We start from the raw sequence: 70610 nt of genomic DNA, 5'->3' as shown, positions 1-70610 counted from the left end.
CTCATGTATTGCTGAAGCCTGGCTTGGAGAATTTTGAGCATTACTTTACTAGCGTGTGAGGTCAAGGTCAGGAGGGGCAACTCAGTAACTGTACTTGGATAAAAATAGTAAAGATACAAAATAACGCATCCAAGATAGGGGCTTTTTAAAATCTTTTGCTTAATACAAATAGATACTTTAGAACTACTGTGGTGGCTCCATGATGTTATCAGGCACCAGCCTTCCATCTTTCTGTTCTATTCTCAAAGCTATCTCGTAGGCACAAGAAGGATGCTACCCTTCCAGCCATCATGTCTAAGTCTAGACAAGAAGAATGAGGAAAGGGCAGGCTAGGAGAATGCATCTGTCAGCCAAGTCAACTTCATTAGAAAACTTTACAGGAGGTCCTTCATGACAACCGTTTATTTCTTACTAACCATCTGTCTTGGCAAATGACGCCAGGAAGTGTAGATATTTAGTTGAGAACAGTTTCGGCCTACACAGTATCACTAGCAAAAATTGTTAGCAACTAGAAAATTCTGTCCTGAAATCTCTTAGGAATTACATTTTTTTTTTTCATCCCCCTGCCTGGGACCAGGTCCTAGGGATATATATACCTCCTCCTGCACAGAAATTAGGCCACAGGTTATTGCTGCTTGTGTTCGTGTGCGCTGTGGCAGGAATCTGAGCCTGAGCTTGAGGTTTGTCCACTGCAGGACCAGATATATTTGGTAAAAAGCTGGGACAGCTGTATGGTCAAAAGGGATGGAGGAGCCACCTGAAGGAGACCCATCCTAAAGAAGTGATGATAGAAGATAACAGTAAGGATTATAGAGATTGTATTTGTCTTTCTTTTTATTTTTAAGAGATTGTAGTTTTCAAAGGTGGCCTCATCTATGCTCTTACAGTGGTGCTGACACTCCTTCCAGCAAGATTGACTCACAGAGTCTTGCAGCACTGATTCTCCCTGACTTTGGGGCCAGGCTGTAAGAAGGATATAGCTTTCAGGGTCTCTCCTCCCCAGACTCTTGCCCTTGGAAGTTGGATGCCACACTGTGAGGAAGCCCAAGCTAGCTCATGGGGAGAGATCACAGGCAAAGAAACCAGGGCTCCCAGCCATCAGCCAGCATCGACTGTTAGATGTGTGAGTGAAGGCTGGATAACTCCGGTTCCTAGATTTCAAATCACCCTTAACCCTTCATGCCTTCCAGCTGGAGCCCAGACTGCTGCTCTCTCTGCACGCTGAATTTCTAAACCACAGAGTCCACAAGCAGAAGACTTCCTGGGTCACTCAATTTAGGGGTAGCTTGTCTCGCAGTCACAGCAGCTGGAACGCCGAGTGATAACAGTAGGGATAGCAAGTGCTGCCAGCGGAGGTTCCCTGTGTGCTGGTGCCAGGCCAAGGCACCCTGGGCTTGTGGAAGTTGGCTCGTTGGTCATGGAAAGGGGTCACTGCCTTGAGCCAGTGATCAGCGCTCAGGGCCGAGGTAGTGGGGGCTGCAGCACGTTTTGGATTTCAGAGGAAGCAGGGGCTACGGGCTGAGGCGCCCAGGAAACACTTTCTGCAGGTGGTGTCTGGCTCTTCGACAGAGGGTGATTGGAATCAGACGCAGACTGGAGAGAGGCAGATGTCAGGGACAGAGATCTGCCCCTCGTTTCACGATGGCAGTCCCGTTTCCAGACACGCTGTAGTGGAAAGGACCCTTAGTCTTTTCTCAGCACCAGCACTAACCAGCTCCTTGATCTTGGCTCAGCTCCCTGTCTGCTCTGTGCTGAGTTCTCACCTGTGACATGTGGATGGTGACACCCACTGTGTGCCTTACACTGTGACTCTGTGCCTCTCACATCAGGAGAAAAACAGGTGGGGCACCAGCGGGCACACGTACCCAGGGAGAAGATGTTACTGAGAACATAGAGAAGGATGAAGCTTTTGAGACAGCCCTGGGGCAGTGCTCCTGATGTGAGAACACAGGGCCGGAAGGAGAGCGGCTTTCTGAAATCCATTTTGCACCTGGGGTTTGTGGAGGACTCTGTGTTCTTGTTTTAAAGGCATTTTGGGAGAGCATCATTTGGCTTGCTAAGGGAGTGAGAGGAAAAACAATTTGAAAATGGGATGTGCAGTGAGACATACTTCTGTGGAGTGTGAACAGGGAAGAGAGAGGAGAGATGACGTGGGCCGACTTGCCAAGAACATCGTAGCGCTGCGGCCCAAAGGCTCGGGTAACTATCAAAGTTAGAACTACGATTAACCAATGGTATTCCTCACTTAGCCCCAGGTTTCCAGAGCAGGTAAGGCTCGGATGAGGAGTAGAAAAGGAAACTTTTTTGCTTCTCTTGGGAGTTTTAGGTCTAGCGCAGGGCTTCTTTGTTCTGTTCACTCTTTGGCTTCTGGACTGTGCATTTAGAAGACAAGTCAGAGCATGCCAGAGCTGGGAGAGATCCAGTTTCTGCATTTTTCAGATGAAGAAACTGAGAGACCAAAACATCTTGGTTAAAGGAGGGGAGAACTTGAGATTTGGAGACAGGAGAACCATGAGTAATTGGACAGATGCTCACCAGCAGGTCACTCCCCTCCAAGCTTCAGTTTACTCCGCTGTAGCGCGAGGATTAGAACGTCATCACTTTTTAGCAGCTTATGGTACCTGATTTCTACCAGAGACCTTGGAGATTTTCGGAATGGATTCCAAAAATTGCACTGTGATCTTAGGATGCATTAGAAGAGATATATCACCCAGAACAATGGAGGTGGCTGATCTGCCTGACTCCTCACTGGTCAGACTACACTTGGAACATTGTTTAGGGCCTTAGGAAACTGGATTATGTCTAGAGGGGGGTGAGTTAGAGAGCAAGATGGGGCAAGAGCTTGAAACATGTCTTAATGAGAAAGAACAGTTTGGGGTTGGAGAAGAGGAGTCGCAGTAGGGAAAAGCAGAAGAACTTCACTCAAATCCTTGAAGGCTCAAGGATGAGATTGATTCTGGGTGGTCTCAACGATGGATGAGTAAGTGGCCGATTCTGGCTTCATGAAGCCCAGTGCCTGGATTGTTGTAAGCCCTCTTGCTAATGATAGTTGGTAGGCTCCCTGGTAGCTCAGATGGTAAAGAGTCTGCCTGCAATGCGGGAGACCTGGGTTGGATTCCTAGGTCGGGAAGATCCCCTGGAGAAGGGAATGGCTACCTACTCCAGTAATCTTGCCTGGAGAATTCCATGGATGGAGGACCTGGCGGGCGACAGCCCATTGGGTCAGAGTCGGGCACGACTGAATGACTAACCCTTTCACTTTCAGGGTTACTCTTAAGGAAGAACTTTGCTGTAAGATCAGGTCTCAGCCTCAAAATAATCCACTCCGGTTTACTTTTCTTTTTATTTATTCGCTTGTTTTTAGTTGTGCTGGGTCTGCATTGCTGTGTGCAGGCTTTCTCTAGCTGCAGCAAGCCAGGGCTGGTCGTCTCTGCAGTGCGCGGGCTTCTCACTGTGGCGGCTTCTGCTGCTGTGAAGCACAGGTTCTAGGTGCGTGAACTTCAGTAGTTGTGTGTGGGCTCTAGAGCGCGGGCTTAGTAATTGTGGTGCACGGGCCTAGTTGCCCCACAGCTTGTGGAATCTTCCCAGACCAGGAATCAAACCCAAGTCTCCTGCGTTGGCAGGCAGATTTTTAACCACTCGACCACCAGGGAAGTCCCAGTTTGATTTTCACTTGAGCTTAGAGGCCAGCTGCACCCCGAGAGCCCTAATCTTTCAGAGAATGCCCCCACCTCACAAACAGTGTTTAAAACCAGGCTAGGGACTTCCCCAGTGGTTCAGTGGTTAAGACTCTGCACTTCCAATACAGAGGGCATAGATTGGATCCCTGGTTGGGGAACTAAGATCCCACATGCTGCATGGTGTGGCCTAAACCAACAAGCCGAAAAACCGGGCAAGCTCAGCATCTCTGTATGTAGGGAAGCTTCCCTGGGACCATTTCTTCAGTCACCACAGAGTGACTTGGTGCTGGTGTGTTTGCAGGACTCAGCGGATGGACGGGAACCACAGATGAGGAACGCATCATCTCAGCAAAGGCTTACCGGGGGTGTGGCTCATCAATGGTGCTGAGGATGCAGCGGGGAAGTTAGGAGCAGAGCTGGCCAGCTGCATGGTTCCCCTGGGAGGCGGATGAGAAAAAGCAGTGGCCAGGGCAGGGCCCAGCCTCAGGTGACATGAGACAGGCAGCAGGGAGGGGCTGAAGGCTGTGGGAGGAAGGGGCCACATGGTCCTTACCTGGAGGCATTTGCTGCCTGTAGGGGATGTGGGGGGAGCACAGCACCCCACGCCTCATGGACTGTGATGAACTACAGGGAGCTGTGGGTGGACACTGTCCCCAAGCAGCTGGTCTCTGCTCCTGGGCAGTTTCGATGGGCTCAGCAGCACGGCATGTATTTAAGGAGGCAGATTTTAGGAGTAATATTGTGTATAGGTTGAACTGTGTGCCCCTAAGAGAGATGGAAGTCATCACCGTCAGTAGCTGAATGTGACCTTATTTAGAAATAGTCTTTGCAGATGACCGGGTTAAAATAAGCTCAGTAGGGTGAGCCCCCATCCTGAATGACTGTGTCCTTGTCAAAAGGAAATGTGGACCCAGGGACAGATGTGCGCACAGGGCCGATGTGATGGGAAGATAGGAGTCATGCTACTGCAAGGCAGGAATCTACCAGAAGCTCGGAGCGTGGCCGGGGGCAGCTTTTTCCCTGTGCTGAGGGATGTGAGCCTGCAGGCATCCTGATCTCAGACTTGTTGCCTCCTGAACCGTAGGACGATACACTTCTGTCGTGTAAGCCCATCTGTTGGTGGTGCTTTGTTACTGCAGCCATAGGCAGCTTCTACGGTGGAAGGGTCCAGACCTTTACCGGTGTCAGTTCCTTTTGCTGCTGTAACAGATGAGCACAGCTCATTTTAATATAACACAGAAACTTCTCTCTTACATTTCTTGAGGTCAGAAGTCCTTCAATCAAGTGGTTAACTGTCCAGTGCTCTTTTGGAGGATCTAGGGGAGAATTTCCTTTTTTGCTTTTTCTAGCTTCTGGAAGCCACATGTGTTCTTTGATTTGAAACCCCTGCTCCCATCTTCAAAGTGCATCCCTTTAACCTCAGCTCCAAATCAGAGCCTGTGTTCCAGACTCTTGCCTCCACTCTGTCTTCTGACTGCTACCTCCAACCCTATATGGCTGGTCTCTAGGGACCCATTGCTTCTTGCCTGTTGGCGAATAAGCACCTAGGTTCCTTTTGAGCCCTCAGCATTGACTCTGGACATTCTGGGGCCGCATACCCCAGGGTGGTCTCTCCAGACAGCAGAGACACTGCTGGTCCCTAGCTGAACAGGACCTACTGGTCAGCCAAAAAGCATCTGGACCACAGGCCCTCCTTCCTTCCCTTTCTTTTTATATGAACATCATATTTGAGATGAAAAGTGATTTGAGTCCCATAGAAAGCGGGATTTTCCAACAGCCAGAGCTCTCAGGGAATAGCGTAGGGTACCAACACAGCTCCTCTGGAGACTGCAGAATCCTGTAGATCTTAAGAGCCTGGGCTTCTCAGTTAAACTGACCTGAGAGGAGCTAACATATGACCTTGAGCCTTGGTTTTCTCCCCTATGACAGGAATGATGATGACATGAAGGAGGTTTCATCCTTCATGAAATGAAGACAATGCCAGGGTCACAGATTTAAATGCCCTCAAGAGAAGTGAGAAAACCACACCAGGTGGAAGAAACACGGGGCTTTGCCGGTCATCTCTCTTTGGGTAGACCTGGGGACAAGAAACATACCTTTTATTTATTCATTTTTTAGCTATTGGGAAATTGACAGGGAAAACATTAGTGACTGACTGACGGAAACTCAGCTTCAGTGTGGGGTTGGATAAGGAGTGGTAGGGACTGTGGAAAACTGATCACAGGCCCTCCTGCCTCACAGAGGAGAGGGAGCTCAAGCTTGAGTATGGAGCCAAACAGCTTAACCAAAGTGCAGAGGGACTGAGCCAGCTTGGTCTAGGGCTGAAGTCCTCCCGGACTGTGAAGAGTCAACGTGCTGGCCACACAGGCCAGTTATGTCGGCATCTCTAGTTTAGAACCTGGCATCAGTCATTTTTAGAGCTCTACTCTCGGTGAGTCCCAGTTTTACTTTTTTACATATTTTAATACATGTATATTTATTATTTTAATACAACTTTTAAAGGTTACTTTCCATTTACATTTATTGCAAAACATTGGCTATACCCCTAGTGTCACACAGTGTATCCTCAAACTCGATCCTATCTTAGAGCTAATAGTTTGCACCTCTTAGTCCCCTACCCCCATGTCGCCCCCTCCGCTGGCAACCACTAGTTTGTTCTCTGAATCTATGACTCTCTTTCTCCTCTGTTATATTCACTAGTTTGTTATACTTTTTAGGTTCCACAAATAAATGATACCATACAGTATTGTCTTTGGCTTCCTTTACTTGGCATAATGCCCTCCAAGACCACCCATGGTGTTGTGAATGGCAAAATGTTATTCTTTTTAAAGGCTGAGCAGTATTCCATTGGAGAAGGCAATGGCACCCCACTCCAGCACTCTTTCCTGGAAAATCCCATGGACAGAGGAGCCTGGTGGGCTGCCGTCTATGGGGTCGCACACGGTCGGACACAACTGAGCGACTTCACTTTCGCTTTTCACTTTCATGCTTTGGAGAAGGAAATGGCAACCCACTCCAGTGTTCTTTCCTGGAGAATCCCAGGGACAGGGGAGCCTGGTGGGCAGAGTCGGACACAACTGAAGCGACTTAGCAACAGCAGCAGTGTTCCATTATGTGTATGTATAATATGTACATATATATATTATCATGTTTCTTCTTCATCTCTTTGTTGTTGGACACTTAGGTTGCTTTCATAACTTGGCAGTTGTAAACAGTGCTGCTGTGAACATGGGGGTCAGTGGTTCCCAGTTTCAGAACCAGTAGTCTGGCAGTAGGGGGAGAAGGCACAGCCACGGGGGCCAGGGAGAGAGACTCAGGGGGAAAAGGAGTCCATGATAGGGGTTTGAGGGTGATTGCTATCAGCTGGGTCTTCGCCCTGTGACCCCTCACTGTCTTCATAAAGCTTCACATATCCTAGCATGCCTATCATCATGAGCTTTGGAGGAAAGGGCCAAGTTCAGCATTAAACTGATGTGGGCTACAATGGCTCTTGTGAGTAAGAAGGGCACTGACCGTGGACAAAAGCCCAGAGTCCTTGTGAAATTGTTTAGCTGTGGCTGGTCTTTTATGGGAAACACTATACATCTTTTCAGAACTCAGACAAAAAGAGTGACAAAATGTACATTTATAATGAGAAAGGATCTTTTAAAAAATATCTATTTATTTAGCTGTGCTGGGTCTTAGTCACGGCACATGGGATCTTTGGTCTTCATTGAGGCATGCGAGATCTTTAGTTGTGGCATACCAATGCTTAGTTATGGCATATGGGATCTAATTCCCCAACCAGGGATCAAACCCGGACCCCTTGCTTTGGGAGCATGGACCAAAGTCCAGTGGTCTCAGCCACTGGACCACCAGGGAAGTCCCGAGAAAGGATCTTGACAGATTGGAAAATAGGAAGATGTCCTTTGGGAGTTACAGAGCAAGTGGCTGGTGAGGCTCCGACAGGAAGTAAAAATGTCCCAACCAGCCTCCTTGAACTTGGTAAACTCCAGCTTAAAATTTAACCTAAATTGGCTCAAGGGAGACAAGGATAATAGGCTGTGTGAGAAATGACTGTCAGAAGTTAAATGAAGTGTTTAAAGAAAAAGAGTCCTTGATCACCCCCGGTGGGGGCAGTGGGGAACCATTTGGGAACATTTAATAAGATCATTAAACTGAGGCAGCCGAGCAGACGGATTCATTAGGTTGCATTTATCTGATGAACTTGGCACTTCTGCCAGGTAAATAAAAGTCATTCTTACTGGAACAGAACTTTTGTAGTTGGGGACTGGCCTTATTTTGTTCAGATGCAGATAGACAAGGGCTTTGTTTTGCTCAGTCATGTGAAGATCGCCCTATAGCATTTCATTTTCATGCGCTGTGGTGCTGGCCTGGGCTTGTAAAGAGAAGTTTCAGCCAACGTGCATATTTCCATCCATATTCTGTGTACCATAGTGTAGGAAGAGTTAGTTTTATTGGGTGAAATGAGATGTCCTATTGGCAGACTTTAGTTTTATCCCCGTTTAGTGGACAAAGCAAAGAGTGGTCCATTTAGTTGGTTCCCAGGAGCCAAGGAAGTTGAGGCAGCAGGCAGTGGCTAGAATGAGGGAAAGGGGTGATGTGATTTAAATTAATATGTATTTGGTCTTTGTCCCCATTCCTGTCACACTCCCATACCCCTGACCTCCCTAGAGGGGAGGGGGCTAGATATTGAACTGTCATCCATGGCCAGTGATGATCAGTCATGCCTATGGCATGAAGCCTCTGCAGAAATTCTTAGAAAGGATGCATTTGGGAGAGCATCTGGGTTAGTGAACAAGTGGAGGTCCTGGGAGAGAGGTGTGCCCAGGGAGGGCCTGGAAGCACTGTGGCCCTCCCCCATACCCTCACCCTATGCATGCCTTCCATCTGGCTGTCCCTGAGTTATAGCTCTTTATAGTAGACAAAAAAAAAAGTGGTCATCTCATCAGTCAATGGTTCTCTGAGTTCTGTGAACCACTCTATCAAGTTAACTGAACCCAAGGTGGGTATCATGGGGACCTCTGAACCAATTGCCCAGGTGGCAATCTGGATTTGTGATTTGCATCTGAAATGTGTGTTTTTGGAGGAGTGTGGTGGGGGTGGGGGTGGGGGAGAGAGTGCACAGCCTTGTGGGACTGAGCTCTTAAGCTGCGGTATCTCATGTGATCTCCAGGGAGTGTCAGAATTGAATTGAATTGTCCGACACTCAGCTGTTGTCAGAGAACTGCTGTGGTGGTGGTAGGGGCAGAAGACACATTGGAGCAGGGACTGGGCCCCTCACCCTCGAAAGGTGCTGAGGGGAAAGTGGCTTTAGATTTGTGGCAAGATGACCCAGGGAGTTGGAGGGAAGCTTGCTAACTGAGAGAGGAGGGTGGAAACAGAATGAGAAAGCATGGAGGAGAAGCAGAGGCCTCGTAGGCATGCCACCCCAGGCTGGCCTGGTTGAGGGGAGTGGATTTATTTAATGGGGTTGGAACAGGACACTCTTTCTTTGAATAAAATCAGGTTACCTGTAGTTATGGAGCCCGCAGGACTTTCAAGGTTTCTGAACTCAATTCTGAGGAATTAACTGAGCAGTTGGTTCATGGAAAATGAGTAGCGACTGGGAAGAAGTTGTTCTTTTGAATTGAACTTTTTGGAGCATAGTTCCGGGCCCCCAGCGAGAGATCTATAGATGTTTGTTGAGCGAGTAAATGAGAATCATACCACCTGGATTCTCTCTGAGAAGACAAAAAGAGCAGAAATGCTCAGCTGGCAAATTCAATGAATGAGTTTTCACAGGTGATAGAGAAAAACTTGGGGGTTCTGTATAAAATGTTTTTTCTGAGCTCTAGAGAGGTAGGATTAAAGGCATCTCTGGGCTGGCTTCGCACTGACAGAAGGGGAGGATTGTGAACAAGCGTCCAGCCCCAGTCACGTTGAATGCCGGCTCCACTGGGCGGGAAGCAGCTGACTTCACATCAGGGCTGTGCACGGTTCCGGAAGCTGCTAGGAGTGGCTCTTGTTATACGCACAGAATGACTCATGTCACAGCTGAGTCAAGAAATCCGAGCAGCTTTCGGCTGAATTCCGCATACTTTTGAATTGACGGTTACTATTAAACACAGAAAATCTTTAGATGTGTGTTTTGAGAAGATGAGATATAAATTGGCTGTATAAATTCAGATTCACCCTGATTCTAGAGCTACATACCCAGTGTGACTTCAGGAGAGTTACCTAATGGAGGGAGGGGTAACGTATGTTAGTTCTCATGGGATCGCCCTCGTAACTCAGAAGGTGGGAGCTACTGAGGTTCAGAGAGGTGCAGAAATGTGCCTAAGCTCACGCAGCTGCTAAGCGCTGGTGCTGAGATTCGAACTCAGTGATGCCCAAAGCTCTCCCTCAGGTTACAGGGTGCTTCAGAAAGGGAACAAGAGGACCCGTGGCTGGCAATTGAAGATGACCTTTTGGTGGAGAGTGCGGGTCAGCCTGTGCAGAAATGCTGCACATGGGTTCTGGGACAGTTTTTGAAAGGGGGTTAGAGGGTCCTGACTGGGAGTACCAGGCAGGAGATCCTGGGTCTGATTGTGTAAGTTGTTCCTAGACCTGCAGTCTTAATGAATCTGGGGTTCCCTTGGAGTACAGCCAGGAGGAGATGTGCAGGGGAGAGGTCCTGGTGGGTAGAGCTGCTATCAACAGGGTTAGCAGCACGGGAAGGTACGCATGATGTCTGAGCCTCATGTGCCTCCAGCCCTGGGCAGGGAACTCTGGTGGGTGGGCCTGGGGCCAGGGAAGCGTGGGGTGGAGCAGCAGCAGCCAGTGGGTGTCTGGAGTTGAACTCGAAACAAGAGCCAGCCCTATAGAGCCCAGGAATTGGTTGATGGTAACAATTCTTTGGACACAGGTCAGATTTCCCCTGGGGAGTCCCAGAAATTTGGGATTGGAGGTACATGGTACAGCAAGACCAGGCAATAGCAGAGACAGAGGTGTGAGCATCTCCTTTCAAGAGGGAAGCTCCAGGTGCTGCCCTTGCCCCATCCAGTGCTGTCTGTGGCTGTCCCTCCAGGCACACAAGTGGCCGATCCCTAGCCTGCTCTCCCTGCAGAATGCCTGGTGGGGGCCTCTGTCCTGACCTCACCAGCTGCGCTCCTGGCCTGATCTTTGGTTCTGCCCCCGTGTGCACCACGGGGGCCCCTGCACTTTGGAGGTAGCCACAGGACTCCAGAGTCCTGTGGATGCCCGGGCACTTGCTGGCGTCCTGGGTGCCTTCACTTGGGCTGCCATAACACAGTGCCAGAGATAGGCGGTTGAACACAGACATTTATTTCTCAGAGTTATGGAGACTGGAGCTAAGTTCCCAGATCACAGTGCAGGCTGTTTGGGTTTCAGATGGGGTGCTCTTCACGGCTTGCAGACAGCTGCCTTCTCACTGGGTCCTCACATAGGGAAAAGAGACAGTGAGCTCTCTGGTGTCCACTCTTGAAAGGACACTGGTCCCCTTAGAGCAGGGCCCCACCCTTATGGCCTCATTTAACCTTTATTGCCTCCTTACTCCAGATAATCCCACTGGGGATTAGGACTTCATAACATGAACTTGTGAGTGGGGGACAAAACTCAGGTCAGAGCACTGGGCCCACCAAGCATGCAGGCTGTTCTCCTTGCTTTTCTGTTGCAGGCTGCCTCTGCCTCCTTAGGCTTCTCTGAGGGGCCAGTACTAGGCCTGTCCCTGCATAAACCCCAGCCTCCTAGGACCTCTTGTCTGGTGCCACCAGAACTCTTTAATGCTCAGGGTGGCCTTTGAGGTTCTGCAGCTGAGCAGAGATCAGTCAGGAGGGGATGCCTATGTCGCCTGTGCTCATCCTGCCAGTACGCCCTAGCCTACCCACATGCTTCTCTGGGGCTCCCCCCACTTGGCTTGGAAAGGACCCCCTGGTCCCTGCACCTGCAGCAAATTCCCTTCCAAAATCCTCCATCCATAGGTTGTGGCAGATGATGGGTTTGGCAATTCAGTATCCTGTTCAGTCATTTTTGAAATAAATACTTATATAGCATTTTCTAGATGCCAGAAGTTGTTGTAGATGCTTTACACATATTATCTTCTTTAGTTCTTACAAGGAATCTTGTTAGAAATGATAATTAGCCTCATTTTACAAATGTATTGATGGAGGCACAGAGGAGTTAGATAACCAGCCCAGAGTCACGTGGCTTGTGCATCACAGCGGCGGAGCTCTGGAGTCAGGGCCTCTAACCACTGTTCTTGTGGCCTCTCAGAGGCTAGGTTGTAGGTGTTAGCACCTCTCTCATGAGTGAGGAAGTTGAGGCTCAAAAGAGGAAGTGACTGAACTGAGTTTCCCAGCCCATAGATGGCACAGCCCGGAGTCTTAAGTTGAGGCTCATGACTCCAAGCCTAGTGCTCTTCCCTCGGTTCCCTTGGTTGGCTTTTGAATACTTTCAAGCACAGTGGAACTTACAGGACGCCTCTCACACTGACGGCAAACACGCTTTCCTCCACAGTGGAGGCCTCTGGGATATCGTGGGTGGGTTTCCAGAAGAATCAACCCCAATTCCCCACCACTCCCCTGGAGTTCATCCTACACGGATGTCTTTGGAGCTCTTGTCAAACTGAGGTCAGGAGCACCCAGCCACCCATGTCTCCATCTTTCCTGTGCCCCCTGCTGCCTGCCCTCCCCACTCCCTACCCTCCACTGTATTCTCACCACTGGTACTCACGCTCCTCCGTCATCAGGCTTGACACTGGGCATGAATCAGGAGCTCTGGGCCACGCTGGCCACTCTGACAGGAGCCACCATCAGAATAATGGCACCAGCCCGCTGACTCCTAGAACGTAAATCCCAAGTCACAGACTGCTCCTCAGCCCTCTGCTCCTTCCCTCTGCTGACCATTTTACATGAAGATGAGATGGACTGATTGCCGATTAACACCCACTAAAGCATGAGCTCATGACTGTCTAAAGGTTTTATATTGCCTAGCATCTGCCTGATACTTCGTACATATTTGTTGAGCTAATGGGTGAGTCAGCCTCCCAGGGACATTTTAACAGAGGATCCTGGAAGATGCCAGAGCCTTCCCTGAAAGCATTAATCTCTGGCGGTGGGATCTTGGGCGTCACACCAGCCGCTGTGACCCAGGGTGTTCAGCTGGATTCGGCATCCTCACCGCCCCATGCCCAGACTCCTCCCTGACCCTAGACCCATGCCCAGACTCCCCCCTGACCCTAGAGGCGCAGCCACTGAGTGAGGTCGGCCCACTCATGCTGCTTCCATGAGTGCGCGACAGTGACCTCACGCCGGCACGTGGTAGAGGCCACCAAAGGCCGCTCTCATTGTTGGTTCACCTGATTTGCATGCCAGCTGACTGCCCACAGGCACTTTGTCCCCTGATACCATGGCCTTGGATGTTGATAGCCCTTCCCTAGTCTCCAGGTGGCTGGAATCCAGACAGCCAGCCTGTCCATCTGGCCGTCGCTGGCCATGTGTCTCACCCCTATTCCCACACAACACTTAACCACGTATGCCCTCAATTTCCACACCCTCCAACCCACTACACCACTGACACCAAGCCCGCATAGTTCCAGTTGCTTTAGTGGGAGAATGCATTTTTCTCCTTGGTTTTCCTGGAGATCGGTTCTCCCCTGCTCCCGCAAGTGCCCCTCTAAGTGGAAGCCCTTCCCAGGACTCCCACACCAGCAGTTCTCAAAGTGTGGTCTGTGGACGAGCAGCAGAGCGTCACTGGGAAGCTTGGCAGACATGCAGAGTATTGGGCTTCCCCAGACCAGGGTAGGTCCTGGTGATCCACATTTAGATCACCTCCACATGATTCTGATACGAGCTCAAGTTCAGCAACCTCTGGACAATCAGTGTTCTTTCCTTTGGGAGGTTTTTGGTGAATCCAAATTTCTTCTTGTTATGAAAGTTTCAAGGGCAGTTAAGCTTCTGCCAGTAACCTCCCTGTTTAGCCAACAGAACATGGGCTTTGGAGTCAGCAGGCCTGGGTTCTGCCATCTATGCTGCGTATGTGCTAGGCAGCTCTGGAGAGGGTGGTTCACCTCTCTGAGCCTCAGTTTCTAACTCAAACAGTATTCTCTAATTATACCTCTTCCTGTGATTCTTGTGAGTCTTGAGGGAGATCACATCTTTGGAGCTGCGTTATAAAGTGGAAACCCAGGGAATATGGGTCACCTTATGACTTCCAGGCTTCTTCCCTGCAGGGGGTTCAGGTGGTTTCTCTTCTCTCTTCTGAACAGACCTCTGGGCGCTGAAAGCCTGAGTCCCTGATTGACCAGTGTGGGGAGAGGGATGCAGGCATGTTGGAAAACTGGGCTTGGAGACAGAAGCATGTGGGGTGTGAGCAGTGCTGGCCAGAAGCACCCTCTGTATTTAACTTCCCATAAGGCAGTTTTCAGGCTTCCCTGGTGGCTCAGATGGTAAAGAATCTGCCTGCAATGTGGGACACTCAGGTTCAATCCCTGTGTTGGGAAGTTCCCCTGGAGAAGGGTTCTCCAGGGGAACGGTATGGCTACCCACTCCAGTATTCTTGCCTGAAAATCCCATGGACAGAGGAACCTGATGGGCAAAGTCCATGGGGTCACAAAGAGTTGGACACAGCTGTGCAATTAACACTTAAGACAGTTTTCACTCTGAACAATCAGCTAATCCCTACCACCCTACTGAGTTAACAGCACTTTTCATTATTCTGAACTTCTTTTATTTTTGTACCCCTAGAAACAGAAATTTTCCATAATGGTAACCCTACCTCTATACAGTTGACCCTTGAAAAACACAGGAGTCAGGGCACTGACCCTCCACACAGTTAAAAATCTGACTATAATTTATAGTTGACCCTCAGTATATGCAAATTTCTCTGTGTTAGATTCAACCAACCTCAGACTGTAGAACTATTCAAACTGTTCATGTTTCAGGGTCAACTGTACATTTTCTTTCTGCACACTAGGTATAATAAAAACGTTTTCTAAGTTGTTACATAATTCTCACAATTGTCACCTTAAATGGCTCTAGAATATTCCATTGGTATGGAATAACTTACTAAACTGTTTCCATACCATGTATGTTTCAGTTCAGTTCAGTTCAGCCGCTCAGTCGTGTCCGACTCTTTGTGACCCCATGAATCGCAGCATGCCAGGCCTCCCTGTCCATCACCAACTCCTGGAGTTCACTCAGACTCACGTCCATCGAGTCAGTGATGCCATCCAGCCATCTCATCCTGGGTCGTCCCCTTCTCCTCCTGCCCCCAATCCCTCCCAGCATCAGGGTCTTTTAGATTGTTTTTAAATTTTTCTCTGTTGTTCTAGCATCTTTGGACATTGCACTTTTGGATTCTTTTAGAAAAAATTCCATGTAGTGTGACCATTGGGCCATGAGGTACCAATAATTTTATAGCTCAAGAAATGTTTCCAAATTACTTTCCAAAATACTCTGCCACTAGTAATATTTGAATTTACCAGTTTCCTTACAACCTTGCCATCATTGGGCATCATTGTTATTTTCTCTTTTTGGTTATTTAATCGATGTCATGTGACACACCATAGTTTGTACTTACCTGTCTTTGGTAACTGGTGATGCCAAACAGTTTTTTCTATGAAATTTTATTGTTTCTGTTCTCTCTTGGGGAAATTTCCTTCCCATCCCCTGTTCACATTCATCTTCACATTTTGATGATTTGTGCCAGCTGTTAATATTGATACTGACTCTCTGATGAGTCTGTCTGCTTGTTGATGCTTAATGTTTCTCCCCAGCTCAACCTGTGATCATACAGCTCTGTGTGCCTCTAACTTAGGATGCTTGGTAAATTCACCATGTTGCCTGAGACTGAGCGTTTGGAATACTGCATGTTTAATTTGCAGTTAAATAAGTTGGCTTACTTCAGTCTGCAGTCTAGGCAGGAGTAGGTTTCTTAGCACCTGACGTCACAGGGCTGGTGCCAGCTCTGCGGCTGGACCTTCTCTCTCCCTTGCCCTGCTTTCCCCTTTGCCTCTCAGTTCTTCTAACTCTTTAGCCGAAGAAGAGCCAAACAAGCATATCCTCAGGTTGACGTGAGCTTTGCTGCCACCATCAGTCAGAGTAAAAGAAATGAGCGAGGGGACTGGATCCCCTTCCCGACCTGTTGGGACACTCCTGTCCCTCCCCAGAGTGTCTTTCCTGGTTCCCTGGGCCCCAAGCAGGGCTGGTTGTGTCTACTCACCACTGCCTGTTAGTTCATGGAACACTGAGAATCAGGCGGAAGTTCTGACTCCCAGGCCATGGGGGTGTCTGGTTGGGGTGTCATCTCTCTGTCCCACATGCTTTTCCCTCTGGGGCTGCCCCAGGCCCTCTGCACCTCCCATCATGTCCTGAGTGTGGGAGAAGGGTCAGGAGGCTACAGTCAGTGGTCGGGGACTTAGGGATCTGCCCTGGCTTTCCATCTGTCCTGCTTGTTGTGTGTCCATTCTCAGGCCGTGAGCAGCCTGAGATCCCGCTCAGTCTTGTGCTCAGTGAAGCCGTGCTCTGCGTTGGTGGCCTTCACCCCTTTCCACATTCCTTTCTGCCCTGCCCTCCTTGACGTGATGCTTCTAATATCTCTGGACCCCAGATTGCTGTGGTGTTTGAAGCTTTTGGCAGCATTTAACGACTTCTCCATTTCTTTCCTCACTTTCAACTGCCACTCCTTGTTATTGTCGGCTGCCTCTGATTTCTGCCCCCTCTGAAGTCACTGTTTCTAATCCTCTGTGATCTGGGCTATCGGATAACTAACCTGGTTACAATTCTGTCTCAACTATGAGTCATGGCTGCGAGCATGCTTTGGTGCACACACTTGGTGCTGCCAGTAGCTTTGACTTTGCCAAAGGACCTTTTGGTTCTCTCTTCTGAGTCATGTTCTGAAAGCTGAAATTCCCAGATTAAGTGACACTTTACCATAGGGGGGTAAGTGTAAAAGTGTGGCTCCAAGGCGGAAAGGAGTGGTAGCTGAGATAGGCCCTGGCAGCGCTGCCTGTGTCTGCGAAGCGTGGTGGGTGGGGCCGGGTGGCCCAGGAGGCCCACGTTGGCTCCCTGCACCACTGGGCCCGGGAGAGTCCTCCTTTCATATCCACAGACAAGCAAATACCCTGACTCCATGAACAACCACTTCAGGCCCGAAACCCACATGGTGCTGGGTTATCAAGGAACAGTAGCCGGCCACCATTGAAAGGGGACCAGCATGGTTAATCCCCAGATTGCTGCGGGTGTGCCCTGAGGGCAGCCTAGCCTCTCCTGCCATTTTCTGTAGCCACTGCTTAGCATCTCTGAAGCTTCGAGATACAGTACAGTGTCTGCTTGTTTTTCTAGTAAAATTGGATTGGTAAGCACTTTCATATACATGAGCTTGTCAGATCACCAAAATATCTCTAAATGCCAAATATATATGTGTACATCTATTTATCTGTCCATCTATCCACCCATTTAATTTCAATAAGTAGTTTGCGTTATCCTTTTAAGGTGGAGGCTTTTTAAATACCTCTGGTGTAGGTACTTTACCTACATTAGCTCTTAAACCCTCACAGCAACCATGTTACATGGATAATAGTATTATCTTTTTACATATGAGGGCAGTAGGCTCTACAGAGAGGGGAAGTAATTGTCCCAGGATCACACAGCAAGTAAGTAGAAGGATTGAGATTCAGTGCCGATACAGGCTGGTGTCAAATAAAGATAAAAATTTTTTTTCTGACAGTTGGTATAATAGAGTGTCAAAATCAGCTATTTTAATGACATCCTCTCAGGAGTTAGAATCTCCCCTATTTCTTCCCCAAAGAAATCAGAATAAGGATGCATGGATCTGCCTTTAAATTCCATTAAATAGGGAGATGGGATCACAGCCTGCTGCAGCTCTCTATGTGTAGGGAGAGGGACGGAAATGGGGCCAAGGGTAGCTGGATTCCTGGGGCCGCTCTGCCCCCACAGGCCATTGCTGACACCACTCGTCACCCAAGTGCAGCCAGCCCTCTTCTCACCGTCACCTCCCTCCCTCCTCCTCTGCGGGTGCTGCCGGCTGACTACAGCAACACACACCCCTTCCCCCTGAACTTCTAAGGCTTGTATCAAGTGTGGATCCATGTTTATTGCAAAGGATAGAATGTAACTTCTTCAGGATGGGTTATACCTAAAAATCCTGGGTAATGCCACCATGTAGCCCACCTGACTTGAAAAGCGTTTCAGTCAAACATTGTGGGGTGGGAGCCAAGACACTGATAAAGTCACAACTTCCCTGCCATCTCAAAGGGTCCTTTGCTGCTTGCTTTGGACTCTGGTGATGGAGCTTGTGCTACCGAACCGGGGCATCTGCAGGAGCCAGGAAGTTTAACTTGCTTCCTTTTAAAGGGGAAGTAGCCATGGAAGAGGGCATAAACAGAGAATTACTGGGCCGAGGTGGTGGGTTGAGGTAAGTAGACCAAGAAGGAAATCACTGTGGGTCAGAAACTTGGATATAAGGTGAAGAGATAGACAGAAGGTTTGTTTTTGGTTTTTAAATTTTATTGAAGTATAGTTGACTTACAATGTGTTAATTTCTGCTGTAAAGTGATTCAGTTATATATGAGAGTGTGTGTGTGTGTGTGTGTGTGTGTGTATTCCATTTTGGTTTATCACAGGGTGTTGAATATAGTTCCCTGTGCCATACAGTAGAATCTTGTTTATTATTCCGTATAATAGTTTGCGTCTGGGAATCCCCACTCCCCACTCCCCACCATCCCGGCCACCTTTCCTCTCCCTTGGCAACCACAGGTCTGTTTTCTACGTTTGTGAGTCTGTTCCTGTTTCATAGATGTGTTCATTTGTGTCGTACTTTCCATTCCACACTGTAAGTGATATCGTATGGTATTTGTTTTTCTCTTTTTCACTTTCTTCACTTAGTAGGATCATTCCTAGATCCATACAAGTTGATGCAAATGGCGTTACTGCGTTCTTTTTATGCCTGAGTGGCATTTCATCTACTCTATCCATTCATCCGTCTCTGGATATTTAGGGTGCTTCTGTGTCCTGGCTGTTAAAAATAGTGCTGCTGTAAACATAGGAGTGCATGCGTCTTTTCAAATTATTATTTTGTCTGGGTAAGAGGGAAGGTTTCTGAACAGGAACTATAAGAGCTTCAGAAGTAAATCAGGGTGAAGAAGGGTTCCCGCATGTTTTGATGGGGACCATACAGCAGAATGTCCCTCTGGAGGTTTTTAAAGAGATTTCGGTAAAGGTTAAATCAGTAAATATTCACCTTTTCACAACAATCCATTATTTAACACAATCAAATAAAAGGCAAAGGGAAAACCTTAGTAAATTTCTATCTATATCTATATTTATGTATCTATATATTTTTTAATGAGTAAAAGGAACCATAAAGTCAATACCAAACAGGTTACTCCAAGGGGTAAACTGGGTTTAGGGGGTGGGTGGAGTTTTCCTTTCAACCTCCTATTTGGTTTGACTTTTTATAACACCATGTTCTACTTTTTTCTTCTTTTTAATTTTTTTTTTAACTGGTGAAATAGCTGTAGACTTACAGGAGAGTTACAAAGAGAGTTCTCATACACCCACCACTCAGCCGCCTATGATGTTAACATGGTACATTTATCAAAGCTAAGCATTAGTCCTGCAGCAAGGCTGCTAAGCAGAACACAGGGACTCAGCTTTCCCCCATTTTCCTGCTAACATGCTCATTCTGATGCAGGACCCCCTCTGGGATCATGCACTGCCTCTGGTCCTCAGCCTCTACCAGTCTCCTGTGACCTTGACCACGTTGGAAAGCGCTGGTCAGGCATTTCGTAGAGTGTCCCTCAGTTTAGGCTTGCTGTCTCCTCGTGTTAGATGGATGGTGGTGATGGGTTTGGGGAGAGAAGGCCGCAGAGCTGAGTGCCCTTCCGGTGCCTCCTGCCGGGTGCATGATGCGGGCGTGTCTGTTCCCGCTGAAGCTTGCCTTGGTATGTGGTGTCTGCCACTTCTCCACTGCAAGCTTGCAGTTTCTCCCTTAGTGAATAGTAAACAGTTGGGGGGGGGGTTCTCCGAGGTTCTCAAATGCCCTGTCTCTCCTTCATCTTTCACTCGCTAGCCTTCGTAGCGCTTGTGGGCCGTGCAGCCACTGTGGCCGTTGTAGTGCTCTGATGGGGGCCTTCTGTTTCCCCTATTCCTTCTCCATCTGTCAAGTGGAGTTCTTCTGAAAGGAAGAGTCATCACTTCTCTCCCATTTATTTATTTGTTCAGTCTTTTTAAATATGAGTTTGGGCTCATGGACATTGTATTTATTTGTTGGGTTATAGTAAAATATTACAGCTACTTCTTTTATTGTCCCAGTTGTTCCAGGTTTGGCTGGTGGGAGCTCTTTCAGGTTAGCTCTTGTGTCCTCTTGACATAATATACTATTTTTATAAATTAAACAGTACAGCAAAGTACAGATAATTAAAATAGCTTTTCAACTGCTTTCTATTACGTTGAACCAGTGTTCTATTCGAGTGGGAGAGGCTGCTGAGACCAGCCATTAGCAGCTCAGCTTTATTTGAGTTCCTCAAACAAACCTTTAACAGGTCTGGATGGAATTTTTTCTTTCTTTCTTTAATAGAGTACAGTTCTCTTCTGCTATTGTGCTGGAATATAGAATCAGGAATTTACCTAGCTTATAAACAACTGAGATAGTTTTTTAAAAGTCTAAACGGAGAATGACAGGAACTTAATGTTGTTGAAGAGAATCATGAAAACCATGAATCCTGAGTATTGCCAGAGTGTTTCTTAATTTGGAGGAAAAAAATTACAAATAAATTCCAGGGCATTGTTTCGTCTGACTTTAATGGTCAAAGGCTGAAAAGAGGACTTCACAGAGGAAATAACATTTCAGGTTAATTCATCACCAGTAAAGGGAAATTGTTCTTGCTGCTTGTTTATGCATGCTGTGCTGTGGTCCTTAGCACTGGAGACACCCCTTACACTGAGAATCTCTCTGAAGCTTTGCCAGAATTCTTTGAGGTAATGAGCTTAGCTAGGAAAAATAAACAAGATTTGGTGTCTGTTGACGCCATTTTAGCAGTGCTAGGTTCAAGATCAGCATCTGGGACAAAAATCCAAGGGAAGATTTGTATTTTAGGATGTCTAAACACTGCCCCGTATGTGAGTGGAAAATTCTGTGAGGGCAGCTTCAGACTGGCTGTTCAGGTAGCCAGCTGGTGAAAAAGAGTTTGTTAAAACATCAGGTTATCTCTTACCTTTTTGTGTGAAGATTTGAGCCCTAATCGCAGAACATCAAGATTCTTTTTTTTTGCCAAAGGGATTAACCTCGATGAAATTAGTGAAAGTCACAGTCACCCTAATTTTGGAATAGCCAGGGAAAGACTTTTTCAAACTTGAATTTCAGTTTATACGGTTGTACCTTGATACCTCCAGGGTGTTTGTTCCAGGATCCCTGACTGATATCAAAATGCATAGGGGCCCAAGTCCCTTATATAAAATGGCATAATATTGGCATATAACCTATGCACATCCTCCTGCAAGTCATCTTTTAAATCATCTCTAGACTAGCTGCAGTACCTAACACAATGTGAAAGCTATGAGGAGAGTTGCTAGTGTGTGACAGATTCAAATTTTGCTTTTTGGAGCTTTCTGGAATTCAAAATTTTCTTTCAATCTTGGGTTGGTTGAATCTGTGGATGCAAAACTTGCGTATATAAAGGGTCAACTGAACACATTTTTTCTCGTATTGTGGCTGAAGAGCACATTTGAAACTCTATAAGGAACCCGATTCCCAGCAGCATTCATTCTTTGCCAGATCTCCCAGAGGTATTACTGGAACTCAAGCTTGACTTAGTGGCAAAGACAACATAGGTGAAGTCGCTCAGTCGTGTCCGACTCTTTGCGACCCCATGGACTGTAACCTACTAGGCTTCTCCGTCCATGGGATTCTCCAGGCAAGAATACTGGAGTGGATTGCCATTGCCTTCTCCAGGGGATCTTCCCGACCCAGGGATCGAACCCAGGTCTCCCGCATTGGAGGCAGACGCTTTAACCTATACCCGCCTCAACTTGACTTTAGGTGGTGAGGTAAATGTTCTCTCTCACTTTCTGAAAGCAAGTCAGCATTTGTTGCACATTATTTCCCCTTTTTTTGTCAACATAAACAAGTGGCATCCAACAGCCTTGATGTTGGAACGCATCTTGGTGATGTGTCAGCCGCCACTACTGACCCAAGAGAGGAAAGCTGGGGCAGGCAAGCAGACTGGTAGCATGTGAATGAAATCAAGGTTCAGTTTACCTTTTAAGGAAAAATAATTTTGATCTAAGCTTTCCATAGCCTTGGTTTGTTTAATATAATCTGTTTAGAGATTTTAAGTAACATTAAAGAAAGCAGGGGTTTTTGGGGGGAGGTATTTAATGGAAAGGTATGCATGGGTTGGAAGCTGAGATGCCCATAGAGATCTCTGTGGTCTTGCCCTGCTTCTGACGTTTGTTTAGAGTTAAGCTTCTTTTTTTTTTGCTTCTTAGCTAAGACTTGTCGCTAAGTCAGAATGGCTCTCCTTTTCATTGGGGGATGTTGCAGCAGTCGCATTAAACCTCACTTTCCGCTCGCTCCCCCTTCTCTTGCTCCTCCTCCGCTCCCCCTTCTCTTGCTCCTCCTCCGGTCTTCTCCCCCTTCCTCCACCTCTTCCTTTCCTTCATCTTCATCATATTCCCTCCTCTCCAGTGCCTTTTCCTCATTCGTCTTCCTTCCTCTTCTTTTTCTCCTCTTCCTGTTGTAGCCACTGAAAGGCACCCAAACTGAAGTGCTTGCAGTTAGCGTCTCGCCCTTCTGACCGTAAATGGTCCAGGGCATTGATTGACACACAAGGGTTTTCTTGGTTGAATGTGGAGCGGAAAATCTGTCCGAGTAGGAGTGGGGAGAGGAGACGTGTCGGTGGCGGGGATCTGCATGTGTGGGGCCCTTCTTGGGGGAGGCATTTGTAAGGGTGGGTCAGCAGGCGCTAGATGCCGGGGAGAATCCTAGCTCAGTGTCTTTATGGTTCACATCCAGAAAAGACTTCTCGGAACTGGAAGACGTCTTTCTTGAGAAATGTTTCAGAGTTGGATGGATGTTGATCTTGATAACCGGTCCAGGTTATCTTCTGAGTTCCTTAATTTGCTCTTCTGTGAAATGGGAGCATTGATCTTGGCTTTTTCCAGCAGGTTCCCGACCCATTCTGGGTCAGGGGAGGGCAGCCTGGGTCAGAGGCCACAGCATGGGGAGGAGCCAGGGTGCTTGGGCTATAATCAGGCTCTGCTGTTTTCTGGGTGTGTCATTGTTAGTGTGCAGATCGCTTCTGAAGATCTCAGTTTCCTCATCTGTGAAATGGGAAAGTTTGGTTTCTCAAAATGGGATGCATTAACTCAATTCAAAATTGTGTCCCCTCTTTCCCCCATGCTCTCACTCCTGACACTTAGCACTTTTGGCTCTATGTTTTTTAAAAGCAGGGCCAACCATAGCATCTGACAAAAAGCAATTTCTCAGAAATACCTGTTTAATGAATGAATGTATGGATGAATGAATGCTTATAATCAGGGCCACCAAGTATGGCTGGGCTTTACACAATTCCAGGGTAAAGGGACACCTCAGTTCATGAAGACTGCGATGGGAAATCGTGACCCAGGAGTTGTGTGACATGGTGGCCTGCTCCCAAGGGACAAGCATTTCACGACCTGAAACTGCCAGGGGAAATGTGAGGCTCTTGGAAGATGTGTTTTCCTTATTCCTCTCTGCCTAGTTTCATATTCTAGAAGCTGCAGAGCAACCACGTGGGTTCTGCATCTCTCTCGCCTTACAGAGTCGCTGGTCTTGAGTGTATTCTGGTTAGCAGCAGCCATGGGGCTACACGACCTGCTAAGGACCTGCAGCTGGACGTCCCGATCAGCAGACACTTAGCCCTAACAGAACCAGAAGAACTTATGACATAATCTGATTCTTCACTTGCTTCTTTTAGAAGCTGTATTTTGGAAGCTAAAGAACCAAAGAACCTCTCCCTTTCTAATCCAAGAAAATATTGATGCTTCAGGCTGAGAGCAAATTCTTCCTTTGTCGAGTGTATTTAAAAGAGAACAAAACTCTCTTAGAAGATGCATACTTATTATGTATTTTTACGAGTTCATCTGTGTGCCGTTTGTACTTACCTCGTGTGTCCCGGCGGTACTCACGGGGGCCCCATCCTTGGAAAACACTTGGGAAGTTGCGGACATCCCTGTGACTTTGGATGGAGGCTCTTTTCACTTAACAGGCTCATACCGCCCCCTGGCGGACATCCCTGCTCAGCTCGACCGTGAAATTCTTGGACTTGACTGAATTGGAAATCGCCTTTCCAGCCACACTGCTGTGGTTCCTGCTCCACCCGACCTGCCTAATTTTCTCTGTGTTTTATGTTGTTTTCTGTTTATTTCTCACAATTTAACCGATGCAGCTATCAGAGGACAAAGAATGAAGGGAGGGTGGTGGACAGAAGTCTGGACCCAGAGTTAAGAGTTTTGGTTGCAGGCATTTCTACAACTCAGCAGGTGGCACTGCCAATCTGCCTGATGTCTGCTGTTCTGTAGGTCAGAGGCGCGGGGAGAGGTGATTCCCAAGGCTCCTTGTAGCAGCATAATGCAGTGTGGTGGTGTCTGGTCAGCCTGGGTTCACCTCTGAGCTTAGAACTTGAGTTCAAGTTACTTCAGCTCCATGAGCTTCAGCTTTCTGATCTCTCACCTGGGGATAATGATGATATGGCCGTCCTGGGCATTATGGTGAGCATCAGACAGGAAATGCATGCAAAGCCCCAGCGCTGGGCCTGGTTAGCTTGTTAGGATGCTCAGGTTGTGGCAATGGCTGTTTTCCTTCATGCCATTATGCTCTTCCACTGATTCGGTCCTGAAAGGTTGGCTGCTGAAGAGAGCAAGTCAGTTTCTAAAGGAGAATAGGAATAGTACCACAGTGCTTATTTAGCATTTGAAGAGATTCTAACAGGATTTATTCATTTCTGTTTTCCGGTGGGTAGTAATTTGTCTCAAGAAATGGAGTCAGAGCCACCCATCGTCACCCACATGGATGTCGTCACGTCCCACCTGCGAATGAAGATGCGGTCAGAGACCAGGGCCAGTGATGTAGGAAGTTACATTCACCTGAGCCCGATCAGGGGAAGAAGATTGCTGCATAATGGTGTTCTCTACCTTTCACATCACAGCTAAGACTCTGCTCCCCGTTCCAGAGCAGAGCCAGGCGGTCTGGCCCCCATGCCCAGCCTCCTCCTCCTTCTGCATTTCTGTTGCCTCTTCTGTTTTGCTAACACATAGAGTACTTACTATTTATGTGCTGGTCTAAGTACTTCACAGGAATAAAGTAATTTCATCCTTCTGACCACCATGTGAACTAGCTCCTGTTATACCCCTTTTACAGATGGGGAAAATGAGGCTCAGAAGAGAATTCTGTGCCTTGCCATAGCCACCAGCTAGTAAGAGGCAGGACTGGACCCAGCCTGCTCTCTTCCTTCTCCTTGATCCTGCCTCCCTTTCTCATGTCCTTGCATGGCTAAGGATCCCATGGGCTTGGGGGAACCAGTAAGTTTCTTTATTACCCGTCAGTTCCTTCACAGTTTCTCTTAGTAATATCACTGTGGGTTCTGGTATCCAATGGGAGGCACCCCACAAGGAGGGACCAAGCCAGGGCTCTGATGATGCTCAGTCCTGATGTTTGCCATCAGGAAGGCAGAGTGACACCAAGGTGGCCATACCACAGTCAGCGCATGCGTCTTAGGTTCTGCTGGGGGATGGTTCTCCTTGGGCCTCTGGTGTTTCCCCGTGGCTGGTGCTTCCCCATCTGTCCTGTTCTCTGGACTGTCTTTACCAGAATGTTTGTACAGCAGGCATCCTCGCTAGAAGAGAGAGTCTTCCTCTGGAACAGAGAGCTTACTGCCCACTGTAAAATATTTGGGTTTCCTTAGCTCAGTGTTGTTCTCTGTAATGCAACCCACTGTGTGTACAGGCGTTAACATGGTTCTCTTTATGTGGTCCTGTGGGGACTGAGCTTCCCTGGTGGCTCAGATGGTAAAGAATCTGCTTGCAATGTGGGAGACTCAGGTTCAATCCCTGGATCAGGAAGATCCCCTGGAGGAAGAAATGGCAGCCCACTCTAGTATTCTTGCCTGGAGAATCCCCATGGACAGAGGAGCCTGAAGAACTCAAGTCAGTGGGGTCACAAAGAGTCAGACACGACTGAAGTGACTTGGCATGGCATGACATGGGGACTGGGGCTTAGGAAACTGGGGCAAAAATGCTACACTGTTGCTGTGAGTGATAAAGTTCTGTGTCTCTGATCCAGGAGTCTCCTGTCTTCTGGCAGCATCCATGAAAATGTCAGGCTAACCATTGAGCTGGTAAGTAGGCACGTCTCAGACCTTTCCCGGGTTTTGAGGTATTCTAGGCTATGACTTAGAGGAGGCAAAGGTTCGGAGTTTTAAAGACAAAATCAGCCTCAGCTCCTGCCCTTAAAAGGGGTGGAGGGAAAAAGACCCCTGAGAGTATAACACAAGCATTAAAAAGGTGGATGCTTTCTGAGTAGGAAAAGCAAAGACTTTCAGAGGATATAGCCTGTGGGTGTGGCTTAAAGAAGGCTGAGGATTTTGATGGGCTCAGAAGCTGCGCAAGGGCGTTCCGGGCAGAGGGAGCAAAGCAAGCAAAGGAAGCAGGGATGAAAGCCTGGGTGAGCTCAGGGGACCCAGTGCGGCCCTCAGGAGCGCTTGGACGGCTGCACTCAGCTTCCTCTGCCTTCTGGAGTCACCCTTCTGCACCCTGCTGTCTGCCTGGGAGGCGGCCAGCTCCTTTACTCTGGCAGAGTTGGCTGGTGGGAGGTACCAGTGGGAGGTCAGGCAGTGAAAGAAGACTGCGGTTTAGGGTATAGATCTTTCCGGCACAAAGTCACTGCTCCTCTCCTGAGGCTTCTACCCAACTCTGTGCCCGTGGCTTCCTCTAGACCCTGTCTGTCCTCGCCCTTTCAAACCTCGTGGGTGGTATCAGCTCCACAACAACTAGCCAGACCACACTGACCGTGTGGTTCCCCCTCCGGGCCCCTGTGAAGAGTCATCCCCGTGGGAACACACACTTCTTCCTAACCTGATTTGAGTGGGCCAGTCTCCCTCTTGGGACGTGACTGATAGAGCGGCCGGGGGGGACAAGGATGTTAGGTCCCGTCACGGAGGGAGTGTCATGAGACCTGACCAAGAATGGCCTCCTAGTTTCACCTAATCAAACTCCATTCTGACCCCATCCCTGGAAAGACTCCCAGGGCCCCTGCGCTCCCCAGTCCCTGGCCTTGATTGGCTGCATTTCATCTGCCGCCTCCCCTGCCACCCCCACTGTAGGTGTTTAGTTGATTTCCATTTCTCTCAGAGTGCATCCAATGGATGTCTGCTGAGTGAGTGAAGAAATGTATGGATGGATGATGTGTGGACAGAGGGGTGAATATGATCCTATGTCACTGAAGGCTTGGGGACAGGGGAGTGATAGGAACAGAGGCACAAATGCAGCCTCTGCCTTCTCCCTGGGAAGAGAGCATGGGCCACCTCTGCAGAAGTGCCTGGCACACACACAGTGGCTGTGACAGGTGGTCAGACAGGAAGACGCTCGCCCTGCTCTGGGTGGGGAGAAATCAAGGAAGGCTGCCTGGAGGAGGTAGAGCTGGAGCTGGGCCGTGTAGGGCGGTGTCTAAACTCAGGCTGCTAGGACAGAATACTGGAGATGGGGTGGCTTAAGCAACCAACATTTATTTCTCACAGTTCTGGAAGCTGGGAAGTCTAAGATCAAGGCACCGGTCCATCTGGTGCCTAGTGAGGCCCTCTTCCTGGCTGTGTCCTCGCTAGGAAGAAGAGGCTCTTTGGTGGTTCTTATTAGGGGACTGATCCCATCAGGGGGCTCCATCTTTATGACCTGATTGCTTTGCAGTCACTATCACATTGAGGGTTCAGATTTCAACATACGAATTTGGGGGAAACATGGAGACTGCAAGGTAGGAGGAGTCAGACTTCCTAGGGCCTTGAACTAAGGAATTTGGAATTTATCTCAGAGGCACCAGAAAGCCATTGAAAATGTCCCAGTGCAGTTTCTTACTTAAAGAAATCCCATGAAAATCAGGCTGGAGGAAGGAGTGTCAGTTTCAAAGTCAGGCAGACCTGAATCCAGCCTTGCCGATATTCACTGCGTGACCTTGCGACAGGTTCCTTCACCTCTCCAAGCCTCAGTTTCCTTTTCTAGGAAATGGGACTTGTAATAGTTACGCCCTACGGCTGCTGTGAAAGAATGATAGAATGAAAGCAACATGCCCATCAGGGTGCTTTGTGGGTGGAAAGTGCTGGAAGATGATGAAGATGGTGATTCCTACTGCGGCCGTTTTGTGTTTTGTTTGGGGAACTAGCTTTGACAATCATACGCATTGTCTGCAGTTGGCTGTTATGATTGTGGATAACAGAAGGAGGAATCATGCAGTCATAGAACTCTTTTTTTTTCTGGCCTGAAATAATTAGCTAGTGGCCTATTATTACCACTATCTGGGGGCTTGACCCTGGGGCCTGGCAGGGGCTTGTTTTTACAGCCTGAAATAGTCTGGCATTTGGCTTTCCAGCAGGCAGGCTGCCAGGCCAAAGAGTGTGTAACCACCCAGCCTAACAAAACAAAACTATTTTTACCTTGGGGGGCCCAAGAATGCATCGTGCAGTTCGCAGGCCAGCCCCACCCGGCCCGGCGGCGCGAGCCAGTCGCCAGTGCAGGCCGGCTGGTCTCCTGCAGGCGTCAGTGGGCCCCGTGGGGACCAGTTTCCCTGGCAGGGAGGCAGGCGTCCTAGAAAGTCCCAGAGTGGCCCACCCACCTGCTCTCAGCCGGGGACTAGGAGACCAGGATTCTCACTCGGAGAGATTCTGGAGACATCAGGCAAAAGGCAACAGAAACAGATTAGATTTCACCTAATCTACTGTGAATCAAAGCAGCACTGCTGCAGACAGTAATGCCTGCCCCTTCCTGACCTTCTGCTGGGTCTCAGGCTGTCCAAGCATCATCTCTTATAATATCATAGGGGTATACTGTAATATCTCTACGGGGTATGGCCCCCGTTTTTCTGATGTGGAAACCAAAGCTCAGGGAGGTTCAATATCACTTGCCCAGGGTGAACCAGATAGGAGGTGGTTTGACCCCAGGCTGCTGGCTGGGCTGCATGGCGAGCGCCCTTCTCTCCTCCCTTGTTACCGGCCCTCACTGCCGGGGGATGAGAACGGGGAGGAGCTGGGGAGCTAGTCCTCGTCCTGGTCTTACCCTGACCCAGACCTCACATCAGTGGCTCCTTCGTGCCTTGAAGTTTTTATGGAGAGACTAATGCTTGTGCTCCTGGCCGTGCAGGGCTGTGAGAACAGGGGGAGGATAGAAAGGTTTAGAAGTGACAGCAACATGTTGATGTCAGCCCAGAATGCCCCCACACTGAGGGCGTGCGAGTCACCGTGGCTGAATCGCCAAAGAACTGGGGTTAGGGGGCCGGGTCAGAAACCTGCAGAGCTGAACCTCCAGGCTACCCCAGAGAACTCCAGAGAAGGCTCGTCTTTCTCGCTGCCTCTTCTCTTTTTTACTTCCTCATGCCCTTCTCTCTCTTCCTCTTTCTTTCCTCATTTTCCTTTCTTTCCTCCCACCCTTCCCTTCTTTCTGTATCCTGGTAGGGTGTAGCGGAATGGCCTGCCAGCAGACAGAGCCCTGGAGTCGATGTGGCGGCATGGTCTCTGGAGTCTGCCTTGTTCCCCCTTCCCAGCCATCTACTTCTTCTCATCCTTCGGTATACAGCTCCAACCTCCCCTCTGCCCTGGCAGCCTTTTCTGACTTCTTTCACATGGGTCCCCTTCCATCCGACCTGCTGTCATATCCACGCTCTGTAAATACGGGGCACCTCAGTGGAAGTGACTTCTTAGTGATGAGAGGCAATTCAGGTGTCCATGCCGAGTCTCTCCAGCTGGACTGAAGTCTCCTTGAAGGCAGAGGCTGAATCTCAGGTTTCTTTATGTCACTTTACATTACTCCTCTGCCCTCAAGCCTTCAATGATTTCTTACTGCATCAGCGTCAAGTATTCACCTATTTATCCATCCATCTGTCCATCCATCCTTCCATCTACCCACCCGTTGTTCATCCATTCACTCAGCTGTCTATATAACCACCCATCTATCCATTCATCCATCCATCTCTATACCTGTCCATCCATCCATCTACCCATCCATTCCTCCATCTGCCCACCCATCTGTCTCTCTGCTCACCCATCTGTCCACCCACTCACCCATCTGTCCATCTACTCAACTACCCATCTGTCCACCCATCCATCTGTCCATCTCTCCATCCATCTACCCACCCAACCATCCATCTACCCATCCATCCACCCACCCATCCATGTACCCATTCATCCATCTACCCACCCATCCAGTTATTGACCCATCTGTCCAGCCACTCATCCATTTATCTACCCATCTGTCCATCAACCCATTCACCCATCATTCACCCACTCACCCACCCATCTATCCATGCACCCATCCAATGAATACTTACTGAGTCTAGGGTTAGAGATGTGGAGATATATTAGCCTGTACCAAGGAGTCTTGATAAGGAGGGAAGCAGTTACAATGTTAATTGTATTGGATGTAAGGATAAATTTTATGAATAAGAAGGTTGTGAGAGTCACAGAAACCCATACTCTGCCATTTCTCACCTGTAGGACTTAGTCAAGTCAGTTCCTTCCCTGGGCCTCAGTTTCCTCATCTCTACCATGGGGATAGTGGTGGTTCCCTCTCACTAGGTTGAAGTGAGGACTCACTGTGCTGATGCGTGTGAGGTGCCTGGGCCTCACTCTTTTTTTTGCCACATTAGTTCCTCACAGGCAGGGCATGTGGGGATGAGATCACTGTGGAGAAGTACTATCTCCCTGTTGCTGGTCCATGGGAGCTGAGAGTTTGGGATTTCAAATGATCCGTCATCAAGCAGGTTTTGTGCACTGTGGTCCCAGAAATGCTCTGAATCAGACTTCAACTCCATCAGTCTTTTTTTTATTTCTCTCCTGCCTCTGATCTGTAAAATACATTTTTAGGGAAAGAGAGGGAAATTTCCCCTTTCCCTGGACGAGCCCCAAGCCTCACCTCACAAGCGGAGAAACTAAAGCCCATAGCAGGATAGCAGAACCTGCTGGGGTCACGTCTAAAGTTCAGATCCAGATTTTGGTTCATCTATTAAACTTGCTTTTGCTCTTGCGAGGAGGCAGAGGATGGCAAAATCACCAGGGCCCGGCTCTTTGCATCCCCCGATTCCCCCCATTTTCCGAAGAACACTCCTTGCCACCTTGGTCTGCACGCACCATTCCACAGCTCCTGGAACCGCTTCAATTTCCTTGGAAGCTTTGGAATTGTATCTTCCCAGTGAATGGGGGGAAAGTGCCTTCTCTCTTGAGCAGCAGCCCAGCTACCTGAACAGAGGAACCCTGGATTCTGGACAGGAATGGTGGCAGTGTGTTCCAAGAGGTTTCCCAGGTGCTATTGAATTAAACGCTAACACTTGTCCTGGGCCAGGCCTTTTGTTCCCTTTCCTGTCAGACTTGTTGATGGGAAATGAGCCTTTGGAGATGAGGATGGGGGAGGGTGTGTATTGCCAGAGCTGTGAGTTTCTCAGTTCTGAGCCTGAATATGAAGCAAGGTTTGAGATTTGTACTTATCCAAGCTTTCTCTCTCTTAAAATTTTATTCTTTTTACCATTGCTGAAATGGGACACAAATTATTATTAAACAAAAGAAACAAAACCAACAACCCTGTTTTTTTTTTTTTTTTATAATGGCACAGGTTTATGTTTAGTTAGAAAAACAGCCTTTGAAAATGCAATTTCCCCTGCTCCATGATAGTTCCAGGGGAAGGAAAAAAGTGGAGAAATCTGAACAATCCTCCAATGTCCTGAACTTGAAAAAAACCAGAGTGTACTTTCAGAACCTCTGTGTCTGTTTGCCTCTCCCACCTCCACCGTTAATCAGGGATCCAAGTCTTGTGCTTTAGAAACTCTCAAGTGTTAAGCTGAACGAATGCTGGATGGTTATGAGGCTGTATCATCAGGCTGCCCAATTTTCTCTGAACGCGGAACAGCAGTGTTTTCTCTCTGCACCATCAGCTCCAAATGTCAATCAGAAAACTGGCCTGAGGCATGATTTTGGGATTCCACGAAGTTTGTGTGCACAACTAAGTCCAAGTGAATATTTTCAGGGAAATGAAGTAAAGATAGTGTGGACTCTTGGGGCAGGTACGGGAGGTCAGGGAGGCATACTGTTGGCACTGCCTCTGCCATGCCCTCCCTGCAACCTTGGGGAAACCACTCACTGTCACCTTGGACAGTCTGCTCGCTCACTGTGACCTTGGAGAGGTCACCCACTGAAACACTGAGGTGTGCACGTTTCCCCTCGAGCCCCAGCACCTCATTTCCCTGTCTGAGAAATGGAATAGTTACAGCAATTCTGTTTCTAATCAGTTTGCCCTGTGGAAATATGTCAATCCAGGCATATGTACAAGGAGTTTTAAAAAAATTACATTTTTTTTTGTAATTGCAAAAAATAGGATATAATTTTAGAGTCCATGAAGAGGAGAATGGTTGAATACATCACAATACATTCCTACAGTGGAATGCCAGGAAGTGTTAAAGATGGATGAAGCTGAGATGCCAGGGATAATTCTTACAAATGTAACATTAAATGAAGGAAGCCAGACACAAATGAGGTCCAAATCCTGAAAACCCCAGCCATGCTAATGTGATGATATTTGGAGGTGGGACCTTGAGGAGGTGACTAGTATTCAGTGAGGTCATGAGGCTAGAGCTCCTGATGGGGTTAGTGTCCTGGCAAGACGAGACCGGAGAGCTTGTGCGCTCTCTCTACCATGTGAATATCTCTCTGCCATGTGAATATCTCTCTACCACGTGAGTATACAGCAGAAAAGGTGGCCGTCTGCATGTCATGCAAAGAGTCCTCACCAAAGCCCACCATGCTGGCACCTGCATCTTAGACTCCCAGGCTCTGGAAGTGTGGGAGATAGATTTCTGTTGTGTGAGCCTCCAGGCTAGTTTTACAGCAGCCTGAGATGACTAATGTATGTCCCTGTTGTATGAATTCAAGTGCATGAAGTTCAGTAACAGGCACACTGAGCTTTGGTATTACAAGTCAGGGGAGTGGTTACCCAAAAGATGCACAAGAGGGCTTTGAGATCTGGTCCTGTTCTGTCCTTCGTCTGACTGGTGGTCACATGGGTGCCTTTACTTTGTGAAAATTCACTGAGCCTTGTGTTTTAAACTTGCACATTATTATGGTGCACGTTATATTTAAACGAAATTCACATAAAGAAAAAAACCCCGCCCAATTAAAAACGATTATCAATAAGAGCAAAAGGCTCATGAACACTATTTCAGTCATTTCTCTGTTACTGGTGTTGAGCCCAGTGTCTGGACTTAACCAGGGGGTGTGGGAGGGTCAGGGGAAAGTGAGAGGGGTGCAGCTAGAAAAGCTTTGGGTAGTTAGATTGAAAATTTAGACTCTGTTCCATGGGTGACAGGAAGCCACAGAAGATTTGAAATAAGCTCGTGAAGTGTGGCAGAAAGGAGCTTTCAATACTTCTCCGTTTTTCTCTTTCTTCCATCTTGCCTTCCGGGAAGAGGGACTCTGATCAGTATAAGTAAAAGGCAGAGCCTTGGTAGACCTTACAAGCAGGAGGTTTTGTTGTGGGGCGCGGCCGCTATTAGTGACACAGAGGTTTGCTGGCCTTGTGGTTGTTTTATTTGGAGGAATCCAGGGTCTTGTGGCTGTTTTATTTGGAGAAGTCTAGAGCCAGTGAAGCCCTTTCCATTCCAGATCCAGAAGGTCGCCGAGCCCTTCCCAGGGCACCTGAGACCATGGGGTGTCAGGGAGGCAGCGGTGCAGAGGCCAGGAATCAGGGAGAAGAGTCCAAGGTGGGAGGGGTGGGTGACTCAGCTGGAGAAGGGAAGAGTATTTTGCAGCTTTGTCTGGGACCTGAGCTACTCAGGATCATCTTCTCATGTGGTTTCCCTTCTGGGATCTGGTGGTGGTCACCTCACCCCCGGGGTCATTGAGGAGCATGCGTGTGGTGTAGACCCATGGCCGCTGGCTGGTGCTACAGAGCAGGTGAGAGGCGGCCCGGGTCCTAGGATGGAGGGGTAATCGGGGCCGGGATGAGGAAGGTGTCCGGAGATGGGGGGAGGAGAGATGGGCAGTGGGTGTCGCGGGCGAGGAGAGGCAAAGTTGAGGAGAACTAGAGGTTTCCAGTTTGTGTGGCTGAGGGGTAAGTGTGGGGATGTGAAGCCATTGGGCCAGAAGAAGCTGAGGAGGGAAGGGCTGGCCTGGGGAGGAAGGTGATTAGATTGGGGTTGTGGCCGCAAGTCCGTCCTTGCTCAGAGTAGTGTCTCCAGCTGACATAAGGTCGGAAGCCCAATATCAAGGGTAGGAGAAATCATTTCTGCCACTTTTGGCTTTGAGGGAGGCACCTTGGTGTATCTTATGGCTCTGGCACCTGCAGAGGTCTCTGCCAGGGTCAGAGCTTATCACTAATGATGAGTGAAAAGTACCCGGTTCCTGTGCCCCACTCTGCTCCCAACTCCCCCAATTCCTGTGCTCTATGCTTGCAGCTCCCCGCATGGCCCGAAGAAGCCACTTCATGTCTGGGGACCTCAGGGTAAAATGTGAGGGCCTCTCTGTCATGGAAGAGATCCTGAGTGCCGGCTTGTTTCTTCCTGCCACGTGACCCTGGGCAAGACCCTTCCCTACCGTGGCCTCAGTTCCCCCATGTGTATGGTGGGGAGAGGACCAGAGGATTTCTGAGATGCCAGCAGGTGTTCACCCACAGCAATGATGACCCCTCCCAGCTGCACCCCCCCACGGGGGCTGTGGAAGGAGGGACAGGTCGGACCCCGGAGACTTGATGATGGAAGCCCCCTCTGTGGTCACAGGGGCTAGGGCAGGGCTGTCCTTCGGCCTCACAGAGCAAATTGAATTTGTGTTTGAAAATGTAAGTGATCGAATAGAGTTTAAAAATTCCAAATTGGTTGTGGAGACAAATGGATGGCATAGGTGGAAGGGAAGAGGAAGGGAGGGAGTTGCTGGCGGCAGCAGCCTTAAGCGTTAGGAGCCTAGCCCCTAGGACTTCTGCTGGGAGCAGATCTCTCTGTCCTCCTTGTGTCCCAGGAGCTGACGAGGCAAACCCTGCCAGGTTTTGCCCAGAGGGGCTGGCAGCCAGGCCACAGAAACTGGTTCTAGCTGCTGGGATGGGAAGCGCCCAGGCAGCGTATCTGCTTGGACCTACCGAAGGGCCCAGGAGAAACGTGCTTTGCAGCCAAGGGGTGGGTCTTGAGCTGTCACCTGTCAGTGTTAGGACGCTGTGGGGACACGGCTTTCCGAATTGCCAGCTGCTGGGGAAGCATCCTTAGCTGAGCAATTACCCTTTAAGGTCACAGTGAATTTCCAACTGCTGTCCTTGTAACAAGACATTCTGACACTGGGTTCCTGTTTTCCAAAGTGTGGAAGTCTAAAACCGATACTTAAAAAATTACTAGTAGTCTCATCTCTTTCCTTTCTTTCTCTTTCTTTTCTCTTTTCTTTCTTTTGTTCCATAGATGAACAAAAACTCATCTGAATAATCTCAGAAGTCCAGGACAATGGGATGATGACCTCACGGCATGATAATGTTGACTGTGCAGTCATTCATTCATCACATATTTAGGGAGCATCTGCCACTTGCCAGGCCCTGTTCAGGGTGCTCGGCATGCAGCAGGGAACAAAACAGGCGAAAATATGTCCTCAGGAGTCTTCTGTCCTGATTATAGGGTGGTGAGATATTGAATAAAACAGTAAGATAGTTAAAGTGTTGGGTTGTAATAAGTGCTGTGAAGAAAGACAAGAACAGGAAGTAGGACTGTGTAGCTGGAGGGTTGGTGGAGTTGGTGTGGGGGTGTCCAGTTTTAGGTCGTGGGGTCAGGGATGGCCTCATTGGGAAGGTAACATTTGAGCAAAGGCCTAAAAGAGGTGAGGGATGAGTTGTGGGGTCTGGAATTCCCGGCAGAGGGCACAGCCGGAGCAAAGGTCCTGAGGTAGGAGTGTGCTTGGTGTGGCTTTGGAGTAATGAGGATACTGGCATGGGGGATAGCGGGGACCAGGGCAGGAGGATAGGAGGAGTGCAGGGTGCTCCTCACAGGCTGTGGCAGGGGCTTGACTTTCGGGACCTGTGGGATGGCAGCCAGGGGGTTGTTGAACAGAGGAAGGCCGCTGTGGGACGTGCATCTATAGAAGGATTCTGAGGGTTCTGTGGAACACAGCTCTTGCGGAGTGACGGGAGCAGCAGGAAGACCAGGGAGACGCTCCTGCGATGACCCAGGGGAAAGAGGGTGGGGGCTCAGACACCGTGGGAGCAAGGAGTCAGACTGTGGCGTGACCCAGACAGTGGATGTGATGTGCTGACCTGCACGTGCATATGGGGAGAAGAGGGGGCTCGGAGGTCAGGGGCACAGAGGTCAGGGGGTCAGTTTGAGAGTCTGGAGAGGGGCCTGGAGCTCAGAGGAAGGGAGCACCTTTGGAAATGGTTAGTGGTCAGGAAGCGGTGTGAAGTCACCCGGGAGTGAGCATGGTGGACACACGGTGAGTCCAGGTGTCTAGATTTAGAGTCGAGGGTGAGGAGGCCCCATCCCCACCTTGGCGCCCCCAGGAAGTGAGCGTGAGGAGAGGTGTGCGGCTGGCTGTTGTCTTCAGGGACCGTAGGGGCTGGGGGCCCCGATGGGCTGGATGTGGTATGTGGTGTGGAGTCTGCGTTGGGCCGACTTCCCGGGAGGAAGCCTGAGGAGGAATCTACAGGCGGGAAGGCAGTGGGGCTGGGGTGGGGGGAGTGGTGTCTTGGAACCCCGTCCTGTGAGGGAGCAGAGGTGCAGGCCCACAGGGAGGCAACTTGACCTGCGGGGCAGTCACAGCAGAGGCCTCAGCAGATTCCGAGGGGCCAGGTTCAGGCAAGGAGACCTTGTGTGGACCGGTCCCTGGGCGTGGGCCCCTCTGGAGGGTGAGGCATGCCCTGGGGCCGGGCAGCTCCCTTCTGCCCAGGGCCTTTCTGCAAGGGACTCCCTCTGGGCCTTGAGCAGGGCTGCTCCCGGGCCAGGGAGTGAGTGCTGAGGGAGCTGAGAGTGCAGCCCAGGGCCTGCCCGCTGAAGCCCCGGCTGGGGGATGTGGCCAGGCCCTGGTAAGACAGTGGCAGGCCAGGGTCTGTCACAGGAGTTGGTGAGTTTGGGGTTCCCTATGGAGTCAGGACTGAGGGAACCCAGCAGCTGTGATGTGACCGGTTTCCAGGTTAAGTGTTCCGTTGTGTTCCATAGTTTTTGCAGCTGAACTTTGTAAAGTGAGATAGCCTGGTTCTAAAGACCTAAAGGAGGGACCTCACCAAAGTCAAGGGGACAGCAAGCGATGGGGAGCAGAGACCCAGAGGAGATTAAAGGGAGGAGCCAAGGGCATCCGGCCAGAGTGTCCAGGGGCTGCGCACCCTGCATGGACTAGTGCAATGAGGGTGATCCTTGGGAACTTCCAGGAAGGCCTGGGAAGGACATCTGCTGAAGGGTGGCTTTTCTATTGTCAAGGAGACAGAGGTTCAGATTATCATCACTCTGGAAGAATAGGGATGGTTGAAGAGTGACCTTCCAAAGGCCAGGGAATTGCCAGCATCAGAGTTTCACACCTTTCTTCATGATTTTCCTATTTGGTTGATTTGGTAGCCAGGTTTATGAGGATGGAGCCATTTTGTAGCCAGGTCAGAAAATCACATCACTCTCTTCCCCCAGGTTCTTGCAATGACACATAGGATTGTTGGTGGCCTACATTAGGACTTTGGTGCCAACAGATCTTGTTAGAATCCTGCCTCTGCTATACTTGAGCTTGTGTGACTTTGGGTAAGTCACTCACCCTCTCTGAGCCCCTGCTTCTTTACCTGTAAAGCCAGCAATATCTTCCTTAAGAGGTTGCTGTGAGGATTTAGGTGGGAAAGCACCTGTGAAACATCTCTCTTCATCCTTGGCATTTAGGAGGCTTTGGAAGACCTCAGTCCCCTTTCAGTCACTGCAGTTAGGAGCCCCTGATTTGGGCCTGAAGGGATGTGCCGGTTTCCCTGGCTCCCAGGGAGAGGAAGGTGCTTGGGTGCAGTGTTCCGGGAGCCTCCCACTTGGGCCAGTTTCTTATTTGTGGCAAGACCATTCTCTTCCACTCCATCCTTGATTCCTGTCGTGGGCACCACAGATCTCCATCTACCAGCCTGCTGATAAGCCAGGAACAATGTTATCGCAGCTGCCAGGCCCTGTGGGGTAGAATTCCTTTGTTGGGCAGTCTTGGCTCCAGAGGGGGTTTTGTGGGTGGATCCAGGTTTATTCAGATGGGCTGTTGAGGGGGCCTGGGGCAGGGCCGGGCCCCTAGTAGATGCTCAGTGAATGTTCACCGAATGGACAAATGAGTTGAGTGGTGAGAGCTCTGTAGATGGTGGGGGGCAGGACCCCCATCTGGAAAGAGTAAGGTTGAGTTTGGGATCAGTGCTTAGGTGCTGCCATGTGGCAAGGGGACAGTATGGCACCAGGAGTTAGGAGGCTCTGGCCTGGCTTCTCACTGTGTGATCCTGGGCGAGTTATTTCACTTCTCTGAGCCTCTAGGAAACATCTGTCAGGCGGAGCTAGTAACAATTTGTAAGCTGAAAGGACTGTGTAAATAGAAAACAAGTGCTGGCAAGACTGTGGAGAAATTGGAACCCCGTGCTCTGTTGGTGGGAATGCACAGTTGCTGTGGAAAAATCATATGGCAGTTCCTTAAAGCATCAAGCACAGAATTACTGCATGACCCAGCAAGTCCACTGCTGGGTATATGCCCCAAAGAATTGAAAGTGGGATCTTGAAGAGATATTTGTCCACCCGTGTTCACAAGAACATGACTAGCCAGAGGGCGGAGGCAGCCTGAGTGTCCATGATGTAGATATACAAAGGAATACTGTTCAGCCTTAAAAAGGAAGGTAATTCTAACAGATGCTATAATACAGGTGAACCGTGAAATCCCTGCAATATAAGTGAAATAAGCCAGTCACAAAATGGCAGATACTGTACGATTCTGCTTATATGAGACCTCTAGAGTAGTCGAAATCATAGAGACCAAAAGCTGAATGGGGGTTGCCGGGTACTGTGGGGAACAGGATTGGGAAGTTATTGCTTAAGAGGTACAAAGTTTCTGCGGAGGATGAAGAAGTCCACTATCACCTGTGGATGACAGTCATGGTTATACAGTGTGAATGCAGGTAATGCCACTCAGCTGTGCATGTAAAAACGGTTAAGACGGTAAAGTTTATGTGCACAATTAAACTTTCTTAGGTGCTCTATGACCACCACCACTTTCATGAAAACAGTTCGCTTTGACCGGAATTGAGCCTTTCTATTTGGCTTTGTGTAGCAATGGCTGAATCCTGAATCATTAAAATTCTGGGTGAATTCTTTATTTTTTATTTAAAAAAATTAAAATTTTATTTAAGAAGTTTATTTGTATGCTTTTGGTGGCGCTGGGTCTTCGCTGCTGCCCGTGGACCTTCTGTAGTTGTGGGCAGTCGGGCTGCTCTTCGTTGCGGTGTGCAGGCTTCTCATTGCAGCGGCTTCTCTTGTGAAACACAGGCTCCAGGCAGGTGGGCTTCAGTAGCTGTGGCCCCTGGGGTTAGTTACTCCGCAGCCTGTGGAACCTCCCAGAGCAGGGACTGAACCTGGGTCCCCTGCCTTGGCAGGCGGATTCTTACCAACTGTGCCACCAGGGAAATCCTCTAGGTGAATTCTTGATGCCATCTGCTCATCAGCTGGTTTTAGTGGCTCTTTGGGATCCGAAGGGGAGAGGAGACATGAAAGAGATGACTTCTGTATTTGAATGTCCTAGGATGGCTCAAGCTGGAGCTGCCACCAAATGAGATGACATCTCAGAAAATGCTCTATGAATCTAAAAAGCTTCCTCAGTCCTTATTGTGGTGATTGCTGTTACCCCTATAAGATCTGTGCCCTTGAGGGAGGAAAATGAAAATCTGTGGGTCGATAGAATGATCTTACTAAAGAACTTAATCCAGTATTAATCTTCATCTTGACCCCACAAAAATCCTCTCCATAAAAAGGAAAAAAAAAAAAAAAACACCTCAGGTAGGGGATAACCTCATTTTCTGCTGTGGATTGTACCCTGAAATGACTCTTAAAAGAAAGAAGTTAGAATGCTGGATTGGGCTGATCCTTAAGTCAGTGTTATTATTGTTTTTTTTTTTAAAGTATAGAACACCTGAATTGGAATCTCCCAGTTCTTTTGTAAAAAGAGACACAACCCATGATTCCAAGAGACATAATTAATCAGGATTTTGAGAGGTGGAAACTGAGAATTTGTAATATTGGGAAGCCCCTTGGTAAGTTGGTTGAGAAACAAGAGCCTGCAACCAGACACATTGGCCTTGTTGAGTGGCCACCATTCTGATGGGAGAAAAACCAGCCACAGCCTCCAGGGGTCTGAGGTGTGGTCACAGGGAGGAGGCAAGTGGGGATGGACGCTTGTCCGGAGCTGCCTTATAAGAACTAAGTAGAAGCTGCCTCCTCTGATACAAAGAGATCATCAGCCTGAACTGGCTGAGAGGTCTCCCACGAGGAAGTCTGATGTCTGAGGGACCAGGGAGATCCCCCAGTACTCATTCAACAGTTCCGGTGTCACCAGCCGAGTGAGCGGTGCATTTTCTGCCATGACCACCCCAATGTGTGCATCCCCCGTAGTGCCTGATCCCCGACATTCCAGAACATCTTGTCTGCTCCTCCGCTGCAGCCTCTGGGCCTCCGATTTTCAAGTACTGGGTTATGAACTTGTCTCCCACTTAAGACCGGGAGTTCCTCCAGTGCAGGCATTGCCTGGTTTTCTTCTCAGGGCTGGGCACACGGTGGGCACTTCTGAACTGCTGAAGGAGCATCTGGTGACCTTTGCGGTGGCTTAGACAGGAGACCCTCTTGCCAGAAGTCTCTGCCTCTCGTCCAGCCTGGTCTGATGATTTCTTTCATCTTGGAGGAGGAAGCCTCTGTCCCTTCTTTGCTAGAGCCTGGGAAAGGTGGAAGTATTGTGAGTAACTAGTGTTTCAGAAGCACAGAGCGCTGCCTCTTCCGTGATGGAAGCTGTTCAGGGTACTCATCCTGCCACCTGGGGGCTTCTTGGTCACCACACTGGGACTCCTTGTTGGCCTCTGCTCCTGGCAGACTGGGCTCTCGGCAGTAGCCAGACCAGCCATGGTGAGCCATCTTCCTGAGCCCATGCACACCCTCCATCCCTACCACTATGACCCACTTGGTAGTGGCAGAGTAACTGCAGAAAGGGCCTGAACCCCAGGATGGATCACACCTCAGCTTTAAAGGATGCTTGAAATCTGCTGAAGTCGCCTCTGCTGAAGTCACCCTTTGATGAACATTAACACAAGATGCAAAGGGCTTCGTATTCTTTGCCCATTCAGAGAAATCTATCAATATTCCTCATTTCCAGACCTCCTTGTCACCAGTATTCCAGTGACGTTCCTTCTAAAGTTCTGACCATCTAGCAGAAGCACTTTGCCCATGAACTGGTAGCCTCTTGTTAGTCGTTCAGTCATGTCCGACTCTTTGCGACTCCATGGACTATAGATGCCAGGCTTCTCTGTCCAAGGAATTCTCCAGGCAAGAATACTGGAGAGTGTATCCAGTTCCTTCTCCAGGAGATCTTCCTGACCAGGGACTGAACTTGGGTCTCCTGCATTGCAGGCAGATTCTTTACCATCTGAGCCACCAGGGAAGCCTGGTAGAGACTCTTACCGGTGGCCATTTTTTCTTTCTGGCCAAATGCACAGCCAGGTGCACTGTTCAGGATTCTCTGCACCAGGAGGATTTCCTTTCACTGTCTTCCAGGTATGCACTCAAAGGGGCCATAGTGTTGCAGCACACACTTTTGCATTTTGAACCCAGTTTACACTGCCTCTGAAGCCATAAACTGTCAGTTTCTACTACTGTCCACTTTGCTAGTCATCAAGCTTCTGCTTTAATATTCTTTGGAGAGGCCCAACTCAGTGGAAAGATCTGTCACTAGACAGATCTTCTCTCTGGTAAGTTGAAATGGTCCCCCCATTCTGGATCTGCTCTCAGTGAGTCTGCCTGTAGCAAGAGTGTCCTGAGACTCAGTTCCTCATGACAACCCTTTAAATACCTGCGGTTATTGGCTGAGCCGTCCCTTTGGGCATTTCGCTCAACATCGTGTTCAGCTGCAGCCATATACCATGACTTCTGGATTCTCTTCTAAAACCCTGTGCTGCCTAACACAGTTCCCGCAGCCACGACTACTTTGAGTAGTCCCACAGCCACAGTGCTCTCACGACTCAAGAGAGCAAACTATGAGATCATACAGACTTCATTTCCAAGAACAAACAAGATTCTCAGCAGTAAACAGTTAACTCTTAAAGACTTAACGGTCATTCAACAAATGTTTCATGAGTACTTTCCATGTGCAAGATGTGAAGAGTGTGATAATGGATCATATCCATGGACTGCTGTGGACAGGTTCAGGAAGAAGAGCTATAAGCAACCCTTTTCTTGATAGCAGCAGCAGTGATACAGGATGAATGTTAAATGTTGGGAACATAGTTGATGCCTCTCTTCGCCCACCCGAAGCCCCTCTCTGATACCAGTAAGAGGTGGGAACCAGGATTAACTTCATACTGGCCTGGATCCTAGAATTAACAATGCTTGTTTCTCCTGACACCTGAATTCTGCATGGTGATGGATATTGTTTGGTCTCAGGCACTCGAGCATGCCATTGTAGTTGCAGACAGCATTCCTGTCTTGATGCCTAAGCAAGATTAGAAAGGTCTATCAGTTGATTTGCTCATTCTCCATGTATTTTAAGAGAGACTGATTAACCCACTACTGTGTGATCTAACCTGGTGTTCCGCAAGGGACCTTCATTGCCTTTGATCACCGCTCCCTGGTTCCTAAGGTACAGGTAATGGTTGTCTGCATTTTTGCAGCCTCGAGATTTCTGGACCCCTTAGTACTCAGCTGTATTTAAAATTCTGTTCTTCTGTTTGCCATTTAATAATTTCCTATGATTGTTTCAAATGCTGAGAAGGGTTTTTGGCAAGCGTACATTGTTTCCTGAAAAGTACTGAACAACAACAACGAAATACTCAACATGTGATAGTGGTCTATTGTTTTAGTTAAGCCACAAATTGTCTCTCTCCATCTATCATCTGTCATGTTTAGGTTCAGACACATGCACACACGTACAGACGAAGACGTAGACACACATGCATATTATATTTAGAGTAAGATACACCAGGCACATACATCTCTGGTAATCCTATTACCACGGGGACAGTTCTACAAGGGCTTAAAACCATTGTTCAATGTACAAAGCTATCAAAAAGCTAATTGAATTCTTGAGGGTCTTGGTCTTGCTCATGAATAGGCAGTAATGGAATTAACTCTCAGGTTTAAAGAAAGCAGTGCTCCAGTCAGCCATAAAAAACCTGTTTGTGAGCCTTGAGTCATCTGAGCATATTCAAGAAGCGTTTGTCAAATTATCGCCCCTTCGTTCATGACTGTCGCCAGCTTTCTGTTGAGGGTGGGCAGTGGATGGTGAGGGTGAATGTGGGAGAGTGAGGCTGAGGGCGCTCTGGAAACATCTCTGCGCCTGGTGTGGCTGTCGAGGCCAGGCCCGTACGCCTCAGTCACAGTGCTCCCAGGTGGGCATGACAGTCTGCTGTGGGCATCGTGACACATCCTATGGGCACTGCTGGGCTGGGCAGGCAGGGCACAGGGAATGTACTTTGCCCTACCACGCCAGGCTGTCCTGGCTAGAGAACTCCAGGTCCAGATGTGAGGGGTCATTGCCAGGGATCCAGGGCAGGTGGTGCCAGCTCATGAGCTCTCTGCTTCCAGGTCCAGGTGTCCATTGTTCAGACTCCTCTAGAGAAGAGGGGTATCCTTACAAAGGTTGGGGTTTCAGGCATTTCCAGTCCTGATGCAGAAGGCTTAGGAAGAGACCTTTAAAAACCCACAGATATTTCACAGAGAGCTGGGCCCACGCAGCCTGGGTCGGGAGCTGGCGCTGCCCACAATGTTCCGTGTGGTTTTGGAGCATCACCTCATAATCCCAGCCTCAACAATTCCCCTGTGAGCCCAGGAGGCTGACACTTCAGTCTTGAGAGATCCCACGTGCTTCTCCTCTGCTCCTTGGGGAGGTAACCTCCTCATGGTTGTTATAGTTTACATTTTTCGGTGTCTTCTCCTCCCCAATCCTGCCCACACAGCACTCAGGAACCTGCCTCCTTCAGATGAGCCATGGGGCACAGGGGTCAAGAGCTCTGACTTAAGAGTCTAGACAGATGAAGATTTGAATTCTTGCTCAGAAGAGTGAGCTCCATAGAAGTGCCTGTCTCATTGGCCTGTGTGGGGGTGCAGGAGATGGGTAGCACAAGCCTGGCAAGTAGAGGGTCTTGTGAGGAGGAGCCCCAAGGGCAGCACTTAGACCCAAGCAGTGCTCTGATGGGCTCAGTGCTTCCCCGCAGATGTTTCCCTCTGTTGTATTTAAATCAGGCAACAATGGGCCCGCTGTTCTGGGAGGGGCCGAGGGTGGTCCCTCAGATCCCAGCGGCCTGGGCCCACTGGGAGGGCAGACACTTCCTTGACTGGACATCTGGACCATGGACAGGGATCTGAGTGACGACAGTGAGTACAGCCGGGCAGGGCAAAGGGAGCCGCTTCCAGGGGACACTGAGTTGAAATCTCTCTGCTGCCCTCAGCACTGTCTTGGTTCTGTGTCTGTGTTGCTAGAGCATCCCTTCCTTCCTTCCTTCCTTTCTTCCTTCCTTCTTCTTGCCTGAAAAGCCCACTTGCACCCTGCGGGCTGTTCTTCCATTAGGTACCCCTGGGCAGTGGGAAAGGAAGGCAGAACCAAGGTGAGAACTTTCCTCCCTAATCCTGTAACTCTATCTGAATCTTAGGATTCTTTATCCTTCCTTTTTCTGATTGACATTCGGTCCCCACCCCCATTCTCCAGAGCCAAATGTGAGCCTGAATATCAGGGTTCCCATATCAGTCACAGTTGCATCAGTTCTTAGATGAAGTTAATTTTAAAGAAATGTCAGTGAAAGGTTTTTATGTGTGATCTCCCTCTAACAAGAAGGTGGCTTGCTCATTGCCACTCATCAAACACAGCCCAGGTAACCCCATCTTGTCCTTAGTCAGGTTGCCAGTCACTCAGTCATATCTGACTCTTTGCGACCCCATGGATTACAGCCCTCTAGGCTGCTTGGTCCATGGAATTCTCCAGTCAGGAACACTGGAGTGGGTAGCCATTCCTTTCTCCAGGGGATCTTCCTGACCCAGGGGTTGAACCTGGGTCCTCCGGCATTGCAGGCAGATTCTTTATCATCTAAACCACCAGGGAAGTCCATCTTGTCCTTCCTGGGACAGAAATTCAATGGAATCTGATAACTATTTAAAGAAATAAAAAAGGAAGTGGTATTTTCAGAAGAGATGTGCTAGGTTTTAAAACAGAAATGTTTGATCCTAAATTTGGAACAGACAACATAGTAGGGCATCAGATTAAAAATTGGGAGGCTAGGGTTCAAGTACTAGCCCTGCTGCCAGTTGGCTGTGCGATCTTGGCCTAGTCATTTAACCTCCCTGAGCCTCAGTTTCCCAACTGTAAAAGGAGATTGGTCAGGAGTTCTTGATTTGAGGAGTGTGAAGTTGAGGGCAAAATATGATGTATATGTGCTCTGTGTGTGTTGGGTTGGGGTGGGGTATCCATGGATCTCATCTGGATCTCAGAGGCCTGTGACAGTAGTGCATTTTCAGAGCTACTGAACTTGGTGACTTTGAAGGTCCTGTGCAAGCCCAACACTTTTTACTGCCTTTAATGTTGGTTTCTCAGAGCTTCAAGCCTCAGAACTTCAGTGGGGTATAAAGTGAATGCGTGCTAATCTTAGAGAGCTCAGTTTACGTTTTCTTGGAGTCCTTTTTCATATTGAAGTGAGAGAATGTACATAGATAATTAGCATGTATTTGAGGAGGACCTACTCTCACCTCTGATAGGTTGGAATTGTGTATCCAGAGCTTGGTGGGCTGCCGTCCTAGGGGTCGCATAGAATTGGACATGACTGAAGTGACTTAGCAGCAGCAGCAGCAGCAGGATTATTGTAATAAGTTTCTGCTAATAGTTGATTGAAATCTTTCATCTTAGAAGCACTGCTCATTAGCTCTCCATTTATATTTGGATTTTGTTGTAGTAGATATGGGCTATGTCAGAGCTGAATTCAAATCCAAGTGCTGCCTAATTGCAGGGTGACTTTACCTAAGTCACTAAACCTCTCTGAGCATCATTCCCCCCGAGAAAAAAATAGACATTGTGTCACCTTGTACAATTTGTAAAATATTAATTTTAATGTAAAGTGCCCAGTATATCACTTAGCCCAGGGTAGGCATGGAGTAAATGATCAGAAAATGATTGGATTATGTCCCCTAGAACTTTAACCTGCTCTCAATGGAAAATGCTATTATTGTGCTCTTTCTCTTTTGGCATCAAGCTTTTTGGTAAGGAAGGTAAGAGGAAGGTGAACTCTTTTTAGTTCCCTTAAAATTCTAAAACCCCTTATTCTGCTGTAGGGTCACTCTATATGCTGGTTTCCAACACAATCAAACCTGAAGCCTGCACTTTGGGTCTACTGCAAGGTGTGAGATGGTTCAGAAATTTTTTAGAAACTAAGTTGATGAAATCTGAAACTAGGTAAAAAAATTTTTTTCTGGTTTCAGAAAGGAAGGCTGCTGTGGGACTTCTATAATTTAAATGTCCCTTCTTAGGTGAAAGATGGTATCCCCTTTAGCCAGTTGAGTTACCCTTCCCGGTCACTAAAGTTTTTTTCTCCGTAGCTTTTGTGTCTATAATGTGGAGCAGCTTCAGAGAAAATACATTGCTCCAGTGATATACTTTGGTACCAAAGGAGGTGTGGATAGGGGCATTCTGGGATGTGGCATCCACCTGGCAGTCAAGTTCAGCATCACCTCCATCCCGTTTCAGGGCTTTGACAATGGTTAATCAGGAGCGGGAGACATGGATTCCTTTGATCCTCTGACCTCAAAGGAGTGACATTTTAAAAACAGAAACTTGAGGGGTTATCCATGAATTGTGTTTGTCTCCACAAGAAAAATTCCTTTCCACACAAAAGAAAAACGGCCGGTGTCTGGTGAATAGAAACACGACCTGGGTAGCCCTCTGTGAAGCTCTCTTGGCACCCACTTGGCCTGTGTGCCTGGAGCAGTGGGATGTCCACCCAAGTGGAAAGGCCGTGGGGCTTGGAGTCAGGCTCTGAGTTCTAAGTAGTGTTTCTGTCTCTGCTGTGAGCTCATTGTCTCAAGTCACATCTCTGAACCCCATCTTGTCCTTCTACAAAAGCGGTTGTCATGAGGTGCAAGAGAGACCATGGGGCATCCCCAAACCAGGCCCAGCATTGTTAGAGGGCAGTGGTTCAGCTGGACGACCGCCTTGGAACGGAGCCCAACATCGCGGAAGTGGTGACGTGGCTGGTGGCCCCCATCAGAGCTCCCCATACTGGGCGCCACACAATGTCCCGTGACGTCTGCGTTCCTGTTGTGCCTGATGCGATCTGCCCAGGAAATGATGCGTCAGACCGTGCTTCAGCCTGGAGGTTTTTATTCTTGTCTATAACATAATGGGGAGGTTAATTTAGCTCTGACACATTGCCAGAGGTCAGGGTGACTCCCAGTTGATGGATGGAGCTCTGAGTTTCCCACCTCTTATTCTTCCCCTCTTCCTGCCTCTTTGTTTGGTTTCTAGCAGGACAGAGCAGCCACGTGGCATTTCCTTGTCTCCTTTGTCCAGGAGAGTGTTGATGCCCCATCAGAGTCAAGGCTTCCGGGTGGGTGGTGGCCCTCCGAGGGAGTGGGGCTGTGATAACCTTGCCTTTCTTTTCACGATTGACATTTTCACTCTGGTCCCCTGGCTTAAAGGAGCACAAAGAAAGAAGAAGACCTGCCTTCCTCAGGTCTGAGGCATTGACCAAGCATGTTTTACATGCCAGGCTTGGGGCCGAGAGCTGCATACACATCGTCTCTTTCAGTTCACTCCAGTCGCTCAGTTGTGTCTGACTCTGCAACCCCATGAATTGCAGCACGCCAGGCCTCCCTGTCCATCACCAACTCCCGGAGTTCACTCAAACTCAATGTCCATAGAGTCGGTGATGCCATCCAGCCATCTCATCCTCTGTCGTCCCCTTCTCCTCCTGCCCCTAATCCCTCCCAGCATCAAAGTCTTTTCCAGTGAGTCAGCTCTTCGCATGAGGTGGCCAAAGTACTGGAGTTTCAGCTTTAGCATCATTCCTTCCAATGAACACCCAGGACCGATCTCCTTTAGAATGGACTGCTTGGATCTCCTTGCAGTCCAAGGGACTTGCAAGAGTCTTCTCCAACACCACAGTTCAAAAGCATCAGTTCTTCGGCGCTCAGCTTTCTTCACAGTCCAACTCTCACATCCATACATGACCACTGGAAAAACCATAGCCCTGACTAGACGGACCTTTGTTGGCAAAGTAATGTCTCTGCTTTTGAATATGCTGTCTAGGTTGGTCATAACTTTCCTTCCAAGGAGTAAGCGTCTTTTAATTTCATGGTTGCAATCACCATCTGCAGTGATTTTGGAGCCCCAAAAGATAAAGTCTGACACTGTTTCCACTGTTTCCCCATCTATTTCCCATGAAGTGATGGGACCAGATTGTCTCTTTAGATGGGCCCTAATATCACCTGCTCTCTTTCACAGCTGGGGAGGTTGAGTGTTGGGAGGATGTGTGTCTGACAGTGTCATGTATTACCTGGCTCAGATGGTGGCATATCAGAGCCCAGATTCCTAACCACTGTGCCCACGGATTCTGAGTCTAATCACCTCAGGCTGCAGTCCAACCCTGCCCCTCATCTTTAATTCCTTTGACTGGATTCATAGATACTGCAATGAATGAGCATGGACCCCACCCCAGAAAGTTTCAAATTCCAGCTTGCACCTTCCTGATCCCCTTCAAACCCAGCCACACAAGTGTGTGGCAGGTCAGGGAGGGCATAATATGGCTCACGAATCAAAGCTCACCCATTGCCAGTTTTGTGAAGTTTAATTGAAACCAAACCACACTTATTCAATCGCCTATTGTCTGTAGCTACTTTCAGGGCACAATGGCTGAGGCAGACTGTACAGCCCGTAGTCTGAAATTACCACCTGTTTATTTGTAGGACACAGTGACAGGTGTTCAAAGCTTTGGGACAGTGTTTTTCCAGTGGTCATGTATGGATGTGAGAGTTGGACCATAAAGAAAGCTGATCATCAAAGAATTGATGCTTTTGAACTGAGGTGTTGGAGAAGACTCTTGAGAGTCCCTTGGACTGCAAGGAGATCCAACCAGTCAATCCTAAAGGAAATCAGTCCTGAATATTCACTGGAAGGACTGATGCTAAAGTTAAAGCTCCAATACTTTGGCCATCTGATGTAAAGAACTGACTCATTGGAAAAGATCCTGATGCTGGGAAAGATTGAAGGCAGGAGGAGAAAAGGACGACAGTGTCAGATGGTTGGATGGCATCACCAACGCTATGGACATGAGTCTGAGCAAGCTCCAGGAGTTGGTGATAGACAGGGAAGCCTGGTGTGCTGCAGTCCATGGGGTTGCAAAGAGTTGGACACGTGTGAGTGGCTGAACTGAACTGAATTGATTGGTAGAAAATGTTTGCTGATCCCTGGGTGCCTGGTGGCTAGAGTCGCTGAGAATGCTAATAAACTCATTAGAAGCAAAATAATATTGAGAACCAAGGTTCAACAAGTAATTCCAGGTGAATTCTCATCCTGGGATTTCAGGACACAGTGTTCTGAGGTTCAAAGGTGTTCAAAAGTTTGGGATGATGTCACTTTATGTCATACCCACATCTGTCCCAGGGCTTTCCCAAGGGTCTCAACAGATATAGTTTTCCAGCTAAGAAAGGTACTCTGCATCTACAAATGTCCTTCTATTTCTGCTTCCTTTGAAAGTTTCCGCCCAGGAGGCAGAACTTTAAGAGATCCATAAGTATTTCTTACTGTCAGAGGACTAGTACATCCCTAACAGGGGAGGTGGTTGAGCCAGGGTTTTTTATTTGTTTTAATTACATTCCCTCTTTCTCTCACTGTTCTTGACCTGAATTCCAAAATTTCAGGCTTCCTCACTACCTGCCGTCTATCTCTACTTCCAGATAACCTAGGCTGTTCTACTTCTGAACAAGATCTTCTTATTCCCCTTGCCTTTGTTTTTATTAATCTCTAAAGGACAGAGCATATTATTTTTATTTTTGTAATGAAAAAGAGCAACAGGCTTTAAGGAACTGCAAAAGGAAAAAGAGAGACGGATCCAGGAGATGAGGTGGATCCGCTGAAAGCTTGAATCGAGTGGGCTTCAGTGACTTAATGCAGAAAATCCCTTTCCACTAACTGCTTATCAGCTCACCCTTTAAAGTCAACTTCCTGTGGTCAATTGACCACTAGAAAGACAGAGCTGAGGGATCCTTGTCCCCCAGCCTGGGGACTTTGGGGAACGGGTTTGATGGATGGCCCAGTGGGCTAGAGCTGGAGCAAGGAGCCTCTGTCCTTCTCTACCCCTAGCCATGTGTATCCTCAGGGCACTGGAATAACTTCTCTGAGCCTCACACTGCTCATGTCAAGCAGAGTTAGAAGTCCTGCCTTCTACACCTGCAGGAGGGATGGTGAGGTTGAGGCATCACGTGTGGGAGGTGCTTCACGAGTTGTCCTGAGTTTCCAGTTCGCAGACCTGGCGTCTGGCTGGTAGACAGCTGCCTTCTCACTGGTTGCTCACACAGCAGAGAGCAACCTTCTTAGGACTTTGATCCCATCACAGAACTCCTTCCTTAAGACCTTATGTCAACCTTATCTCCTCCAAAAGGCCCCAGCTCCGTTAAGGATGTGGGTTTCAATATATGAATTGGAGCGGGGGATGCAGACATGCAGTCCATTAAAGGGTTAGTGATCTTGTAGGCAGTGATCTGGCCTACAGGGCCCCAAATGGCTCTGCTCATATTCCTGGTGGCTTGGCAGGGTTCTTGGAGAAGGCAGGATACCACTGGGCCCCTGTCCACGTAATCTGTGGGCATTTCCACTTGGCTTCTCCAGTGGAATGGTCTGATTTCTTACCTGGCAGCTCAGGCATCAAGATGGCTGGCTTTAGGAGGCCAGCAGTAGGAGCTGTGGTTCTCTTCTCTGCTCCCCATGTTCCCTTGGTGAAGTAGTCACAAGCCTGCCCAGGTTCGAGGGGAGCAAACGCTCATCCATCTTGTGATGAGCGGAGCATCGTAGAAGTGTGCCCATCTGTTACTCAGTGTCTGTCCCTTGGGGCTGGGTGATATGCTGCTGCTTATGAGGCACCTGTCCTGATGCCTGGCTCAGAGCAGGTGCTAACAAGCAGGAGCTGCCCTGCCTCGTGTTCTTCTCCTCGTTATTACTGCTGCTACACTCATCACCCCACCCCATCACTGCCTGCCCTGCAGATGTGTGTATGTCCCAGGGGGCCCGAGGGGACCACAGTGAGACTGGCCTAAACCTCGAGGCTCTTCCCCATGTACTGGCCCTCACTTGTCAGCTGCCAGTTGAGCTGCCGTGGCCCCTTCCTCCCCGAGGCTCAGCACTGCCTGTTTTCCCTCAGGTATGGTAGACCTCAGTTTCGAGGCTGACAGTCCTCTGGCGCCCCCGGCAGAACTCCTAGAGACGCTGCCCAGCTGTGACTGGGTCCTTCAAGGGGACAGTAAGTGTGTGGTCTTCCAGCCTCTTCCAGGGCTGATGCTGTCGAGGGGGTGTGTGTGGAATAGGCTGGCCTGGGAGAACTCCCCTGTCCCCTGGGGACCCTGGGAAGCCCCTTGTCACTGTTTGGAGGGAACTGGAGGACAGGGGCATAGGCTCTGTGTCCATGGACGTTCCATGACCACGTCCATCTCCATTTAAGCCCAGGATGATGCTGGTCTTGGAACCCTCCTTCTTCATCTGTTCTTTCTCACATTCGGCCTATTTTTCCTTCTTTCATCCCACAAATACCTGTGCCTTGAAGCCAGACTGTTGAACCCTGACTCCTCCCCTCTCCTCCAGGACACCAGATATTTTTCCCACCTTCAGAGACCGCAGGGAGACCCCAGGAACAAAGATGCTGGTCCTCATTTCTGGAACACAGGTGAGCTCTGGTGACCCCCAGGGAGCCATCACACGGGGTCATGCATGACGATCCTCGGTCACCTTTGTCCCCTGAGAGCCCTTCTCGGAGATCTCAGGGGCCACAGATTTCAACCTAGACTGTGCCTCAGAGTTCAGTCCCGCTCGATTAGATTCTCCAGGGATGGAACTTGGGAATGTGAACTTGTCCAAGCTTTCCAAGCTGTCTGGCTGCCACGCCAGGGTTGAGAACTCTAGTCTAGATGAGGGGGTGTGAATGACAGCCCCTGGGTCAGATCCAGTCCACTGCCTATTGGTACATGGCCATGCATTTTTCCCCTTAGTGTCTGTGGCTGCCTTTACACTATGACAGAGGAGCTGAGTGGTGACACAGAGGCCATATGACCCACAGAGCCTAAAACATTTGCTCTCTAAGCCTTTAGCAAAAGTCTGCCGCCCTTACTCGGCTCCCTGGAGCAGGCCCTCCTTGTGAGGAGGACTCAGGGCAGAGCTTCGGCTGTCCAGCCAGGTGTGGGTGGACACCATGAGGAGCTATGCCTGTTGTAAGTCTAGAGCGGCTATGTCCTGCCTTCCAGGGTGTCCTCCTGGTTCCTTGCCCCACTGCTGCCTGGACCACTTCCCTTCTGCTCGTCGGCCACCCGCCCTGTGTGCCCACGGACCCACTTCCTCCGTGGACTCGTCTTAGCCGCCCCAGCCCCCACATTCTCCATCTGCTGTGCACCATCTGTGGGCGCACAGACCTCTCTGTGCCCTGGGCAGGGGTGCTGGGGACACAGCGTGTGTGAATGCAGGGCTCACATCTGGAGTTGGGCTGCCATGGAGAGGAATATGAAGATGAGGGGGAAGTGGAGGAAGGGGCCCCTGCCTATGGCAGTGGTAGGGCAGGAGGGCTTTTGCTGAGGACGGACAGGGCAGCTGGGCCTCAGGGGAGTCTCCAGAGAGGAGGCCGAGGAAGGGCCACTTGTCGTCTGCCTTCCACCCAGTGCTGCTCTCCTGCTGCAGGCTCACAGGAAGGCTCCCTGGACGCCACCGTCAGAAGGTTCTCGACTGGGGTCTCCTCCTGAGCGCTGCTTACAGCTCCCGAGAGCAGGAACCTTGTCTGCCTAACTCTGCCTCTGTCTAGCTGTGTGACATCTTCTCTGGACCTCAGTTTTCCATATCTACAAAATGACATCATTCATCTTTTTATTTTGTTTGTTTTTATTTTATTCAAGTTCTAAGATTCTATCAGCCCTTCTCCCCAGCTCCACGCTCCAGCTAAAGTACATTTCTGTCCTCTAGACGGTGCCACTTTCTCCCCAGCAATCTGTTCACACAGTTCCTGATGCCGGAGACACCCTGCCCAGGTGGACACCCGAGGGCTCTATCCCTGCTGGGGACCGTGGCACCCCCAACTCCCTGCCCCCCCAGTCTCCAGCCCTCAGTTAACATCTGCACAGGGAGGAGGCTGGCTGGCCTGGGTGGGCTGGCTGGCCTGGGTGAGCCTGCAGGGTGTCCCCACACCTACTGCCCCTCTGCTCGGTCCCCGGCAGAGTCCCCGTGGTGACAGAAGAGGTGGCCCGGGAAGCCCTCCTCAGCTTCGTGAACTCTAAATGCTGTTACGGCAGCGCAGCCGCCGGTGACCTCGTCATCCTGGAGCTGAAGCAGCAGAACCTGTGCCGGGTGAGGGGCGGCCGGCGGGCTCTGGGGAGGCCGGGGGAAAGGAATCGTGGGGGGCTGTGTGTGTGTGACTGGTGGTGATGCTGGTTCTGTCACTTCCCGGGTTTGCAGTGAGGGATAATACAAGGAATCATGAGTAGCAGTCACCGTGAAGCAGCTTGAATGCCTTGGGCATTATGGAAAGCACATTCTATATGTCTTATCAAATCCTCATAGCTGCCTTGCACTGTAGATAACCATCGTCACCAGTTAAGAGGAGGAATTGGATGTTTAGAGAAGTGGAGTTACTTGCCCCCAAACACGAAGCTAGAAGTGGCTAAGCTGGGATTCAAACCAGATTTGCTGGCTCCAAAGCCTTGTTTTTTAAGACACAACTAATCTGTTTGCCAGAGGGATAAAAGGACCACCTCCTGCCCTGATCCCAGCTCCCTCTGCCTCCCCTGTTCCACCTGTGCCGAGGGCCATCTCATTCGTCCTGCCCGGGCCTGAGGCTCCAGGCTGGGCCTGCGTCTGGTGCCGAGGCCATAGACGCACCTCTGCTGCCTTCTGCCTCGACACGGCCAGCTGTCAGTTCACATGTCCTGTGTCGCTGGCGTAGCTTTCCCCCAGAGGGCACACAGTCACAGAGAAATCGGCCTCGCAGGGGGTGGCCAGAGCAGATCTGGGGTAAAGGTCCCTGCGTGGCTGTGTGACCTCAGGCAAGTCAGTGGACCTCTCTGATGAGCATCCCTTTCCTCACATGGGAAAGGAGGAGCTGGGAAATGTCCAGGATCCCTTCCATTTTGTGATCCTGCGGATGAGGCTCAAGAAGGAAGGAGGGTCTGGACATCAGGCAGATAAATTCCTCTAAGGGGACGCTTGGAGTGGCTGATTCCAGCAGCCTCCATCTGTCAAAAGGAGGTTTTTGCTCCGAAACTTACGTGATAGACCATTTCTATGTGTAAAGAAATGGGGAGCTGAGGTTGCCCAGTTGTGCGCCGGTCAGGGGATGCTTCCTCGGACTGAGTGACCCCTGCCGGAGTGCCCCGGGCCACCTGGGAGAAGTCACTGCTGCCAGCCTGTCTGGAGCAGCCCTTGGGTGCTGTGCATGGCATGATGAGCCCAGGGGTGGGAAGCCTCATTTTCTGCATGAGGCTCTGTCTTCCTAAGGGCATGAGTGTGAACACGTTGTTTTCCCTTTGCAGTATCGATTGGAGACCTTCAGTGAATCCAGGATAAGTGAATGGACTTTTCAGCCCTTTACCAGTAAGTGAGTTGTCTGATATCGGTGTAACTGGGAGCAGATACAGACGGGGCTGGTGGTGAATGTCAGGACTTGTCTTAGCTACTAACCCTGAGGAAGATGCTCGGCTGCCTTGAGCCTGATTTCCCGTAAAATGACAGTACAGCCTTTCTTCCTGGAGCCTCCCCAGAGCTGAGCTTAGCAAACACTTCCTTGTCCAAGAAGTGGTACGCAGGAGATCCTGAAAAAGTCTAGTGTTTATCTTTGGCCACAGGCTGGTGCTGCCACCTGGGGCCAGATGGCAAAGGGAGCAAGTGTGCTCGGGCGTCTGCCGGCCTCCCAGGCCACCCCAGCACCTCCCCGAGTCTCTAGACCCCCTCCTTGTTCAATGTGCCATCCTGCCCTCTGCTGGAGCACCCAAAGGCTTAAGGCTGTCTGTCTGGGAAGCTCTGTGCTCAACCTGCTTTCCATGCTGACTGCTATGGCCTGTCCTTCAAGGCTCAGCTCACGGGTCCTCTCTTTTAGGAAGCCTTTGAAGATTTCCCCTCCTGATACCTCCTGCCCAGCAGAGGGAGTCCATCTTCTGAGTTTTCAGAACCCTTCTCTCACTCAGCTCTGGTCCAAAGCACTTACCATGTCATATTCCACTGTACCGTGGTTGTTGCTGAGTCTGTCCCCTTGAATGGAGGAGGAGGACGAGAAAGGAGATGGTGGGAGTGGTGAGGGTAGCGGTTCCAGTCCTTGTTTATTGATCTCTCAGCGCACACTAGCCCTGGGCTGAGAGGAGAGAATTGCAGGGCAGAGAGGTAGAGGAGCTGGGGTGGGCTTCTGCAGCCAGGAAGTACAAAGAAACAGGAGTCAGCCAGGTCTGTTCAACATCAGAGCTTAGGTTCTTAACCACAGACTCTAAGGGGACCTGTGCCTACCAGGCCCTTGGCCCCAGGGTTGAGCCTAATACCTGGTGCCAGGTGAAGGTCCAGACTCTTTGATGAGTAAATGAAAGCTGGTACTCCCAGCTGTCTGCTGGTCTTAAAATGACCCCTTTCTCTGTCAGATCACTCCGTGGATGGGCCACAAAGAGGAACCTCCCCCAGGCTCTGGGACATCAAGGTCCAGGTTCCCCCAATGTTTCAGGAAGACACTAGGAGGTTCCAAGTCCCTCACTCGTCATTGGTCAAGGTAACTTGTTTATTGGAGACTTTACTCCTCTCTGAGCTGGTTTTTCTGGCACCGTGGTTTCATCAAACTTTATCCTTTTAAAAAGGAAACTGAGAGTCTAGGCTGGTGGTTCATTCCTTGCCCATCAAATGCACAGAATTCTAAGGAAACCCAGTCTATGGGATATAGTCTCATACAAAATTCCACGCAGACTAGGGAGCATTCACATAGCAACAGGATGGTATGAAATTGTCACCAGCTTTGAATAGTGAGCATTCATATTCTGAGGACATCTGAGTATTTTTATCCTTTTTATTTTTATTTTTTTGCCCATCGGTAAATAGCTGAATGAAACAAATATAAAATTAAAACATCATGGGATTTTTAAAAATGGAAGTCATTAGGGGAGCAGAATTCGACATCCGTGCTGTTTTACAGAAATGTAATCAGGACCGGCAGCGAGGGTAGCCTAGTGTGTTGTAAAGACACAGCCGAGATGTTTTATGTTATGTTCTCATCTAATTACCTACCTTGTTTTCACTTTAGAACTTGATTCAAGTGTGTCATTTTACCCTCTGAGTTTTCACAGCGTCATAAGACGAAAACAACTTTGAGAGACCAAGAAAGTGTTTCATTCTGTTCTCCACGGCGGAAAAGCTATTTTGATTCAGTTATTGAATTCCAGTAGCTAGCTTACTGCCTTTTGCAAAAATACCGTTGTTTTTTTTTTTTTTTTTTAATGGCTTCTGTTCCCAAAGACTCCTTTAGCCACCTGTTAGGCAAAGGATACTGGCTGTTGTGGTTTAGCCTGGGAGTATGAGTTGAGACGTGGGAGTCAGAGACCAGGTCTCCCTGTCTTAGCATCCAGGACAGATTGTTTGGAGCTCCAAGGAGATGCTAATGTGACCTCCTTGGCCTGGCATTCAAGGCTCTTTGGAATCCTTGTCATGAGTGAATGGCCATCTTCCCACTGTGGCCTGAACTGGTGTACATTTATTTGGGATACTGACATCCTGGGGGTGGGGGTGGTGAAATCAGGAACTGCTGGTTCCTGGGAAACTGGATCAAGAAGAGCATTTACTCTTAGGAATGCCACAAATGCCACGGGCGTGGACGCTACAGGTGCAGTGGCTGCCACGGGGCTGGCATGGTGAGTCACACGCTGCTGCTGGTGAGTAAGTGATGTGTGGGGGTGGAGTGCTGGGCTGGGGCCTGGGGCTCCCTGCACTAACAGTGGGATCTCAGTCAAGTCATCCTCCCTTTCCTAGCCTCTACTTTCCTGCCTGTAAAATGGGAACGTTGGATTGGCTGGTATCTACTGACTTTATTTCACTTTCATGCTTCATGATTTTTATTCTCCTCTTTTTTCCTCCTCCACCTACAAACATTTATTGAGTACCTCTCAGTGCAGCTGCAGGACAGAGACCTGGGGTGCTCCTTGCAGGGACCCTCTGTCTGTGGGACAGAGTGACAGACCAGCATTTACAGTGCAGGCCAAGTGCCGAGAAGGGACACTAGGGGCCTTGGAGGGGCAAGACTTGGGCCTTGGATTAGTTTCCTGGGGCAGCTGTAATAAAGGACCACAAACTGGGTGGCTTAAAGCAGCAAATTTATACTCTCAGAGTTCTGGAGGCCGGAAATCCAAAATCAAGGTGTTGGCAGGGTTAGTTCTGGGAGGCCCTGAGGGAGGCGCCATCTTATCCTTCCTCTAGACTTCTGGCGGCAGCTGGCAGTCCTCGGCCTGTAGCTGCCTCACCCCACCTCTGCCTCCATCGCTTCTCCGTGTGTGGGTCTCTGTCGTCCCACAAGGACACGGGTCATTGGACACAGGGCCCACCCTTCTGCAGTGTGGCCTCACCGTTACTAATTACATCTGCAAAGATGATTGCCACATGCTGAGGTTCTGCTCGATGTGAATCTGGGGGTGAGGGGATAATATATACTATTCAGCCCGTCGTGGGCCCTTCAGCACCATCCAGGCCCCTGTGGCATCAGTGTTCTCAGCAGAACCCTGTAGGCACTGGCTGTCCCAGCAGGAAGTCCATGCCCCTTGTGTGTTCTCAGATCTCCCCACCTCCCCATTTGTGCCCCAGCCTTTTGGATACACACTGACCACTTGCTGCTCTAAGCTGAGCATTTTCCTTCCTTTACCTGCCCACCTCCCTTCCGCCCACCTCCCACCTGCTGCAGGCTCATCGCTCTGCCAGCTCTGTGCCCTGCGGGGTCCGGCTGTGGCTGCGCCAGCCCTGTGTCTCCTGTGGCCTCCCTCCTGCCCTGGCCTCCTCCCCAGGGCCGCCTCCCCAGGGCCGCCTCCCCGTGGACTTTGCTGTTCCCTCCCCTCTGCCCTCCTCCCGCATTGTCCCTCAGGCTTTCCCTGGAATGGCTGCTGAGCCCTCCCTGAGCCTACTATAGGGGTGCCCCCTGGCCCATCTCTGGGGGCTTTTCTAAGACTGAACTGTTACCCCCAGTACCCCAGGGGTCAGCCTGCCCGTCTCCCCGCCTCTTCTGGCCATGCCTGCTTGGTCTGGGATGGTCCCTGGGGGTCGTGGGGATAAGAGAAGAGCAGCAGAGGCGAATGTCTCAGAAAAAACAGGGAGGAGAGGATGCAGGGTCTTTTACAGACAAGGGGCGGAGGCCCAGGGAGAGGGAGCGGGGAAGTGGCTTGGGGAGGGTCACAGTCCGGCCTGCAGCAAGGACGCCCTCTGCCTGCTCCTGGGAGGTGGGTTGGGGCTGAGGCTGTGTGTGTCTGCAGGCTCGGTGCTCCTCCTGCAGTGGCGCCAAGCGCAAAGCCAAGTCCGCCCGGCGGTGTCAGATGTGCTCGGGGTCTGGCAGGCGGAGGTAAGACCAGGCTTCCCAGCCAGAGCTGAGGAGCTGAGTGTGCTCTCACGGGTGTTCTTGCTTGTCACTGCCTGCCCTCAGGAAGGCAAGTGGGTGCGCAATCCGTCTTGTCACCCATGTCCCCAGAGCTCTGGGCATTGTAGGTGCCTGTCACCTCAGAGAGTGTTTCTCCAGACCAGATGGAGCCCGTCAGGCAATCTGTGGGTGGGTGGGTGGTGGGAGGGATGAGGCACTTCAGGGAGGAAGGGAGGCAGTAGGTGAAGAGAGGAGACCTCTTCCTGCTCATGTGGAGGGGAAGTGAATATAGAAAAGCACCCAAGGTGAGACTCTTAACTCGGAGGATCCAGGCCTGGGCACACCCTATTTATAACCCACTGCAGGGACTAAATGGAGGAGGAATCAAGGAAGGTCAGCTGATTGGCTAGATCAACAAAGTGCCTGTTCGCAGGACTTTGCAGTCAATGGGCTGTTGCCCATTTTGGAAATGATGGCCTTTCATATATTTATAAAATTTTAAAAGGGAACGAGAAACCCCGAGGAGTGAAACTCTCAACAGGTGCACTGGTTAATGACACTTTGGGCTCACCAAGGCCCAGGCCATCCTTCTAACAAGCCAGATGGTGAGCTTTGGAGGATCTGCCACCTGTGATTGGTAAAGAAGTTCTTAGATTTGGAAGGAAACTCAGGTTTCTTTCATTTAAAAAGTAAAACAACTCCATTTCAAACCGGCTTTAGCAAAATAGTAAACTTGTAGGCCCATGCAGTGGAAAAGACTAGGAATAGATTTTCCGGAATGACTTCAGGTATAGCTGGATCCAGGTGCTACAGTGATATCACCAAGAATCTGTCTCTGTCCCCCTCTCTGCTTGCCTTTGTTTTGGCCTCATTCTCAGGCACCTTATCTCCCGTGGTGGCAGAGGTGGCCACCAGCAGCTCCAGACTTGGCAACCTCAGTAGAAAAGGATGACCCTTTCCTGATAGTTCCAACAAAAGTTCTGGGGTAGATCTCAATATGCCCACCTGGCCCATGTGTCAGTCTTTATATCAGCCCTGTGGCGAGAGAGATGGAATGAACTGGTTGGCCAGGCTGAGGTCTCAGGCTGGTCACAGGAGGGATGGGGCACAAGCCCTTGAACCGTGTAGGAGCGGGGAGAAGGGTGGTCTCCAGTAGGAGGTTGGAGCACTGCTATGAGAAGCAGGAGGTCTAGATGGTGGGCACATGGAAGCAAGCCTTGCCCACCACAGCCCACCACAGCCCACCTTTCTGAGGAAGGAAGTGGGGCAAGGGCCCTGGAGCCCCTGGGATGCCATGAATGTCTGTTACCATCGGGGCCTCCCTCAGATGCAGCACGTGCTCTGGGAGGGGGAACAAGACCTGTGCCACCTGTAAGGGCGAGAAGAAGCTGCTGCACTTCGTCCAGCTGGTCATCGCGTGGTACGTGGGCCTCTCCGGGCTGGGGCCTGGTGGGGGTGGCTGGGGTGGGGCATGGCCTGCAGTGGCGTCTGCAGAGGAGGTCCGCTTGGTTGGGGCTCCCACAGTGCAGGCGCCTGCCGGGAGATAGGAGTCCCAGGTCCTGAGTTCCCACGTCAGGAAAGCTCACACACATTCAGGGTTTTTCCCGTCAGGCACCTTGCTAGATCAGCACCTGACTAGTTACCCCCCTTACAGGTGAGGCTGCTGAGGCCCAGAGAGGCTAAAGCATGTTTCCACAGTCCCAAGGGTAGCATGGCAAGCCCTCCTGCCCTGGGCTGCTTGATGCCCAGGCCATGTTCTTAACCCAACCCCCCAGCTCCATCTCTCATCCTCCTCACTTCCAGGAAGAACAGCCTGTTTGAGTTTGTGTCTGAGCACCAGCTGGACTTCCCTGGGGAGCTGCTTGCTAAAGCCAGAGGAGAGACCCTCTTTAAGGATGAAAACACAACGGTGAGGAGGGATTTGTGACTGCCCCAAAGGGAGCTGGGTCCCTCCTCCCCTGTGAGCCTGGGTCTTCTGGTTCTGCAGGCATTGCCTTCATCCAGAGACTGGGCAGGAGCAGAGCTTCCCAGGCAGGACCCAAGCTGCTGGGACCCTTCAGGGCTACTTCTGTTTTGAGTTTTACATCGTCAACCTTCCATCCTTCCCCTGTTGCTTCTCTCTCCCTCTTTTCCTCCCTTCCTCCGCTGCACAAATCTTGAGACCTTCCTCCTATACCAGGCACTATGCTAGACCTTGGGGATCCTGGGAAACAGAATCTCTGCCCTTAGATCTCACAGTTGTTGAGGAAGAAGATGATATTGGCATTTTCTTCACAGTGTTGTATGGTAGAAAGACAGGAAGGGGCAGAGGTGTTGGGGTGGGGAGTGGTGTTGGGAGCAAGTGGACGGTGTGACAACAGGGGTCAAGGTGTCCAGCAGAGGAAGCAGCAGGACAGAGGCCGTAAAGAGCAGCAGAGAGCAAGGGGGCTGGGGACAGTGAACCGGCCAGAGCAAGGGGCTGTGGGACAACAGGTACCAGCAGCCAGATTAGGGAGCGTCTGTACACTGCGGGTTGCAAACTCGGGCCCTCACCCTGCTTTTTATAAATAAAGTGTTATTGGAGCACAGCTCATTTGTGTGACGTCTGTGCCTGCCTTTATACTTCAAGGGCAGAGTTGAGCAGTTGAGACAGAGACCCTATGGCCTTCAAAGCCTGAGTGTTTACTCTGACCCTTTACAGAAAAGATTTGCTGCCCCCTGCTGTCCACCGGGTAAGGGAATGTGGCTTTTATAGGACATTTGCAGAGAGGTTTATTGGGAGGGTCAGTTTTTCCTTATTTCTCTTTTCTTTTCTTCCTTCCTTTCTCTTTTTACAGTATGTGCTGTCTCATATTGGCTGGTAAATATATCTAGTTTGACATCCATCACCATACAGTTAAAAAAAATTTTTTTTTCTTGTGATGAGAACTTTTATGAGCTACCCTCAGCAGCTTTCAAATATACTATCCAGTATTATCTGTAGTCACAGCTCTGTAATTTACATCCAAGACTTATTTATAGCTGGAAGTTTGTACTAATTGACCCCCTTCACCCACTCCCCCCGACTCCCATTACCATCTCTGGTAACCATCAGTATGTTCTCCACATCTAGAAGTTTGGTTTTTTGTTTAATTCCACATAAAAGTGAGATCATAGGATATTTATCTTTCGCTAACTTACCTCACTTGACATAATGCCCTTTGTCATCCATGTTGTTGAAAATGGCAGGGTTTCCTTCTTTATGACTGCGTTATAGTCCTTAGCCTTCTTTCTTTGCCCCAGTCACTCTGTTTCCTGCAGGCGCACTTCAGGCATCACCGCTCTAGGAAGCCCTGCAGCCACCCTCAACCTGAGTTAGGCAGCAGCAAAGGTCTGCTGGGTGGGGGAGTACTCTGTCCAGAGCGCTCCCCTTTGGTTGGATCCAGGTCTGTGGAGGTTTAAAAAGCCCCACGCATCCCACTCGCCCCTGGCCTGGGCCCTCCGCTCTCTGGGCTCATGCTCCCCTCGGCCCTCTAAGGATCCAGGTGCTGAGGCTCCGGGTCAGGCGGTCTGCGTCTCCCCCAGGTGTATCCCATTGTGGACTTCCCCCTGCGGGAGATCTCTCTGGCCTCCAGGCGCGGCATCTCAGAACACAGCGCCGCTCTGGCCTCCCGGGCCCGCGTCCTGCAGCAGGTGAGCTGAGGGGGTCCGGGCTGGTGGGAGGTGCGGTGCCGGCTGGGCTGGGGCTCCAGGGCACTGCCCTGTGGACATAAAGGAGGGAGTGGGCCCTTCCCTCTGCAGGGAGGCTCCTTGCCCGGAGTGGCAGGGCGGACGGATGGAGCCCCAGTGGGAGGAGCACGGAGGTTCTGGGGACTGACTTGGGGCCACAGTGACCGCAGGGCAGAGACAGGGCGGGCTAGCTGAACACTGCAGGGAGAGGTTTGGGTTAATTTATCCAGACAGTGACAGGAAGCTTGCAGGGTTTCATGCAGGAATGTGGCTCAGTGTGATGTTGATTCTCACCCCCTGGTATTCAGAGAGGGGATGGAAAGCTCGAGATCTAGGGTGGAAGGCAGGGCTGGAACCCAGCGTGCAGCCCGACAGGGCTCTTGCCAAATCTTCGGCCCCTATGTGTTGGACCGGCGGCCTGGGCCGGGGCAGTTGCGCGGCTATATCCTCCTGGCCACTAGGTGGCGGTGCTGCCCACCGCGCCTCCAGAAGCAGCGTGGTGTGTGGGAAGGGACGGGTGTGTGTGTAAAAGAAATGGGGCGGGAAGATGAGGGGTCGAGCCGTAAAGCCCAGCGCCTGAACTTGGTGAGGAGTCTCTCTGGGGTCCGTGTCTTACAGTTTGGGTGCAGATCCTGGTTCTCCCATTAACCAAAGTGGTCCCACACCAGCTGCGAACTCCTTGCAGTTCAGTTTCTTACCTGTGAAAAATAGATGCTACCATCGCCTCAGAGGGTTTTGAAGGAATGAGATCATTTGCTTTAACCACCCGGAACCCGATACTTAAAATGTCAGTATTCCTTCCTTTCCCTTTTAAAAAAAAATTAAAAATAATTTTATTTGGCTGTGTCGGATCTTAGTTGCATCGTGCGGGACCTTTTGTTGTGGCCTATGGAGAAGGAAACGGCAACCCACTCCAGTATTCTTGCCTGGAGAATTCCATGGACAGGGGAGCCTGGTGGGCTACAGTCCGTGGGATCGCAAAGAGCTGGATACGACTGAGCGCACAGCGCACACATGGACTGTGCAAGAGGCTTAGTTGCTCTGCGTCATGTGGGATCTTAGTTCCTCAAACAGGCCTCAAACAGGCACCCCCGCCACACACACACACACCCCGCATTGCAAGGTGGCTTCTTCACCGCTGGACCACCAGGGAAGTGTCCTTTTATTCCCTTTGCAATGAGTATTCCCCTTCTCTCTGCACATCTACCCTATTTTCAGGAGAGAAAAGGATGCATTTAACTTAATAGTGACCCTCTTGGAGCTGGAATGAACCTCAGCATGATATGGGGGCACTGCAAACTCAAAGGCCAGCAGGGTGGGTGGTACTGTGGGTGGGAGGGCCCCTTATCCAGAAGGCTGGGCCTCCCCTCAACCCTGTGGGGCAGAGATTTCAGACCTTCTGAAGTCCACATTTTTATATGAAACCTTCCAGTTTTTCAATATTGAGAACAAATTTTTTTAAAATGCTAAGAACACTGAATGGGCTGCCAGGCTAATTTTAGCCTGTGGGCATCCTCAGCTACCTCTGGTCTACTTCAAACCATGACTTTTCCAATAAATCAAAGGGGGCCCAGAGAGTGGAAGTAATTTAGGTAATGACACACAGCTTCTTAGTGGAAGAGCCCAGGAGTAGAACTCAAACTTTTCAACTCTAAGAAATATGTTATTATCCACCACATTCAAGGCACACAAGTGACTCTCTGAAAGCCAGGGAAGGTTTGCAGGGCTATCTGCTGAGGGATTCAGGGTGCTTTTCACCTGGCAACTGCTGCAGGGAGAGTTCACTTACCAGGTCAGGCTCTGCTCCCTGGTTCTGGCGCGTGGTCACGACTTTTGAACCCTCTATTCTGTTCATGGGCCTCCATGTCCTCATCTGTAAGTGGATGTGGCTGGACCTTGCATTAGGTTGGGCTCTGCAGAAGCAGCTCTGAGGCAAGGATCTGTGTGCTCATCACTTGTTAAGCAAGGGCTCCCAGGGAAAACGGGTGAAGGGGTTGGGGAGCCAGAGCAGGATGGTCAGGCAAGGGGGCGATGCAGCGTAAGCAGTACTCTGAGTGTCAGCCATACCTCAGTGGCTGTTCACCTGGAGGTGAGGCCTGGTCTGCAGCCCCATCCAGAAAGGACCCCAGATTGGTACCTAAGGACCCTTGCTCCTGCAACCCTGGTGTATTCTGGGGACACTACAATGAACGCCTCCAAATATTGAGGTGTCTGTTTTGGGACTGGGCAAGAGGATCAGGACATGATTTTAGCAGTTTGTGGATACAGATGGTTCTCCTGGGATGTTTTTACTACTGAGGCTGGCAATTGGAGTCCTTCTGAACCCTTCATTTGGCAAAGGGGCACTGACTACCCGAGACCACGCAGTATGTTGGCGGCAGGCCTCCGTCTACACCCTGGGTCTCCTGGGCTTCCTGTGATGGCACAGCCCCCTCTCAGGTGGCACAGGCCATTTGTGTGGTGGTCCTGGGGCAGGGAGAGGTGAACTAGGGGCAGACATGCATTTTTTTTTTTAAGAGATATAATGAGGGAACACTTCTGTGCATCTTCGCCCCAGATTGTCTTTTGGGTCGGCATCTATAGACGACGATTCGTGGTGATATTTTGCTCAGGGTTAAGACATTAGCAAGTAGAATCCAGTTAGGAAACAGCTGTCATACGTGGGGCCCTAATGTCCCCTTTCCTAATATCTCCATGATTGTTTTAATATAAAAATGTTTACAGTGACTTTACCCTCCAATTTTCTCCACCTCACTCTCTCCCCACCACCATCTAAAAATTATTGTCCTGTTAAATGCCCTGTTTTGGGCTGGTGACTTTCCCTACATCCTGAAACTCCCCTGGGGTTGCCTGTGCCCTCACTTGATGAAACTTAGAATCAGGTGATGGTTAAAGATGAGAAGTCAGTTTGGGGCAGAGCTTCGGGTGCGTGAAGGAGCCTAGGAGGAGATACATCTAGAAGGCAGGTCTGGGCCAAAATGACAACTCCAGAGCATGAACTTCCTCCTACAGGCAGTAGGGAGCTACTGAGGGTTCTTGAGGAGGTGAGTGACTTGAACAGAACACTGAGGTTTTCTTTTTGGCCAACTGTTTCCTCAGCGCCAGACCCTGGAGCTGATCCCCCTCACAGAAGTCCGTTACTGGTACCGAGGAAAGACTGACGCCTACTACATCTATGGCACCGACCACCAAGTGTATGTGGTGGATTACCCCGAGAGATACTGCTGTGGCTGCACCATCATCTGACACCGCACAGCTGCCCCCAGAGCCCGCCACTCTCATGTGCCAAGGAGGACGGCCGAGGTCTCTGAGTTCACTCACTGTTGGCCCCTCTGGACAGTCACAAACCCCTGCATATCCTTCCAGAGAATTCATCTCCTCTGTCTAGCCACAAGTCCCTCTGGAGCCCCTTTGGCAGAATCCATCTTGTATTTAACCCTCAAGAATTCATCTACGCACGTTCCTTTAGGAGAAGAACTTAAACCAGGGGCTTTGCCTCTGGCCTCTGAACTAAAGTGCTGATCGAGGGTGGGGTTGATTTTGCTTTTCGCTGGGTCAGTCTCAGTTCTGGTGTGTGTCTGCTAGCATGGGCCTTTTGTGGAGCTGAGTGATCTTGAATTGTTGAAAGATACACGTACATTTGCTGCCATTTGATGCCACTTAGGCAAATGCATACAAAATTTTACTCCTCATTCTGTGGGTCAGAAATTCAGATGCAGCTATTGCGTGATGACCTGTCTCTGTCCCATGATGTCTGGCACCTCACCTGGAAGATTCCAAGGCTGGGGTGGCTCAAGGGCAAGGGCGCTGACATCATCTGAAGGCTGGCTCACCCAGATATCCAGTGGTTGATGGTGACTGTCGGCTAGAACACCTACACATGGCCTCCCCAAGCAGCGTGAGCTTCCTCACAGTGTGGCAGCTCTCAGGGTAAGCACCCCTCATGTGCACCCCAATTAAAGACATAGAGATCTGCTCCAAGACTGGAGAACAAGTCTGCTTGTTGGGTAGACTAAAGGTCTGTATGCTCATTTCTACTCTGGTGCCTGTGCATGGGTACATTTTAGAGGGTTTTAGAGGATACATGCAGGTTGCTATATCACATGCTGAATTTACAACCCACCCACTGAGAATAAGGTGAGTTGCATGTCTTGTGTACCTTGTCCTGTGCAGGGACGCTGGGAGGGGGGAGGGTACATCCTGCCCGCCGACTGCCCAGTTGGGCGCCTTTGGAGTGCTGGTTCAGGGGCTGTATGAGGCACTGTGTGCCTGGTTATGAGTCATCAGATGCCCCTGCCAATCTTCCAATGCCTGCCTCCACCTGGAAAAGGACTGCTCCTGGCAGGCTTGATGTGGAGGGGGGAGTCTGGGGCCATTCCCCCGGGGCATTGTACAAATGGAGGGGTAGTGTTTGGTTGTTGCTCTCATTGGTGGACAGAGTCCAGGAGAGCTGGGTGTCCAGCAGTGCTCAGGGATGTTCACACAGTGGAGCATCATGCCACATGTGACAAGGCTGGCAGATACCCCGCCGACACTCACAGAGAACTTCCATAAGGTCTTATCAATTATTCATGCAATGCTGATTTTTATTTAGTGTTCACCTCTGTTATTTGATTTTTACGGTATGTCTTGTTTGAAATGGCTTCTGATCCTCTCCCTTAAGTCCGCACTTGTAACTCTGTTGCCTTCAGTGGAGTTCCTTGGGCCACGTGCTTGAGCATCACAGATCAAAATACATGCATTAAACCACTGTTTTCTTCTCATTTCTCTTTTATATTTCAGTCTGGGCATTAAATTGCTTTAAAAGTGGGATGTAAGTGGGTTGTGTATAAGTGTCATTGTAGGGCGAAAAGGAAACCTTGAATATGTTAGAGTTGAGGCCATGTAGTCATACGTGCTGTTGGCATGCGAACCAGACCCAATGAGAAAATCTAGCTGGAATAAACTGGGTCATGGGGATACTGTTCTAATTGAGCCCCTGTGAGTCAGCAGCCACAGGGATCCTTGCTTCTGGTGGTTCTGGCAAAATCCCAGATGGTCCCTGGGTCCTCTGGCTGTTTGATAACTGCTGTGTGTTTTCCCCTACAGTGTTATCTGTCTTCATGACTTTAGCTATGGCCAGGATGTGACTTAATTTGCTCTTTCTGCCTGTTATCCTAGGGCTGAGTTGGCTGTCACTGCTCACCCCAGACCAGTTAAAGTCATTGGAGGGTAGAGTGCAGAATTTGAGGGCAGCCCTAACCCCTGCCCTGGCCACTGCACACTGTGGCTCTGGTCCCAATGCAGTTCAGTTGTAGAAGCACAGCAGATGCAAGTGGCTAGGTTTCTCTTTACAAACCTGCCAAAGGAGAACACCAGCCCTGCTCTTTACCAGTCACTGACAGATGCTGGGCCTCTGCCAGGCGGCCAGAGCCATGCAGGGCTTGGTGAGGGTTTCCCAGACATCTGATGTCTCTGCTCTCAGACTACAGGATGGAAGGAGAGGCTGTCTGCAAGTGGAGGAAGATGAATGAATCTGTGTGAGAGTCAGGTGGCTTTACAAGACGAGGATGCCTAAGGGCCAAGGTGGCGGCGGCGGTGGTGGGTACAAGCATGTGTGTATGTGTGCATGTGTGTACAGATGTGTGCATGTGATGCACATGCCTGGATTTGTGCATGAGTATGTTCATGTGTATACATGTGTGTGCATGGTGTGAATATGTTGTGTGTGCATGCATGATGTGTGTGTGTTTGTGTATTGCATGTGTGTGTTTGCCAGGCTGGGAGGGTCACTCCTTAGAAGGCAGGAGGGACTTTCTCCCCTACCTGGTTTTCCTCTCTCCCTCCTGGTCCCTGTCATTCTTTGTAGCTCCCTAACCCCAGCCTTCAACACCTATCAGCTTGTTGTACTGCAGCCAACTTCAATTTCAAATTCACGGGCAGCCCTTGATATAGACAGCCATGAGAGAACTGTGTTTTCTAAGTCAGGACTGTGGCATTATGTTTCTCAGCAGGAAAGACCCATCTAGATTCAGTGGCTGGGACGTTCAGTCTCTGCTTGCTTACATTTCATAGGCAGGGACTGTGGAAAGAACGTATACATTCTGGTTCAAATTCTGGTTCCACCTGTTATCAGCATTGTGACACCAGGCAGTTCTTTTAACCTCATTTTTCTCCTCTGTGAGATGGGGTGGTTGGTACAGCTTGCTTTGGAGGGCAGATTGGAAACAGATCAGACTGCAGAGCTCTGTGTGGGTAGTGCTCAGTACCTAGCAGGGAAGTCTCTTCCTTTGTGGGGGTAGTCAGTGCTTGAATGCTTGTCACAGTGCCTCTCCGGGTGGCTAGCAAGTGGGAGCTTGTGCACCAAAGCGACTGTGAGTGACATCTGTTCCACCAGCTCCCCTGTTCAGCTCAGCCCTCACACACTGCTTCCTTGGGTCATTTTCCCCTCACCCTGAGGTCAGGCTGCGTCCCGCGCCATCGCGTCTTCGCTGTCTCCCAGGGCGCATGCACAAGTGCCGGCCCCTGATTTGCCTGGTCTCTGCTTCTGCCGGGCCCTGGGTCTTGCCCATCATTGCATTAGGTGAGCGTGGCCTGTATCAGAGAAAACCGCTGAGCGTGACCCACGGGCTAGACTGAGGTGCCACACGTGCATTTAACACAGAATATGGGGTTTTGATTCCAGTCTGGCCTCTTACCAGCTGTGTGGCCCTGGACGAGGCCATTTACCTCCCTCTGGGCCTTCAGTTTTGTACTCCGAGGAGAAGGTTGGATCCCATTTTTCCTTTTCTTATTTTTCCTCTTAAAATTTCACCTGTTCTCCCTCAAATAAAATCTTTGGGACCCAGACACATACACCAGGCTCACAGGTCAAGAGGGGCTGCTGTGGTTGGAGATCCCAAGGGCCTTCCGTGCAGTGCCCCTCCTCACCTCCTTCCTGCGGCTTCTGGGGACATACTAGGACAGAGCCAGGCGCGCCTCACTACTGTTCTGGGAGGTGGGCTGCCCCTCTGGCAGACCGTGGGACAGTCCTGGGAACTTTCTATTTCTTCTGTCTCTTTCCTTCGTCGGAGAATTAAACCTTTGGCCTGAGCTTCTTTTTGGAATGTGTATTTCTTGTAGTGAAGCATGCATCGAGACCAGCACAGTAGGATGTTCTGTCTAGCGGTTCTCTAAGCTGTTGGTATTAATCCTGTACTTTGGAGCATCCTAAGGACATCCAGATTTGGGGTCCCTTCCCTCTAGCCGGGTCCCCATGCTGTAGGAGTACATGGGATTTAGCCGTGGGGTTTCCGCCTCAAAGAAAGATGTGACCTGGACGTGGGCAGTTCGTCTTTTAGACCAAAATGAGTCAGTGTCATTTTAGTGACAGTTTGATTTTGTCTCATGATCAGAAAATCAGGCAGGGCTTTAAGGGGGCTGGAACACAGGATGGGAGTTCTGTCGGGGAGATAGGGTAGCGTGGCACAGAGCCACACCGTGTGGTCTCCGTGGTCACAGTCCAGGGTTCGGATCCTACAGCTCACCTATACTGGCCCAGAGGCCTCCAACTGTGACATGGGAACACTGACCCCTAGAATTATGGGGGTGGAGCATCAAGGAATAGTGTGCATGGCAAATGAGCTCTCAGATGACTTGGGCTGTTAGTATGACAGGATCCAGGGAGAGGCCGAAGTTGGGAGGAAGAGATTAGACCCTTAGCACTGGGGGCAGAGCAGAGGGAGGGTGCTATAAACTGCATGTCTCCTCAGAATTCATATGTTGAAATCCTAACCCTCTAATGTGATGGTGTTTGGAAGTGGGACCTTTGGGAGGTGTTTAGGTCGTGAGGGCAGAGCTGTCGTGAATGGGATCAGTGTCCTTTTAAAAGAGACCCCAGGGAGCTCCCTTGTCGTGTGAAGTTAAAGCCAAAAGGCGACTGTTTGTGAACTAAAAAGGAGACCCTTCCTGCACAGCACACGGGTATGCTGGCACCTTGATCTTGGACTTCTGGTCTTTAGAGCCATGAGGCATACATTTCTTTGGTTCATCAGCCACCTCG

General features: G+C 49.9%; 1 protein-coding gene across 1 annotated transcript; it reads left to right on the top strand.

Annotated features, from left to right (window-relative positions):
* The first annotated feature begins 44419 nt into the window (after positions 1–44419).
* SSUH2 (ssu-2 homolog) lies at positions 44420–65852 on the top strand. The gene is made up of 12 exons (XM_052647461.1): positions 44420–44474; positions 51494–51592; positions 51931–52012; positions 53544–53673; positions 54855–54915; positions 55947–56071; positions 57138–57200; positions 58803–58888; positions 60231–60323; positions 60707–60812; positions 62447–62554; positions 65690–65852. Exons 1-12 carry the CDS (start codon positions 44450–44452, stop codon positions 65834–65836), a joined length of 1125 nt encoding a protein of 374 aa, XP_052503421.1. The 5' UTR covers positions 44420–44449; the 3' UTR covers positions 65837–65852.
* Positions 65853–70610: the final 4758 nt, after the last annotated feature.

The sequence above is a fragment of the Budorcas taxicolor genome, chromosome 1 (genome assembly GCF_023091745.1).
Source record: "Budorcas taxicolor isolate Tak-1 chromosome 1, Takin1.1, whole genome shotgun sequence".
Classification (NCBI taxonomy): Eukaryota; Metazoa; Chordata; class Mammalia; order Artiodactyla; family Bovidae; genus Budorcas; species Budorcas taxicolor.
The sequence above is the reverse complement of the archived record's forward strand: the minus strand, read 5'-3'. Positions and strand labels throughout refer to the sequence as shown.

Coding starts and splice junctions, on each gene's coding strand:
- SSUH2 (XM_052647461.1), top strand. CDS start 44,450: ATGGACAGGGATCTGAGTGACGACA. Junction 56,072..57,137: donor CTCACTCGTCATTGGTCAAG/GTAACTTGTTTA, acceptor ATTTACTCTTAG/GAATGCCACAAATGCCACGG. Junction 62,555..65,689: donor GGGCCCGCGTCCTGCAGCAG/GTGAGCTGAGGG, acceptor CTGTTTCCTCAG/CGCCAGACCCTGGAGCTGAT.